General features: G+C 33.9%; 5 protein-coding genes across 5 annotated transcripts; all 5 read right to left on the bottom strand.

Annotated features, from left to right (window-relative positions):
- Positions 1 to 2,129: 2,129 nt before the first annotated feature.
- LOC131864137 (germin-like protein 8-2) lies at positions 2,130 to 2,883 on the bottom strand. The gene is made up of 3 exons (XM_059215154.1): positions 2,757 to 2,883; positions 2,478 to 2,662; positions 2,130 to 2,309 (listed from the first exon to the last, which is right to left on the bottom strand). Exons 1-3 carry the CDS (start codon positions 2,881 to 2,883, stop codon positions 2,130 to 2,132), a joined length of 492 nt encoding a protein of 163 aa, XP_059071137.1.
- A 16,515-nt stretch (positions 2,884 to 19,398) lies between these two features.
- LOC131864136 (germin-like protein 8-2) lies at positions 19,399 to 20,152 on the bottom strand. Its single transcript, XM_059215153.1, has 3 exons — positions 20,026 to 20,152; positions 19,747 to 19,931; positions 19,399 to 19,578 (listed from the first exon to the last, which is right to left on the bottom strand). Exons 1-3 carry the CDS (start codon positions 20,150 to 20,152, stop codon positions 19,399 to 19,401), a joined length of 492 nt encoding a protein of 163 aa, XP_059071136.1.
- Positions 20,153 to 36,667: 16,515 nt separating this feature from the next.
- Positions 36,668 to 37,421, bottom strand: LOC131864135 (germin-like protein 8-2). Its single transcript, XM_059215152.1, has 3 exons — positions 37,295 to 37,421; positions 37,016 to 37,200; positions 36,668 to 36,847 (listed from the first exon to the last, which is right to left on the bottom strand). The coding sequence occupies exons 1-3, from the start codon at positions 37,419 to 37,421 to the stop codon at positions 36,668 to 36,670; spliced, it is 492 nt and encodes a 163-aa protein (XP_059071135.1).
- Positions 37,422 to 53,936: 16,515 nt separating this feature from the next.
- LOC131864134 (germin-like protein 8-2) lies at positions 53,937 to 54,690 on the bottom strand. The gene is made up of 3 exons (XM_059215150.1): positions 54,564 to 54,690; positions 54,285 to 54,469; positions 53,937 to 54,116 (listed from the first exon to the last, which is right to left on the bottom strand). The coding sequence occupies exons 1-3, from the start codon at positions 54,688 to 54,690 to the stop codon at positions 53,937 to 53,939; spliced, it is 492 nt and encodes a 163-aa protein (XP_059071133.1).
- Positions 54,691 to 71,205: 16,515 nt separating this feature from the next.
- On the bottom strand, positions 71,206 to 71,959 carry LOC131864133 (germin-like protein 8-2). The gene is made up of 3 exons (XM_059215149.1): positions 71,833 to 71,959; positions 71,554 to 71,738; positions 71,206 to 71,385 (listed from the first exon to the last, which is right to left on the bottom strand). The coding sequence occupies exons 1-3, from the start codon at positions 71,957 to 71,959 to the stop codon at positions 71,206 to 71,208; spliced, it is 492 nt and encodes a 163-aa protein (XP_059071132.1).
- Positions 71,960 to 72,089: the final 130 nt, after the last annotated feature.

Below are 72,089 nucleotides of genomic sequence, written 5' to 3'. Positions count from 1 at the left end.
AATATTTTGGATTTTCCCAACTTGAATCTTGTACATAAATAACCAAAGCCACATTATTCTATTTTGGTGTAGCATTAACCACAATGACCTTGAGAGAGAACCCTAGGTTTAGTGAATGTCATGAATTATTTGTGCTAGTGAACCACCACTATTTGCAGGACTCATATGATTGACGTGCGAATCTTTCATAGAGAGACGAGAAACCCGGTGAATAAATAGATTCCTCGTGGAACATGATCAAGTAATTACTTATACCTCATTGACTCCCTATTTGCGTAGGCAAGGGATCGCATATGTGGCATTAGACATGCTAAAGAAAAGATCATAAGCACAATCTATCAGAGCAATGTGTCATCTTACAATAGCCTTATTTGTTATCTATGTGAACAATGTAGAATGGGCTTGATAATTAATATATTGATCGATACAGTTGGAGATGGATGCAAGCGCAATGAAACTTCTCATATTACTAGATTATTTGAGGTATAGACATCCAAGGCATGACGGAAGAGGCTTTTAAGCTTCACAATGAACTGATCGCTAGAGGGGCTATATATGAAGCTTTATTCATTTGAACCCCTAAAAATACATAGGAAAAATAGAAGATTATAAAATTGACATATCTCACCGATAATGTATCAGTTATATCTATTATCTTATTCTTCATTACAGTGTAATTGACAACTTCTCAATATGACGACACTTTTATCTTCCTCATATCAATTAGCAAATGGCTTCAATATGAAAATATCCTCCGCCTTCACATATTTCTCAAACTTACACCTGCATATCCATGGATCCAAGGAGCTCCTTTATGCACCTCTTAGGCTTGCAACAATAATATTTTTCCCGCATGAAACATACATGGCCTACGGCAACAATATTTTCCTATCCTATTGTGCTTATTCACATATGCAGATTTGCATTTGCTTTGATAGGAAACCTATGGTTAAATTATTGGTTATCATATTTGATGATCTATAGAAATGCTTATACAAGGAGGAAATGGTTTGAGGAATTTTTTTTGTAACCGAACTGATAGTTTATGATTGAACAAGGTAATATATTGCTAAATTTTTCAACTAATCATATTTTTAATATTACATACAAAGTTTTTAAAATCAACATGAGCATTATCCTTTTTCCCTTTAGTATTTAGATCTTCATACATAACATCCACATTGACATATTTATTATAACGTAGGAATGAATTAGGGGAGATTTAGAAAAGCTTATTTTGGGAAGCCATAAATTAATTACCCTCATAATTAACACCATGTAAATGAATTGTGTTATTATCAATAATCTATCTTCACTGTCTTAGATTTTCCATGTCATTCCAACTTATTAGAAATGTTTAATACAAGAGGCCCCTCAATCATAACCCTTATGTAGGTAGATTGATGTAAGAATAGGTGTAATATGTGTCAAGGTTATCATATTATCCCCGATAAAATATTGCGATATTGGATGCAATGGATATTCTAGTTCTATGGATTTTCTTGGAATTTAGACATAATGAAACCGTATTGCATTCCATCGAAGGTATACTATATTTATTAGAGCAATCATTCTTATCTTGAGGAGAGTCCCTAACCTTCTGGAATGACTTCTTTGATGGGGAGTCTTGAAGCATTGGATGATTGTGAGGGTGATTTGAAGAACAACTACTAATTATATTTCCCAATAACTATTTCCTACTTCCAAACCATTCACCTTTTATGTCAGAGCTAAAATGAGGTTAAGACTATGTTAAAGAACACCCTTGACAGATTGGCATGCAAGAATTATAGTGTTACTCATTCTATCCAAGTCAAGCACTTTGTTTGTTGTTGTTCCTGCAATATTTATGTTAAAGAATATATTGTTAACATGTTGCAAATGAATGTATACCTAATACAAGGATGCTCTTGTATAAAATATTCATAAATGCCTTCAGATGCTTCAAATTAATCCTTCATCTTTGGAATATGCGGAGGATATAGTCATGTTCAAAACAGATGCTATGAATAGCAGAAGAGGACGGCAATAACTCTAGAAAGATTGTTTTATTGAACGGCAAGGAAAAAGAATTTGGGAAAGACTTGGTCCCCTCTTGATTGTTTTGTTTGATAGAACACAGCAAATTCTTATGCGAATTTCTTCTGAATGTAATCCAAAACTTCCTGTGTGATGCGGAAGGCCTTGGCCAATACGGAATCTGGGAGAGGAGGATCCGCTGCAAACAGAGAGTTGGCGATTGTCTGAACTCCCGGAAGCTGGCTGCTCAATGCAGATATGGCCACCGCATTTTCATGCCCCACATTCTGCTGGAAATGCACAAGTGCCTTTGGAAACACAAACACATCTCCCTTCTCCAACGTTTTGCTGAAAAACTTGTTGTTGGTGTCAATGAAACCCACAAGAAGCTGGCCTTCCAGTAAAACAAGAACTTCGGTGGCTCTTGGGTGTGTGTGAGGAGGATTTATTCCACCCACTGCGTAGTCGATGCGGACCAACGATATTCCCAACGTATTGAGGCCTGGTATCTGTTTAACGTTCGCCATCGTTACGTTGGAGCCCACATCATTGTCGGTGTTCCCTGCCTGCCCAAGTCCCCGGAAGAAGAAGTCGTCTGCTGAAACTTGCATTGGGTCTTTGCAAACGAACCCGTTCACCAAAACTGTTTAAAGCAAAATCAAATCAATCTATTACTAACTCGACTCGTCTAATAAGCAAATCATTACCATTGTTTATGTATAAAGTTTTTTACTCACCTTTGCTTTCCTCATCTGCAACGCAGAAATCTTGCAAGGGATCGGAATCCCCTGCCATGACCCTGTCGCTGTAACAACATATCAACAGAAAAAGTCCCAGTGTGAAGTAAATCATTCGGTTAGCCATTATAATAGAAACGCAGATAGTACAAGAGCTCAGAAGGATATGAATGTGTGTTACAAGCCCATTACAAGCTTTATATAGCCCAAACCTTATGACTAATTCATCTTCACTCCGTATATTAAATCACCAATCCTTGTAATATTATAATAATATACTTCCAGAGTTGTTGCTCTTTTCGATACGTCAGAGTAAGTCTTGCTGCAGCATATGGCTATCTCACCTGCTACCGCAGATGTATTCTCACCATTCTTTCATTATCGTTGAAATTTTCTATCTTCTGCTGCATATGCTTATCTGAAGATCAGCTTACCTCCTGCCTTAGACGTATTCTTCCTCATATTCTCGCCACCGCCATTAATTTAGTAATGTGGAAACGATTAGACTTTATTGGAGCGATGGCCTTCTTCAAAGGAACTAATATATACATTTTTCTCAGCCGTCTCAGAATTGGTAAAAGAGGAAATTTTCTTGGATGTTGACACAAACACCGTCCATGCATGCTTTATATTGCGTCTTTCTTGAAAACCTTTTTACGCTCGGGTAGGATAATCTCAGTTTTATTATAAAAATATACGTGTTATATTCGTGAGCCTTTAAAACAAAGAATAGTTCTAAATTATCATTAATATTTTTGGTTTATAATATTAAGGATTCATGTTAATTATAGAGTTTGGTTGCGAGAATTTAAATAAATAAATAAGAGAATGGGTTGTTTTGTGATTGAAAGGATGAACTTGGTGTACAAGGCAAATTCATCGTGGCATGTGCATGTATATGTTACATACTCAACGTCATAGGACTCATGCTAGACGAGGTGAGAAAAGGAATAAGACGAGTGGGCGTTATGACACTCATTTCGCACAACGTAAAACAAGAATGATAAGGTGATCGAGATTTGGAACCCTTACGCAACATGTCTCAAGGGAGGAACTCCTGAAGGCAACATTCCCTCTAATTCCTAATTGGTAGTGAACCGGTCGGGCCTCTATGGCGTGACCTAACACCTATAGCTAAGTAAACCCTAACTAAGCTAAATTATATATAAATTTAACAAATTTTAACTAATTACCAATGATATATAAAGAGATTAAATGCGGCAAACGAATAAATGATAATTTTCTATTAAATATTTTTAATAAGTAAATATACTGTTTGTTTTAACTAAATATTAGCCACAACGATAGTTTATTCTTCTGAAGAGTCCAACTCAACTAAATTAAAACGAAATAAAGAGTGAATTTTCTCAATCCTAAGCTGATATTTTACTTTCTTTTAAAACCAAATTTTTGAAATAAAAGTATACTACACTTTGATTTCAGATTTAATTTAATTAATTACCATTCACTATCAATTAGATAAATTAAATTATTTCACTTGACTAATTAATTTGAGAGGCCACATCACATTTAAACGATTCCAAGACATGTTAAATCCTAAAACCTAGCACACCAACTCCACCTAAGGTTTTTCATTTCCTAAAGTTATATTAAATTAAATTCTCTTAAAAGAATTAATTATCATGCTAAACCCGCTTAATGGGGCCTTAACCGATATGGTAACACTAGAAACCCAAACTCAAGTTTGCTGTGTGTGTGTGTTTACAAAGGTAAATATACTTTGTATAAAATATATATTTTTAAATAGGTGAACATACACATCTAATTACAAATAACTATTTTTAATTTTAAACCAAAGTTTAAGTAGAGCAAGTTTTTTTATTTTGTAGGATAACAAAGAGAACAATATTTGCGTGATAAACATCCCCTTCACTTTATTAACTAAAAATATTAAGAAAAGTGCATGAAAATTTCACACTCTTAAAGCTAATTTAATCCACTATTACTAATAACTTTAATTTGTTCATTAAGTATCAATAACTTTTAAACGTATGAAATGCAAATTATCACAAGCGCTAAGTTATTTCTTAAACAAACTCAGCCCTTAAACAATATGTATATTTTTTAGAAAAGTAAAATATAATCGCTTCTAAACACAACAACATCATCATTTATCAACTTGATATACACAACATTACAAGGGACCCATTTGATAAAATTTTTAACAACTTACTCCAACCCATTTAAAAAATGTAATAAAAATTCTAACCCAAACGTGAGAATGAATATTTTCATTCCAATGTCAAGGTAGCACCCCATTTGATTCCACAAAAAATCTTACAAAACACAATTTTTAAACAAGCCAATGGAGAGCTCACCTTCCAACATTTGGGCTTTCTCACAACCAACCCCCAAGCTAAGAGGCCCATGAGAAACTTGATTTCCCAATATAAATACTCCACGCAGATGTAAAATCCATTAAGGGAGTCCAACACCATATAATTCACATCCCTTCTAAATTATATCGAACCATTTTTCCACAGATTTTCCAAAAGAATCAAGGATACTCATACCCAAGAAATCTCCTTCTCAACGAGAAAAAATCGTTCCCTTGGAGGTTCCACATATCCCTCACCCTACACATGAGTTTCTCTGATCAACTTGGGAGAGCCTAAACCCTCACACACGTGTCATATACATAAGAAAAGACATAGAAAGATGAAATTTAAAAATCAAATCAAAAGCCTCCACTAACATATTTACAACAAAATGGAATATAGCATTCTAAAGATTGAATCATATCAAAATATTTCCTTAATAGATGAGGAGGGTTTGATAGAAATTTCTCAAAGACTCTTTTGAGTCCTTCCACAAAGCCTCCCAAAAAATCCCAAAAAGAAAGATGCAAAAAATAAAATAATAAGCCATACAAAGACTCTTAGAATGGTATATACAATATGTGTCATATGACCTCCCCTCCCCTGGTCAGGAGGTACCACATTGATCTCATTCACCTCCTCTAACCCCTTCTCACCAAAACCTAAGGGTATGTGGATATCACAAATGCTCCTACGTGTGAGAGCATTGGGATGAGAGGAATAATATTGTATACTCTTCCCCAATAGGATCCTTTGGATCCACTCATATGTGTGAGGCATGCGGAAGCACCATTCATAAAATTGTTGGAGTGGATTTGAAAGTGGTAATTTACTTACTGTCACCCGCAAGTTAGACTTTCGACACCTTTTTTCTAAGAGACTTGGACAAGATCAAATGATGGCAAAATCCCATGGACTAATTCCCAAAAAGGTACCCAACTCATAAGTGTTTCTTTATGGGCCTAAATACACTCAAAAATAGATGAAACCGACACTTTAAAATCATTCAAAAAAATGCTCAACATAACACCTATTTTTTCTATAAGGATGCCACTGGGCGCAGATACTAACTTACTCATATATAAAAACAAAACAAAAATATATTTAAAAAAAAAAATACATCACATTACAACAATTGCTAAAATCAAAGACCTTAGTCCCTATCATTAACTAAGGTCAAGGCTTCACTAAGAATTTAAAATGAATAGGATTTTCTTAGGAAACTCCAATTTCTATTAGCTATGAAAATTTCCTACACACTCAAAGAAAATAAATAAATTTCCAATATAGGTTGAAATAAAATGCACACATAATCATACATTTGATAAAAAAATAATTCTTCACGACCAACATAGTCCAATACAACATCGTACTATAACTTGATTATATTTTAATGTTTATTAACGAAATCTGACATTGATTTGTAATATAAAAAGTGTAGATAAAATTTGTTTTTGATTGGATAAGGTGGGAAGAGGGTCCCACAACCAAAGTTAGAATACTAGAATAAAGAAGTTCAATAACAAACAAGTTACTGCGCCGACACAACCGCAAAACTACCAAAATAACAAACCACGAAAAAATATTTAGACTTCATATTATGGAGGCTCATAAGAGCATTTGACTCTTTCATGACCAATTTTTGTCTTTAATTATAGCTCTCTCAAGCAGTACCCTCGTTGCTTCTTTTCACCTTCCATATTTAGTTTGATTTCTTTTTTCTTTTTGCCTTTTTTGTTCCATCCTTGACTTATGCCTATTGCGATAGTCAGTCAAAAAGATCGAGAAGTCATAGAAAAAATCCATTAGGTCCTTAATGATAGTAAGAAAATGAAAAAAATGAGTCCCCAAATTGAGAAACTCTATCGCCTAATAAATTTATTTTCTCTTTCAGTCTACCTTGTTTTACCTCCATCTCCTAAGTGTTTCAGTATGGGTCTGTGTACACTTATAAATAGATGAAACAAACACTTGAAAGTCATTCAAAAACCTACTCAGTGTGAAATCTATCTTTCCATAAGGATGCCGCTGGACGCAAATGCTAACTTACTCAAATATCAAAATAAAATAAAACTATATTTAAAACACAAAATACATCACATTACAACAATTACTAAAATCAGAGACCTTAGTCCCTATCATTAACTAAGGTCAAGGCTTCACTAGGAATTGAAAATGACTAGGATTCTCTTAGGGAACTCCAATTTATATTAGCTATGAAAATTTCCTACACGCTCAAATAAAAAAAAAAATTATTTCCAATATAAATTGAAATAAGATACACACATAATCATACATTTGATAACAATTTAATTAAAGATATGAGATTTCCACAATTCATTTGATAAAAATAAACTCGTAAACAATTTAATTCTTCACTACCAACATAGTCCAATGCAACATCATACTATGACCTGACTATATTTTAATGTTTTTTAACCACATCTAACATTGATTTGTAATATTAAAAGTGTACACAAAATTTGTTTTTGATTAGATAAGGTGGGAAGAGGGTCCCATGCCCAAAGTTAGAATATTAAAACAGAGAAGCTCAATAACAAACAAGTTATTGCACCAACACAACCCCAACACTACCAAAATAACAAACCACGAAAAACTATGTAGACTTCATATTATGGAGGCTCATAAGAGCATCAAACTCTTTCATGACCAATTTTAGTCTTGAATTCTAGTTCTCTCAAGTAGCACCCTCTTTGCCTCTTTTCACCTTCCATATTTGGTTCAATTTCTTTTTTCTTTGTGCCTTTTTTGTTCCATCCTAGACTTATGCCTATTGCGATACTCAGCCAAATAGGTCGAGAAGTCATAGAATAAATCCATTAGGTCCTTAATGATAGCAAGAAAATGGAAAATTGAGTCCCCAAATTGAGAATCTCTATTGCCCAATAAATTTGTTTTCTCTTTCAGTCTACCTTGTTTTACCTCCATCTCATAGTCATCGTTATCCTCCTCTTCACCATGCTTAACACTCTTGTTTCTTTGTGAAGTTTAAATAAGCGGGGTGGGATCTGGTGCTATGGAAGCCAAGCTGGTTTCCAAGTCCTCCTCCTCCACGATGATAAGATACTATGATTTGGAGACGTCTTTAAGGGATAGGTCCAAAGTGAAATATTTTGTAGGTAGGTCAAATACTTGACCTTTTCTTTCCTCAACTGAGTACAATATCACTTTCAAAGTGTTAGTTATCATATATGTGTCATCGTTTTAGTTTCAAATTTCTTTGTCTTGGATATTAATTACCACAATTAATGTCGATCTCCTCTTCTTACTCTCCTTCATTACCCTTTCATTTTTTAGATTTGCCTTTTCTATTTTTTCGATTTTTAACGTGTTTTTCATTTTTATCTTTACTTCTTTCCTCAGTTTCAAATTGGTATCCCAAGAGAGATTGTAATTCTACATGCAGTCTACTGTTAACATTATCTTCTTTTGACACAATTTTTAGCTCTTTATCTCTAGGGCATTCCCTTTTTTATCTCTCTCGATATGGGAATTGCCCTTTTGGGAATTTTTAGGGAGATTGAATGCTTATGTGGAAGCAATTCCAAAACCACTAGAAATTCTAAGGGGTTTCTTGGTAATTTTGAGGGCTCTTGAAGCCATCTTTCACTTTGATCTCTTTGATACCAAAATTAGGCCAGATTAGAGCATAGGAGAGGTTGTATGCAAATAGATTTGGTGAAGGTAGTATATTAAGCCTTGATGTAGGCTAGGGATGTCCTGATATTTATGGTTTCTCTTAACCTTTCACCCCTAGCAACTGATTACAGTATCCTTTTCTATCATCTTGTAAGTTACAATAGAACTCATCCCATCCATTTTCACTTCCCTCAGGTTCTTAGAGAATGTGAACTTCTTTGAAAGAAGTAGATTGTGGCCGTTCTACATGGCCATGAATTAATTTGAAACCCCTCCAACTTCACAAATCCTTCGCATGTTGTTCTTCTTCAGAAGCTCATAGGTTGATCAACTCTAATCTTTTCTCATATCGATTTCCGTAATTTTTTATACCCACAAATCTTTTGGAAAAGTTGGACTTTCTCAAAAAAGGAAGAAGCGACACGATTAGATTACTATTAACATATTTCGAGCTTTTCCATCTTTAGAAGGATTATAATCATTGGAGGAAAACTAAGCCCAATAAGGTAATAAATATTTTCAATCTTACAACTTTAATAATCTCATCCCTTTAGTCCATTCCTTTTTGTGAATTAAAAAGTGATAGCATCCATGATCAGAGATTTTAAAACTTCAAATATGCTACATGCACTTTTATGCCAACTAGACATTTGGGATATTTCAATGACCATGCGAATCCACAGTCAAGATTTACATTCAACTTTAATCGTTCTTCATTTTATAACAGTTCTAATATTATTTCAAATGAACAAAGGTAGCTATCAAAATCCAAACCAAGTGCTCCTTTCTAGAAGCATAAACCCGACAGGGTGCTACTTCTAATAAATTTGATAATTTAATAATTCACGATATAGTTGAATTTCATGTTTATAAAGTCAAAGCATCAATTAACCCACTATAATCACATGGAAATCAAAATACCTAATTAACCGTCAAAATTTTTGTCCTCATCATATGCATATATTAAAATCAAACTGCTCTACAGATGCACTCCACATTTGACATATTCTAATAACATCATCACGTGTTAATACTAATAACTTTAAAAACTTATACAGCCCTAGAATTCAATCATGGTCCAATAATGCCAATATCGAAGCCACCAAAGGGTGGGCCTCACAACTAGTAGTTTCGATTCTTGATCCGAATTTAGTCATAGCCGACTACTTAAATTCATGTAATTCAAATAATTTTTTTGATATTCGTAAATATCAGATAACTTAATAATTAAAGAAAGTTTAATCAGCAAACTAAAAAACTAAATTTTAATATATATTTTATTAATTTTTAAAGGATGAAACTACTCATTCTTATTTGACAATAGGCAAGACCGAATTTATATAGACTACCTCTCCATTCCTTTTGAAAAAAGGTAAAAACATGCATCTTATAAAAAGTTCTATTTTTCTCCAAGAAATCTCTCAAATTACCTTTTCTCTATGAGTTATTTTTCCCTAAAATTCGGTTGTTCAACTCTATCCAAATAAATTATGTACCTCACAACTATCTCATGTGAATCCTCTAAATCACCATTCCAATTCCGCAATTTTAGAATCTGCATTAGGCGACTGTGATAGTTATGAAACTACTTTTTTCTACCTCCAAAAGAGCCATCATCCTCTAGCTCCCTCGGTGGGAGGTCTTTAAATTTTGATTAATGCGAATCAATCAAACTAAATGGAGTTACTTAGAGACATCACAATCCAACTTTTTACAAATATCGTGAGAGTAGCGTGAAAAGATTAAGAGTAGCGTGTGAGATATTGAGAGAGAAAGAGAGAGCCAAGAGAGAGCAGGCCAAATAAAAGAAAGGTTCATAAAGAGAGTGGGGAATGAAAAAATACTGATGAGTCATTTAGATTCATCTCGAAACATTGCAACTGCCCTATAAAGCTAAAAAGTTGAATTTTGTTTAGAAATGCTTGCATATTTTTTTTTGTAGGATGCTATCATGATGTGCAAATGTCCGTGTGAAAAACTCGTATCTAGATAATATACGTTCAAAAATTTTGGGAGAAAAGAAAATATAGGACTAATGCAAAGGTGACATAAACCAATGTCCATGAGAAATGCGGCCTGAGCACCTTGGTAAAGAAGAAGGCTTATGTAAGTACTAAAATGAGCCTACAAAAATATTAAGCGAATGGACACCAAAGTACACACAAAACGTAGGTGAAGTTGCGAATGTATGCGATTTACGACATTACAGCCTAAAAATTTAATTATTCCTTAACATCAAATAATTCAATAATTAAAAATAAGTTTTAACAAAAAAACAATTTTCCCCCTTTTGATTTCAATAAAGCATACATATACAAATTATTATTAACAATAGACAAAACCTAGTTTCTATAGCATGCTTCACCATTTCTTTTAAAATAAATACAAGCAATGATGGATCTTATAGAAATTTCTCTTTTTCTCCTATGAATCTTTCAAATTACCTCTTACCTATAAGTATTTTTCCCTTAAAATCAAGTTGTTCAATGCTATCTATATCAATTATGCACCACACAAATATGTCATGCGAGGCCTCTAGATCAGCCTTGCGAATTCCAATTTTGTAATCTACATGATACAATTGTACAACAAGTGTGAAACTAGGCTTGTTTACCTCTAACAGAGCCCCAAATTTTTTTAGCTCCATTTGTGTGCCCCATAGGTTCTTGTTGTTGTGAATCAATCCAACCAATTGACTTGAACCCTAGAGAAAACATGGGAATTTTAACTATTAGTAACTATTAGCACGTTGTTTCCCATCCCAAAGCCATCTCCTTTATCCTCTCCTCTTGACACATGGCATGGTTGTCAATTTAAACCTCCTTGTGTGAAAGCTACCTTCTAATCGCATGGTTTCCAGGTCCACCTCTATGATATCTCCCATCTAATCCATATTGTCATTCATTAAATTCTACATGAATATGTACTCCTTTGTCAACCATGCACCTCTCATAGTCTAGGATATATCTACTCTACATCAAGATGTTCAAGATTATTCTCAAATCAATAACAATACTCTTTCATAGTGAAATTTAGTTGATAATGTTCCACCTTAATCCAAAGAATTTAGAAAGAAAATGTTGCAACACTTTATTTGTGGAAAAGTACGTAATAATTTGTGAAACCTAACAAATATCTGTCAACTATAACCTTAACATGTGCATCCATTGTGAGACACTCAAATAACATTAAGAGTTTAAAATCACATCAGATTTTTAGAAATATGTGTAACTTGTGATCACTAGATTTTGCCTAAACCCAGTATGCCATCCACTCAAATTGTTGATTGAGGAGCTCCCATAAAACTCTTATATAATTAGTAGTAATTTTACAACTTCATTGCTAAAAACTTTATCTTTGATCATTGAATTGAATGTGAATTAAGAATAGTTGAAATATAAATACATCTGAGAGAAACACATATTTAATTGGTTCTCCACCAGTTCAATTGAAATGATATATAAGACTCTATGATTTTTCTAGCAGACCATTCACATAGTAATGAGATATCTTGCAACGGTCAAGATAGAATGCAACACCACAATCTTGAAGAATGTAAAATCCTATCAAGTCTACCTCAATATAGGTGTTCAAATGAATGGATTTGGCATGATTGTTCTTTGTGAATTTGATACTAGAAAAAATTGGTATGCTCGTATTACCACCAACTTTTATAGGTATCTGTTATTGATTTCATAGAGTCCAATTGTTCAACCCACACATTCAAACATCTGCATGCCTCATGCTAGAAAATTTATCAATGAGATGACTAGTTGCACTCGAAATAATTGTATCACATTGAGATCCAAATAAATAAAGGTGGGTTCTACCAACTTCCCCTTAAAGTGTATTCATTAGAAATATATAAATTTCATGGGCTAATGATAGAAAAAGAAACAATCAACACTGGAGATGACGGTCAGAAGGGCCTCCCATTCATTGTTGTATCAAGGGTTCGTTGCCTTGTTGATATTCACATATCCCCCTACTATTACATACCAACATACACATGAGGCACAATGCATATGTAGTAATCAAAAAATGAGAATAGAACTGATTACATACAATGTGGATTCAAAATAATTAACTTTTCATTCCAAGTATACCAAATTTCTCTTGCTTGCATGCAATATCAATTGGAAATAATTGAATATTTCATTGCAAGTGTTACCAAAGAGCTCCTACTCTTCAATGCAAAACATGGTTGGTAATTTGTGTTGTAATCAGTTATACTCAACTGTTAAAATAAGAATTTGTTTTTTTCCAAAGATCTCCAATTAAATTCTAGCAATCTACTTCACATAAATTTTTTTGCATTCACAGATTCGATCATTTGAGCCAAATTCAAAAATAGATTAGAAATTATGATTTGTCTTTCTTTGTTAATCTATCACTGTACAACTACACATTTCTTTATTTACAAGTTTCAATTTGTGAAGGGTAAGGTTCACAGATTACATCTTCGTTGTGGTATTAGAATATGCCATTTCCAATCATGTGCAAATTGTTAAAGTTTCATTCTAACTACCAATCTCTATATCTAGGTTGCAAACACCACAATTTACAACATATCATTTACTTTTAACCATTGTTCATGTAACCGCTAAGCATGTCGGGGCTGCTATGTGCGATTAATAAAATTTTAGAAAATTGATATTAGACCAGACTTAAACCAAATCCTAAAAAAGTGAATTTGTTCTGTACGTATCAAATAAAAAGTACAGGCATAAAGCTTCATGGTGACATTAACTGCAATATATTTCTTCCCCAAACTATATTTTAAAAATAATATATAATTAACTCCCTTTTTTTTTTTTTTTTTTTTTCCTACTTTACATATCTTATTGAACGTGACATACCTGGTAGATCAACATTCGTTGCAATTCGCAGGTCCTCTAAAAATAGGACTCCAAAATCTTGTCACATTAGAAAGGTTGAAGTGGCTGTACTGAAATAATGCTTCTCATATCTACTTTCATCTGAATTTTCTCAGTTGGCTTTGCAAAAATTGAGCCAAGTCTTAGGAATTTGATAAGTCTAGCATGGGAGATGCTTGCATACTTGTGAGCTGCAAACAATTAGGAAAATGAATGTGTGAGCCTCATTTGCCAAAACTGGGAAATTATGGCTATACTCCTTTTATTTGATTATGTAAATTGGTAACAAAGATTCTCAAAATGAACAGATATTAATTCATGCATCAATGCCATTTAGATTCATTCTCATGATTTAGAAAAAATCTCAATCCCTCGCAACAAAAGGAAAAGGAACCTAAGTTCCTAGCTCTTCCTTAAAGATAACAACTAGGCCTTTTCTTATTCCTAATGTCATTGGCATTGGTTAATGTTATGATCTTGTTTCCTCCATTTTGATATTTAACTTAATTTACGGGATGGTATAATTCAACATGCCACGGAAACCAATATTTATTTAAGTACAAAATATTGCATATTACGTTGATATAAATGTGGTACTACTGAAGCCAACATTGATATGAAGGAATTTTTTTTTGGTTCTATCTTCATATTTCACTTCTCTTGAAATTGTGTACATTCTCTCATAAATACCAACAATGCTATCCTCGCACCCTTTTATGTTCCATACAATAATGTGATTCCTCTAAATCCACAAGACCAATAGTGCCACAAAGAGTATAATGATTCTTGTGGCTCATGTAACTATTTGGTGGTCCTTGAGGTGTTATTTACCTTCCGAATGGGCTTCGGGCAGTTCCCTCTGTGTATCGGTCTTGAAACACATGATGTTTTTGGTCTGCTTGTTTGGTTTCTTGCGAGTTGGGCTGTTTTGGAGTGCTGTTTTTTTCGGGTCCGTGGGATTCTCTGTGGAAGGTTCCCTTCTATTGAGGGGGAGATGGATGTAGTTGGAGTTGACTTGTCTCCTATTGAGGTGGAGTATGATGTTTTTGGTGTTTCCTGGAAGTGTCGTTGGGGTGTTGATGGGGCCCCTCTTCTTGGCTGTAAGGATGTTGATGCCGATCTTCTTGCTGACTCTTGTGTGTCTCCTATAGAGGTGGAGAGTTGGTTGTTGGGCAAGTTTCTCTCAGTATGGCATATTTTAAAGCATATGGTTTTTGGAGCCATGATAAAACCCACGGTGGTTGAGGGAGCTCAGAAAAACCCCATGTTTTTTGTTTCTTGTAGGGACAGGTTGGATGCTAGCAGTTTTCAAGGGCCAAGTTTGGCCAATGTTGGTTTTTGGTTAGCATTGGTCTTTGTGGCTTTATGTGGTCCTACGAATCTATTACAAGTTGAGGGAGCCTAGGAAAACGCTTCTAGTTGGCCGAGGGTGCCAGAAAAACCCTCGTTCTCTGTTTTTTGAGATGTTTTGTTTGTTGTTTTCGAGCTTATGGTTGTGCCATCCTGTTTTGTGATGTTCATATTTTGATTGGTGGATGCCCGTAAGTCTAGAAGGTTTCAGGTCCTTTTTAAAACCTGTTGTCCACTGTCAGGTAGTCTGGTCCATTTCTCAATGCAAACCCTCTGTTTGTAAAGGGGTTTGGGGCCCCTTCAAAACTTGTTTTATCCTAATAAAAAAATGCTGAAAAGGTGAGGTGCTTAGTCCATTATCATCTCAGAAGTTTTACAAGCCAAATGCTTAATGACCTTTCAAATACATTTTGGACCTTTTCTAGAACGCTCACAATTCACTAGCTTGCATTATAAGGAAGACTCGCTTAATCCACATGCTTGACTATTGCAACAATCATCTTCTACATGTCACCAATATGAGAATAGATGTTTCAATGAAATTATTTATTTGGACATGACCTGAACGGGTATATGTATAATTACAAGTGCGTGATTAAGTTGCATCTAGAGGAATTAAAACACATCTAACACACAATAACTAAAGTAATATCAATCTAAGATCTCTCCAGACTGTTCATCTTTTTGTCTTGTATGGGGCTCATCTAGTTGTAGAGAAAATTATTTACACATCCCCATCTTCTGTAGATCAAGTTCATATGTAGGCGAACCAGTCAAGCATGATGAAGATTTCGAATATTGGTCTTAATAATAGCAACTTTATATGTTTTCATTCATTATCCTTGTTTATCTTCATTTCCTCTACTATTATAAAGTGCTTGTCAAATCATATTGTTTGGAGTATGCGAAATATATTATGTAGCCAAGGATATGATATTATAATGTATGTTATTCAATGCATATGCCAACATGTGGTACACATACCTTAAATTAGTTATAATTGGTCATAAGCTATATTAGATAATTAGGAGGCCTAGATGAATTTAGTGGTTTACACCTCAGTTATATTGCTAGGAGTTCTAGATATAGGACACGATTGTCATTGCAAAGACATGTGTTGAATACGACATTGCATTTGGAGTCTCTTGGAGATATAGTATGTAGCGAATTCTTCCATAAGGAATATTATAAACTGTTATCGGACCTCAAGGCATTATTCTATTTTTGTATATCAATTAAGAAGGTCAACATGTGAAGCTCATATCTCTCTCGATTTGACAAAAGAAAATTATAATTCATAGAGGCTTTTAATCAAGAACTTGTCCAGTCTATTACAATATTGATTTTTAGCATATTTGAGGTAGCTATTGTGAACTTAGGGGTTCCACAAAATTCACTCTTAGTGTTGCAAAACAGTGATCGTTGTTTTTATTTATTCTAGGTGGTTAAACAAGGGCACATTGATCCACCAGAAGTCTAGATTTGAATTCATTTTGAGTAACTCATTACAATTTTAGGGGTTTTCATAAATTTTCTCCTCAGTCAGTTAGCACATGATTTTCTTATATTTTTATATTTTTCGAAAGGTTGTAAAAATTTATCACTAGTTTATATTTTTCGATTTGAGGGTGAAAAAATTATGAAATGATTGACTCAAATTTGTGTCAACAATATGGATAGAGCATGTTCTATTGAAATATATTTCCTTAAAACCCTATTTTTAATGGGGATTCCTGATTTTAGTGCAAGTGGAGATATATTAGAATGATGGAACCAATATAAAAGATCTTACGATGCAAATTATGGAACCGGTATGTGATCTAGATAGATCGTCAAGCTAAAACCAAAGGAATGATCACCTATGGATGACTCGGTGATAGGAAATGACATCATATTTGTAAAGACTTGCAACAATAGATTATTGACCTGAATTAGTTGTATTGTATTGACCTAAAACCTCTTCAATGACAAATTTGTGAGTCAAATACATCTATTGGTTATCTAGAGTTCTATATCATTTAATGTAAATTGTCTCTTTTACATTTTTTAAATTTGGATATCTAAGGTCACATATGGCTCAACTCGATGCAACATGTCCGCTATTGTTTTGTCCTTTCCTTTGAAGATCTACCTCAATTCTAGAATTTGCAATCACTCTCTTTTATTTGGATGCATGTTATTAAGACCACTTACTCAAATAATGAACAATAACTCAAGTTCTTGCAAAACATAAAAAATATCGGAGATATTGCTCACCATTGGGTCATGCATTTTGTCTACATTTTCCAATATTTTGGATTTTCCCAACTTGAATCTTGTACATAAATAACCAAAGCCACATTATTCTATTTTGGTGTAGCATTAACCACAATGACCTTGAGAGAGAACCCTAGGTTTAGTGAATGTCATGAATTATTTGTGCTAGTGAACCACCACTATTTGCAGGACTCATATGATTGACGTGCGAATCTTTCATAGAGAGACGAGAAACCCGGTGAATAAATAGATTCCTCGTGGAACATGATCAAGTAATTACTTATACCTCATTGACTCCCTATTTGCGTAGGCAAGGGATCGCATATGTGGCATTAGACATGCTAAAGAAAAGATCATAAGCACAATCTATCAGAGCAATGTGTCATCTTACAATAGCCTTATTTGTTATCTATGTGAACAATGTAGAATGGGCTTGATAATTAATATATTGATCGATACAGTTGGAGATGGATGCAAGCGCAATGAAACTTCTCATATTACTAGATTATTTGAGGTATAGACATCCAAGGCATGACGGAAGAGGCTTTTAAGCTTCACAATGAACTGATCGCTAGAGGGGCTATATATGAAGCTTTATTCATTTGAACCCCTAAAAATACATAGGAAAAATAGAAGATTATAAAATTGACATATCTCACCGATAATGTATCAGTTATATCTATTATCTTATTCTTCATTACAGTGTAATTGACAACTTCTCAATATGACGACACTTTTATCTTCCTCATATCAATTAGCAAATGGCTTCAATATGAAAATATCCTCCGCCTTCACATATTTCTCAAACTTACACCTGCATATCCATGGATCCAAGGAGCTCCTTTATGCACCTCTTAGGCTTGCAACAATAATATTTTTCCCGCATGAAACATACATGGCCTACGGCAACAATATTTTCCTATCCTATTGTGCTTATTCACATATGCAGATTTGCATTTGCTTTGATAGGAAACCTATGGTTAAATTATTGGTTATCATATTTGATGATCTATAGAAATGCTTATACAAGGAGGAAATGGTTTGAGGAATTTTTTTTGTAACCGAACTGATAGTTTATGATTGAACAAGGTAATATATTGCTAAATTTTTCAACTAATCATATTTTTAATATTACATACAAAGTTTTTAAAATCAACATGAGCATTATCCTTTTTCCCTTTAGTATTTAGATCTTCATACATAACATCCACATTGACATATTTATTATAACGTAGGAATGAATTAGGGGAGATTTAGAAAAGCTTATTTTGGGAAGCCATAAATTAATTACCCTCATAATTAACACCATGTAAATGAATTGTGTTATTATCAATAATCTATCTTCACTGTCTTAGATTTTCCATGTCATTCCAACTTATTAGAAATGTTTAATACAAGAGGCCCCTCAATCATAACCCTTATGTAGGTAGATTGATGTAAGAATAGGTGTAATATGTGTCAAGGTTATCATATTATCCCCGATAAAATATTGCGATATTGGATGCAATGGATATTCTAGTTCTATGGATTTTCTTGGAATTTAGACATAATGAAACCGTATTGCATTCCATCGAAGGTATACTATATTTATTAGAGCAATCATTCTTATCTTGAGGAGAGTCCCTAACCTTCTGGAATGACTTCTTTGATGGGGAGTCTTGAAGCATTGGATGATTGTGAGGGTGATTTGAAGAACAACTACTAATTATATTTCCCAATAACTATTTCCTACTTCCAAACCATTCACCTTTTATGTCAGAGCTAAAATGAGGTTAAGACTATGTTAAAGAACACCCTTGACAGATTGGCATGCAAGAATTATAGTGTTACTCATTCTATCCAAGTCAAGCACTTTGTTTGTTGTTGTTCCTGCAATATTTATGTTAAAGAATATATTGTTAACATGTTGCAAATGAATGTATACCTAATACAAGGATGCTCTTGTATAAAATATTCATAAATGCCTTCAGATGCTTCAAATTAATCCTTCATCTTTGGAATATGCGGAGGATATAGTCATGTTCAAAACAGATGCTATGAATAGCAGAAGAGGACGGCAATAACTCTAGAAAGATTGTTTTATTGAACGGCAAGGAAAAAGAATTTGGGAAAGACTTGGTCCCCTCTTGATTGTTTTGTTTGATAGAACACAGCAAATTCTTATGCGAATTTCTTCTGAATGTAATCCACAACTTCCTGTGTGATGCGGAAGGCCTTGGCCAATACGGAATCTGGGAGAGGAGGATCCGCTGCAAACAGAGAGTTGGCGATTGTCTGAACTCCCGGAAGCTGGCTGCTCAATGCAGATATGGCCACCGCATTTTCATGCCCCACATTCTGCTGGAAATGCACAAGTGCCTTTGGAAACACAAACACATCTCCCTTCTCCAACGTTTTGCTGAAAAACTTGTTGTTGGTGTCAATGAAACCCACAAGAAGCTGGCCTTCCAGTAAAACAAGAACTTCGGTGGCTCTTGGGTGTGTGTGAGGAGGATTTATTCCACCCACTGCGTAGTCGATGCGGACCAACGATATTCCCAACGTATTGAGGCCTGGTATCTGTTTAACGTTCGCCATCGTTACGTTGGAGCCCACATCATTGTCGGTGTTCCCTGCCTGCCCAAGTCCCCGGAAGAAGAAGTCGTCTGCTGAAACTTGCATTGGGTCTTTGCAAACGAACCCGTTCACCAAAACTGTTTAAAGCAAAATCAAATCAATCTATTACTAACTCGACTCGTCTAATAAGCAAATCATTACCATTGTTTATGTATAAAGTTTTTTACTCACCTTTGCTTTCCTCATCTGCAACGCAGAAATCTTGCAAGGGATCGGAATCCCCTGCCATGACCCTGTCGCTGTAACAACATATCAACAGAAAAAGTCCCAGTGTGAAGTAAATCATTCGGTTAGCCATTATAATAGAAACGCAGATAGTACAAGAGCTCAGAAGGATATGAATGTGTGTTACAAGCCCATTACAAGCTTTATATAGCCCAAACCTTATGACTAATTCATCTTCACTCCGTATATTAAATCACCAATCCTTGTAATATTATAATAATATACTTCCAGAGTTGTTGCTCTTTTCGATACGTCAGAGTAAGTCTTGCTGCAGCATATGGCTATCTCACCTGCTACCGCAGATGTATTCTCACCATTCTTTCATTATCGTTGAAATTTTCTATCTTCTGCTGCATATGCTTATCTGAAGATCAGCTTACCTCCTGCCTTAGACGTATTCTTCCTCATATTCTCGCCACCGCCATTAATTTAGTAATGTGGAAACGATTAGACTTTATTGGAGCGATGGCCTTCTTCAAAGGAACTAATATATACATTTTTCTCAGCCGTCTCAGAATTGGTAAAAGAGGAAATTTTCTTGGATGTTGACACAAACACCGTCCATGCATGCTTTATATTGCGTCTTTCTTGAAAACCTTTTTACGCTCGGGTAGGATAATCTCAGTTTTATTATAAAAATATACGTGTTATATTCGTGAGCCTTTAAAACAAAGAATAGTTCTAAATTATCATTAATATTTTTGGTTTATAATATTAAGGATTCATGTTAATTATAGAGTTTGGTTGCGAGAATTTAAATAAATAAATAAGAGAATGGGTTGTTTTGTGATTGAAAGGATGAACTTGGTGTACAAGGCAAATTCATCGTGGCATGTGCATGTATATGTTACATACTCAACGTCATAGGACTCATGCTAGACGAGGTGAGAAAAGGAATAAGACGAGTGGGCGTTATGACACTCATTTCGCACAACGTAAAACAAGAATGATAAGGTGATCGAGATTTGGAACCCTTACGCAACATGTCTCAAGGGAGGAACTCCTGAAGGCAACATTCCCTCTAATTCCTAATTGGTAGTGAACCGGTCGGGCCTCTATGGCGTGACCTAACACCTATAGCTAAGTAAACCCTAACTAAGCTAAATTATATATAAATTTAACAAATTTTAACTAATTACCAATGATATATAAAGAGATTAAATGCGGCAAACGAATAAATGATAATTTTCTATTAAATATTTTTAATAAGTAAATATACTGTTTGTTTTAACTAAATATTAGCCACAACGATAGTTTATTCTTCTGAAGAGTCCAACTCAACTAAATTAAAACGAAATAAAGAGTGAATTTTCTCAATCCTAAGCTGATATTTTACTTTCTTTTAAAACCAAATTTTTGAAATAAAAGTATACTACACTTTGATTTCAGATTTAATTTAATTAATTACCATTCACTATCAATTAGATAAATTAAATTATTTCACTTGACTAATTAATTTGAGAGGCCACATCACATTTAAACGATTCCAAGACATGTTAAATCCTAAAACCTAGCACACCAACTCCACCTAAGGTTTTTCATTTCCTAAAGTTATATTAAATTAAATTCTCTTAAAAGAATTAATTATCATGCTAAACCCGCTTAATGGGGCCTTAACCGATATGGTAACACTAGAAACCCAAACTCAAGTTTGCTGTGTGTGTGTGTTTACAAAGGTAAATATACTTTGTATAAAATATATATTTTTAAATAGGTGAACATACACATCTAATTACAAATAACTATTTTTAATTTTAAACCAAAGTTTAAGTAGAGCAAGTTTTTTTATTTTGTAGGATAACAAAGAGAACAATATTTGCGTGATAAACATCCCCTTCACTTTATTAACTAAAAATATTAAGAAAAGTGCATGAAAATTTCACACTCTTAAAGCTAATTTAATCCACTATTACTAATAACTTTAATTTGTTCATTAAGTATCAATAACTTTTAAACGTATGAAATGCAAATTATCACAAGCGCTAAGTTATTTCTTAAACAAACTCAGCCCTTAAACAATATGTATATTTTTTAGAAAAGTAAAATATAATCGCTTCTAAACACAACAACATCATCATTTATCAACTTGATATACACAACATTACAAGGGACCCATTTGATAAAATTTTTAACAACTTACTCCAACCCATTTAAAAAATGTAATAAAAATTCTAACCCAAACGTGAGAATGAATATTTTCATTCCAATGTCAAGGTAGCACCCCATTTGATTCCACAAAAAATCTTACAAAACACAATTTTTAAACAAGCCAATGGAGAGCTCACCTTCCAACATTTGGGCTTTCTCACAACCAACCCCCAAGCTAAGAGGCCCATGAGAAACTTGATTTCCCAATATAAATACTCCACGCAGATGTAAAATCCATTAAGGGAGTCCAACACCATATAATTCACATCCCTTCTAAATTATATCGAACCATTTTTCCACAGATTTTCCAAAAGAATCAAGGATACTCATACCCAAGAAATCTCCTTCTCAACGAGAAAAAATCGTTCCCTTGGAGGTTCCACATATCCCTCACCCTACACATGAGTTTCTCTGATCAACTTGGGAGAGCCTAAACCCTCACACACGTGTCATATACATAAGAAAAGACATAGAAAGATGAAATTTAAAAATCAAATCAAAAGCCTCCACTAACATATTTACAACAAAATGGAATATAGCATTCTAAAGATTGAATCATATCAAAATATTTCCTTAATAGATGAGGAGGGTTTGATAGAAATTTCTCAAAGACTCTTTTGAGTCCTTCCACAAAGCCTCCCAAAAAATCCCAAAAAGAAAGATGCAAAAAATAAAATAATAAGCCATACAAAGACTCTTAGAATGGTATATACAATATGTGTCATATGACCTCCCCTCCCCTGGTCAGGAGGTACCACATTGATCTCATTCACCTCCTCTAACCCCTTCTCACCAAAACCTAAGGGTATGTGGATATCACAAATGCTCCTACGTGTGAGAGCATTGGGATGAGAGGAATAATATTGTATACTCTTCCCCAATAGGATCCTTTGGATCCACTCATATGTGTGAGGCATGCGGAAGCACCATTCATAAAATTGTTGGAGTGGATTTGAAAGTGGTAATTTACTTACTGTCACCCGCAAGTTAGACTTTCGACACCTTTTTTCTAAGAGACTTGGACAAGATCAAATGATGGCAAAATCCCATGGACTAATTCCCAAAAAGGTACCCAACTCATAAGTGTTTCTTTATGGGCCTAAATACACTCAAAAATAGATGAAACCGACACTTTAAAATCATTCAAAAAAATGCTCAACATAACACCTATTTTTTCTATAAGGATGCCACTGGGCGCAGATACTAACTTACTCATATATAAAAACAAAACAAAAATATATTTAAAAAAAAAAATACATCACATTACAACAATTGCTAAAATCAAAGACCTTAGTCCCTATCATTAACTAAGGTCAAGGCTTCACTAAGAATTTAAAATGAATAGGATTTTCTTAGGAAACTCCAATTTCTATTAGCTATGAAAATTTCCTACACACTCAAAGAAAATAAATAAATTTCCAATATAGGTTGAAATAAAATGCACACATAATCATACATTTGATAAAAAAATAATTCTTCACGACCAACATAGTCCAATACAACATCGTACTATAACTTGATTATATTTTAATGTTTATTAACGAAATCTGACATTGATTTGTAATATAAAAAGTGTAGATAAAATTTGTTTTTGATTGGATAAGGTGGGAAGAGGGTCCCACAACCAAAGTTAGAATACTAGAATAAAGAAGTTCAATAACAAACAAGTTACTGCGCCGACACAACCGCAAAACTACCAAAATAACAAACCACGAAAAAATATTTAGACTTCATATTATGGAGGCTCATAAGAGCATTTGACTCTTTCATGACCAATTTTTGTCTTTAATTATAGCTCTCTCAAGCAGTACCCTCGTTGCTTCTTTTCACCTTCCATATTTAGTTTGATTTCTTTTTTCTTTTTGCCTTTTTTGTTCCATCCTTGACTTATGCCTATTGCGATAGTCAGTCAAAAAGATCGAGAAGTCATAGAAAAAATCCATTAGGTCCTTAATGATAGTAAGAAAATGAAAAAAATGAGTCCCCAAATTGAGAAACTCTATCGCCTAATAAATTTATTTTCTCTTTCAGTCTACCTTGTTTTACCTCCATCTCCTAAGTGTTTCAGTATGGGTCTGTGTACACTTATAAATAGATGAAACAAACACTTGAAAGTCATTCAAAAACCTACTCAGTGTGAAATCTATCTTTCCATAAGGATGCCGCTGGACGCAAATGCTAACTTACTCAAATATCAAAATAAAATAAAACTATATTTAAAACACAAAATACATCACATTACAACAATTACTAAAATCAGAGACCTTAGTCCCTATCATTAACTAAGGTCAAGGCTTCACTAGGAATTGAAAATGACTAGGATTCTCTTAGGGAACTCCAATTTATATTAGCTATGAAAATTTCCTACACGCTCAAATAAAAAAAAAAATTATTTCCAATATAAATTGAAATAAGATACACACATAATCATACATTTGATAACAATTTAATTAAAGATATGAGATTTCCACAATTCATTTGATAAAAATAAACTCGTAAACAATTTAATTCTTCACTACCAACATAGTCCAATGCAACATCATACTATGACCTGACTATATTTTAATGTTTTTTAACCACATCTAACATTGATTTGTAATATTAAAAGTGTACACAAAATTTGTTTTTGATTAGATAAGGTGGGAAGAGGGTCCCATGCCCAAAGTTAGAATATTAAAACAGAGAAGCTCAATAACAAACAAGTTATTGCACCAACACAACCCCAACACTACCAAAATAACAAACCACGAAAAACTATGTAGACTTCATATTATGGAGGCTCATAAGAGCATCAAACTCTTTCATGACCAATTTTAGTCTTGAATTCTAGTTCTCTCAAGTAGCACCCTCTTTGCCTCTTTTCACCTTCCATATTTGGTTCAATTTCTTTTTTCTTTGTGCCTTTTTTGTTCCATCCTAGACTTATGCCTATTGCGATACTCAGCCAAATAGGTCGAGAAGTCATAGAATAAATCCATTAGGTCCTTAATGATAGCAAGAAAATGGAAAATTGAGTCCCCAAATTGAGAATCTCTATTGCCCAATAAATTTGTTTTCTCTTTCAGTCTACCTTGTTTTACCTCCATCTCATAGTCATCGTTATCCTCCTCTTCACCATGCTTAACACTCTTGTTTCTTTGTGAAGTTTAAATAAGTGGGGTGGGATCTGGTGCTATGGAAGCCAAGCTGGTTTCCAAGTCCTCCTCCTCCACGATGATAAGATACTATGATTTGGAGACGTCTTTAAGGGATAGGTCCAAAGTGAAATATTTTGTAGGTAGGTCAAATACTTGACCTTTTCTTTCCTCAACTGAGTACAATATCACTTTCAAAGTGTTAGTTATCATATATGTGTCATCGTTTTAGTTTCAAATTTCTTTGTCTTGGATATTAATTACCACAATTAATGTCGATCTCCTCTTCTTACTCTCCTTCATTACCCTTTCATTTTTTAGATTTGCCTTTTCTATTTTTTCGATTTTTAACGTGTTTTTCATTTTTATCTTTACTTCTTTCCTCAGTTTCAAATTGGTATCCCAAGAGAGATTGTAATTCTACATGCAGTCTACTGTTAACATTATCTTCTTTTGACACAATTTTTAGCTCTTTATCTCTAGGGCATTCCCTTTTTTATCTCTCTCGATATGGGAATTGCCCTTTTGGGAATTTTTAGGGAGATTGAATGCTTATGTGGAAGCAATTCCAAAACCACTAGAAATTCTAAGGGGTTTCTTGGTAATTTTGAGGGCTCTTGAAGCCATCTTTCACTTTGATCTCTTTGATACCAAAATTAGGCCAGATTAGAGCATAGGAGAGGTTGTATGCAAATAGATTTGGTGAAGGTAGTATATTAAGCCTTGATGTAGGCTAGGGATGTCCTGATATTTATGGTTTCTCTTAACCTTTCACCCCTAGCAACTGATTACAGTATCCTTTTCTATCATCTTGTAAGTTACAATAGAACTCATCCCATCCATTTTCACTTCCCTCAGGTTCTTAGAGAATGTGAACTTCTTTGAAAGAAGTAGATTGTGGCCGTTCTACATGGCCATGAATTAATTTGAAACCCCTCCAACTTCACAAATCCTTCGCATGTTGTTCTTCTTCAGAAGCTCATAGGTTGATCAACTCTAATCTTTTCTCATATCGATTTCCGTAATTTTTTATACCCACAAATCTTTTGGAAAAGTTGGACTTTCTCAAAAAAGGAAGAAGCGACACGATTAGATTACTATTAACATATTTCGAGCTTTTCCATCTTTAGAAGGATTATAATCATTGGAGGAAAACTAAGCCCAATAAGGTAATAAATATTTTCAATCTTACAACTTTAATAATCTCATCCCTTTAGTCCATTCCTTTTTGTGAATTAAAAAGTGATAGCATCCATGATCAGAGATTTTAAAACTTCAAATATGCTACATGCACTTTTATGCCAACTAGACATTTGGGATATTTCAATGACCATGCGAATCCACAGTCAAGATTTACATTCAACTTTAATCGTTCTTCATTTTATAACAGTTCTAATATTATTTCAAATGAACAAAGGTAGCTATCAAAATCCAAACCAAGTGCTCCTTTCTAGAAGCATAAACCCGACAGGGTGCTACTTCTAATAAATTTGATAATTTAATAATTCACGATATAGTTGAATTTCATGTTTATAAAGTCAAAGCATCAATTAACCCACTATAATCACATGGAAATCAAAATACCTAATTAACTATCAAAATTTTTGTCCTCATCATATGCATATATTAAAATCAAACTGCTCTACAGATGCACTCCACATTTGACATATTCTAATAACATCATCACGTGTTAATACTAATAACTTTAAAAACTTATACAGCCCTAGAATTCAATCATGGTCCAATAATGCCAATATCGAAGCCACCAAAGGGTGGGCCTCACAACTAGTAGTTTCGATTCTTGATCCGAATTTAGTCATAGCCGACTACTTAAATTCATGTAATTCAAATAATTTTTTTGATATTCGTAAATATCAGATAACTTAATAATTAAAGAAAGTTTAATCAGCAAACTAAAAAACTAAATTTTAATATATATTTTATTAATTTTTAAAGGATGAAACTACTCATTCTTATTTGACAATAGGCAAGACCGAATTTATATAGACTACCTCTCCATTCCTTTTGAAAAAAGGTAAAAACATGCATCTTATAAAAAGTTCTATTTTTCTCCAAGAAATCTCTCAAATTACCTTTTCTCTATGAGTTATTTTTCCCTAAAATTCGGTTGTTCAACTCTATCCAAATAAATTATGTACCTCACAACTATCTCATGTGAATCCTCTAAATCACCATTCCAATTCCGCAATTTTAGAATCTGCATTAGGCGACTGTGATAGTTATGAAACTACTTTTTTCTACCTCCAAAAGAGCCATCATCCTCTAGCTCCCTCGGTGGGAGGTCTTTAAATTTTGATTAATGCGAATCAATCAAACTAAATGGAGTTACTTAGAGACATCACAATCCAACTTTTTACAAATATCGTGAGAGTAGCGTGAAAAGATTAAGAGTAGCGTGTGAGATATTGAGAGAGAAAGAGAGAGCCAAGAGAGAGCAGGCCAAATAAAAGAAAGGTTCATAAAGAGAGTGGGGAATGAAAAAATACTGATGAGTCATTTAGATTCATCTCGAAACATTGCAACTGCCCTATAAAGCTAAAAAGTTGAATTTTGTTTAGAAATGCTTGCATATTTTTTTTTGTAGGATGCTATCATGATGTGCAAATGTCCGTGTGAAAAACTCGTATCTAGATAATATACGTTCAAAAATTTTGGGAGAAAAGAAAATATAGGACTAATGCAAAGGTGACATAAACCAATGTCCATGAGAAATGCGGCCTGAGCACCTTGGTAAAGAAGAAGGCTTATGTAAGTACTAAAATGAGCCTACAAAAATATTAAGCGAATGGACACCAAAGTACACACAAAACGTAGGTGAAGTTGCGAATGTATGCGATTTACGACATTACAGCCTAAAAATTTAATTATTCCTTAACATCAAATAATTCAATAATTAAAAATAAGTTTTAACAAAAAAACAATTTTCCCCCTTTTGATTTCAATAAAGCATACATATACAAATTATTATTAACAATAGACAAAACCTAGTTTCTATAGCATGCTTCACCATTTCTTTTAAAATAAATACAAGCAATGATGGATCTTATAGAAATTTCTCTTTTTCTCCTATGAATCTTTCAAATTACCTCTTACCTATAAGTATTTTTCCCTTAAAATCAAGTTGTTCAATGCTATCTATATCAATTATGCACCACACAAATATGTCATGCGAGGCCTCTAGATCAGCCTTGCGAATTCCAATTTTGTAATCTACATGATACAATTGTACAACAAGTGTGAAACTAGGCTTGTTTACCTCTAACAGAGCCCCAAATTTTTTTAGCTCCATTTGTGTGCCCCATAGGTTCTTGTTGTTGTGAATCAATCCAACCAATTGACTTGAACCCTAGAGAAAACATGGGAATTTTAACTATTAGTAACTATTAGCACGTTGTTTCCCATCCCAAAGCCATCTCCTTTATCCTCTCCTCTTGACACATGGCATGGTTGTCAATTTAAACCTCCTTGTGTGAAAGCTACCTTCTAATCGCATGGTTTCCAGGTCCACCTCTACGATATCTCCCATCTAATCCATATTGTCATTCATTAAATTCTACATGAATATGTACTCCTTTGTCAACCATGCACCTCTCATAGTCTAGGATATATCTACTCTACATCAAGATGTTCAAGATTATTCTCAAATCAATAACAATACTCTTTCATAGTGAAATTTAGTTGATAATGTTCCACCTTAATCCAAAGAATTTAGAAAGAAAATGTTGCAACACTTTATTTGTGGAAAAGTACGTAATAATTTGTGAAACCTAACAAATATCTGTCAACTATAACCTTAACATGTGCATCCATTGTGAGACACTCAAATAACATTAAGAGTTTAAAATCACATCAGATTTTTAGAAATATGTGTAACTTGTGATCACTAGATTTTGCCTAAACCCAGTATGCCATCCACTCAAATTGTTGATTGAGGAGCTCCCATAAAACTCTTATATAATTAGTAGTAATTTTACAACTTCATTGCTAAAAACTTTATCTTTGATCATTGAATTGAATGTGAATTAAGAATAGTTGAAATATAAATACATCTGAGAGAAACACATATTTAATTGGTTCTCCACCAGTTCAATTGAAATGATATATAAGACTCTATGATTTTTCTAGCAGACCATTCACATAGTAATGAGATATCTTGCAACGGTCAAGATAGAATGCAACACCACAATCTTGAAGAATGTAAAATCCTATCAAGTCTACCTCAATATAGGTGTTCAAATGAATGGATTTGGCATGATTGGTCTTTGTGAATTTGATACTAGAAAAAATTGGTATGCTCGTATTACCACCAACTTTTATAGGTATCTGTTATTGATTTCATAGAGTCCAATTGTTCAACCCACACATTCAAACATCTGCATGCCTCATGCTAGAAAATTTATCAATGAGATGACTAGTTGCACTCGAAATAATTGTATCACATTGAGATCCAAATAAATAAAGGTGGGTTCTACCAACTTCCCCTTAAAGTGTATTCATTAGAAATATATAAATTTCATGGGCTAATGATAGAAAAAGAAACAATCAACACTGGAGATGACGGTCAGAAGGGCCTCCCATTCATTGTTGTATCAAGGGTTCGTTGCCTTGTTGATATTCACATATCCCCCTACTATTACATACCAACATACACATGAGGCACAATGCATATGTAGTAATCAAAAAATGAGAATAGAACTGATTACATACAATGTGGATTCAAAATAATTAACTTTTCATTCCAAGTATACCAAATTTCTCTTGCTTGCATGCAATATCAATTGGAAATAATTGAATATTTCATTGCAAGTGTTACCAAAGAGCTCCTACTCTTCAATGCAAAACATGGTTGGTAATTTGTGTTGTAATCAGTTATACTCAACTGTTAAAATAAGAATTTGTTTTTTTCCAAAGATCTCCAATTAAATTCTAGCAATCTACTTCACATAAATTTTTTTGCATTCACAGATTCGATCATTTGAGCCAAATTCAAAAATAGATTAGAAATTATGATTTGTCTTTCTTTGTTAATCTATCACTGTACAACTACACATTTCTTTATTTACAAGTTTCAATTTGTGAAGGGTAAGGTTCACAGATTACATCTTCGTTGTGGTATTAGAATATGCCATTTCCAATCATGTGCAAATTGTTAAAGTTTCATTCTAACTACCAATCTCTATATCTAGGTTGCAAACACCACAATTTACAACATATCATTTACTTTTAACCATTGTTCATGTAACCGCTAAGCATGTCGGGGCTGCTATGTGCGATTAATAAAATTTTAGAAAATTGATATTAGACCAGACTTAAACCAAATCCTAAAAAAGTGAATTTGTTCTGTACGTATCAAATAAAAAGTACAGGCATAAAGCTTCATGGTGACATTAACTGCAATATATTTCTTCCCCAAACTATATTTTAAAAATAATATATAATTAACTCCCTTTTTTTTTTTTTTTTTTTTTCCTACTTTACATATCTTATTGAACGTGACATACCTGGTAGATCAACATTCGTTGCAATTCGCAGGTCCTCTAAAAATAGGACTCCAAAATCTTGTCACATTAGAAAGGTTGAAGTGGCTGTACTGAAATAATGCTTCTCATATCTACTTTCATCTGAATTTTCTCAGTTGGCTTTGCAAAAATTGAGCCAAGTCTTAGGAATTTGATAAGTCTAGCATGGGAGATGCTTGCATACTTGTGAGCTGCAAACAATTAGGAAAATGAATGTGTGAGCCTCATTTGCCAAAACTGGGAAATTATGGCTATACTCCTTTTATTTGATTATGTAAATTGGTAACAAAGATTCTCAAAATGAACAGATATTAATTCATGCATCAATGCCATTTAGATTCATTCTCATGATTTAGAAAAAATCTCAATCCCTCGCAACAAAAGGAAAAGGAACCTAAGTTCCTAGCTCTTCCTTAAAGATAACAACTAGGCCTTTTCTTATTCCTAATGTCATTGGCATTGGTTAATGTTATGATCTTGTTTCCTCCATTTTGATATTTAACTTAATTTACGGGATGGTATAATTCAACATGCCACGGAAACCAATATTTATTTAAGTACAAAATATTGCATATTACGTTGATATAAATGTGGTACTACTGAAGCCAACATTGATATGAAGGAATTTTTTTTTGGTTCTATCTTCATATTTCACTTCTCTTGAAATTGTGTACATTCTCTCATAAATACCAACAATGCTATCCTCGCACCCTTTTATGTTCCATACAATAATGTGATTCCTCTAAATCCACAAGACCAATAGTGCCACAAAGAGTATAATGATTCTTGTGGCTCATGTAACTATTTGGTGGTCCTTGAGGTGTTATTTACCTTCCGAATGGGCTTCGGGCAGTTCCCTCTGTGTATCGGTCTTGAAACACATGATGTTTTTGGTCTGCTTGTTTGGTTTCTTGCGAGTTGGGCTGTTTTGGAGTGCTGTTTTTTTCGGGTCCGTGGGATTCTCTGTGGAAGGTTCCCTTCTATTGAGGGGGAGATGGATGTAGTTGGAGTTGACTTGTCTCCTATTGAGGTGGAGTATGATGTTTTTGGTGTTTCCTGGAAGTGTCGTTGGGGTGTTGATGGGGCCCCTCTTCTTGGCTGTAAGGATGTTGATGCCGATCTTCTTGCTGACTCTTGTGTGTCTCCTATAGAGGTGGAGAGTTGGTTGTTGGGCAAGTTTCTCTCAGTATGGCATATTTTAAAGCATATGGTTTTTGGAGCCATGATAAAACCCACGGTGGTTGAGGGAGCTCAGAAAAACCCCATGTTTTTTGTTTCTTGTAGGGACAGGTTGGATGCTAGCAGTTTTCAAGGGCCAAGTTTGGCCAATGTTGGTTTTTGGTTAGCATTGGTCTTTGTGGCTTTATGTGGTCCTACGAATCTATTACAAGTTGAGGGAGCCTAGGAAAACGCTTCTAGTTGGCCGAGGGTGCCAGAAAAACCCTCGTTCTCTGTTTTTTGAGATGTTTTGTTTGTTGTTTTCGAGCTTATGGTTGTGCCATCCTGTTTTGTGATGTTCATATTTTGATTGGTGGATGCCCGTAAGTCTAGAAGGTTTCAGGTCCTTTTTAAAACCTGTTGTCCACTGTCAGGTAGTCTGGTCCATTTCTCAATGCAAACCCTCTGTTTGTAAAGGGGTTTGGGGCCCCTTCAAAACTTGTTTTATCCTAATAAAAAAATGCTGAAAAGGTGAGGTGCTTAGTCCATTATCATCTCAGAAGTTTTACAAGCCAAATGCTTAATGACCTTTCAAATACATTTTGGACCTTTTCTAGAACGCTCACAATTCACTAGCTTGCATTATAAGGAAGACTCGCTTAATCCACATGCTTGACTATTGCAACAATCATCTTCTACATGTCACCAATATGAGAATAGATGTTTCAATGAAATTATTTATTTGGACATGACCTGAACGGGTATATGTATAATTACAAGTGCGTGATTAAGTTGCATCTAGAGGAATTAAAACACATCTAACACACAATAACTAAAGTAATATCAATCTAAGATCTCTCCAGACTGTTCATCTTTTTGTCTTGTATGGGGCTCATCTAGTTGTAGAGAAAATTATTTACACATCCCCATCTTTTGTAGATCAAGTTCATATGTAGGCGAACCAGTCAAGCATGATGAAGATTTCGAATATTGGTCTTAATAATAGCAACTTTATATGTTTTCATTCATTATCCTTGTTTATCTTCATTTCCTCTACTATTATAAAGTGCTTGTCAAATCATATTGTTTGGAGTATGCGAAATATATTATGTAGCCAAGGATATGATATTATAATGTATGTTATTCAATGCATATGCCAACATGTGGTACACATACCTTAAATTAGTTATAATTGGTCATAAGCTATATTAGATAATTAGGAGGCCTAGATGAATTTAGTGGTTTACACCTCAGTTATATTGCTAGGAGTTCTAGATATAGGACACGATTGTCATTGCAAAGACATGTGTTGAATACGACATTGCATTTGGAGTCTCTTGGAGATATAGTATGTAGCGAATTCTTCCATAAGGAATATTATAAACTGTTATCGGACCTCAAGGCATTATTCTATTTTTGTATATCAATTAAGAAGGTCAACATGTGAAGCTCATATCTCTCTCGATTTGACAAAAGAAAATTATAATTCATAGAGGCTTTTAATCAAGAACTTGTCCAGTCTATTACAATATTGATTTTTAGCATATTTGAGGTAGCTATTGTGAACTTAGGGGTTCCACAAAATTCACTCTTAGTGTTGCAAAACAGTGATCGTTGTTTTTATTTATTCTAGGTGGTTAAACAAGGGCACATTGATCCACCAGAAGTCTAGATTTGAATTCATTTTGAGTAACTCATTACAATTTTAGGGGTTTTCATAAATTTTCTCCTCAGTCAGTTAGGACATGATTTTCTTATATTTTTATATTTTTCGAAAGGTTGTAAAAATTTATCACTAGTTTATATTTTTCGATTTGAGGGTGAAAAAATTATGAAATGATTGACTCAAATTTGTGTCAACAATATGGATAGAGCATGTTCTATTGAAATATATTTCCTTAAAACCCTATTTTTAATGGGGATTCCTGATTTTAGTGCAAGTGGAGATATATTAGAATGATGGAACCAATATAAAAGATCTTACGATGCAAATTATGGAACCGGTATGTGATCTAGATAGATCGTCAAGCTAAAACCAAAGGAATGATCACCTATGGATGACTCGGTGATAGGAAATGACATCATATTTGTAAAGACTTGCAACAATAGATTATTGACCTGAATTAGTTGTATTGTATTGACCTAAAACCTCTTCAATGACAAATTTGTGAGTCAAATAAATCTATTGGTTATCTAGAGTTCTATATCATTTAATGTAAATTGTCTCTTTTACATTTTTTAAATTTGGATATCTAAGGTCACATATGGCTCAACTCGATGCAACATGTCCGCTATTGTTTTGTCCTTTCCTTTGAAGATCTACCTCAATTCTAGAATTTGCAATCACTCTCTTTTATTTGGATGCATGTTATTAAGACCACTTACTCAAATAATGAACAATAACTCAAGTTCTTGCAAAACATAAAAAATATCGGAGATATTGCTCACCATTGGGTCATGCATTTTGTCTACATTTTCCAATATTTTGGATTTTCCCAACTTGAATCTTGTACATAAATAACCAAAGCCACATTATTCTATTTTGGTGTAGCATTAACCACAATGACCTTGAGAGAGAACCCTAGGTTTAGTGAATGTCATGAATTATTTGTGCTAGTGAACCACCACTATTTGCAGGACTCATATGATTGACGTGCGAATCTTTCATAGAGAGACGAGAAACCCGGTGAATAAATAGATTCCTCGTGGAACATGATCAAGTAATTACTTATACCTCATTGACTCCCTATTTGCGTAGGCAAGGGATCACATATGTGGCATTAGACATGCTAAAGAAAAGATCATAAGCACAATCTATCAGAGCAATGTGTCATCTTACAATAGCCTTATTTGTTATCTATGTGAACAATGTAGAATGGGCTTGATAATTAATATATTGATCGATACAGTTGGAGATGGATGCAAGCGCAATGAAACTTCTCATATTACTAGATTATTTGAGGTATAGACATCCAAGGCATGACGGAAGAGGCTTTTAAGCTTCACAATGAACTGATCGCTAGAGGGGCTATATATGAAGCTTTATTCATTTGAACCCCTAAAAATACATAGGAAAAATAGAAGATTATAAAATTGACATATCTCACCGATAATGTATCAGTTATATCTATTATCTTATTCTTCATTACAGTGTAATTGACAACTTCTCAATATGACGACACTTTTATCTTCCTCATATCAATTAGCAAATGGCTTCAATATGAAAATATCCTCCGCCTTCACATATTTCTCAAACTTACACCTGCATATCCATGGATCCAAGGAGCTCCTTTATGCACCTCTTAGGCTTGCAACAATAATATTTTTCCCGCATGAAACATACATGGCCTACGGCAACAATATTTTCCTATCCTATTGTGCTTATTCACATATGCAGATTTGCATTTGCTTTGATAGGAAACCTATGGTTAAATTATTGGTTATCATATTTGATGATCTATAGAAATGCTTATACAAGGAGGAAATGGTTTGAGGAATTTTTTTTGTAACCGAACTGATAGTTTATGATTGAACAAGGTAATATATTGCTAAATTTTTCAACTAATCATATTTTTAATATTACATACAAAGTTTTTAAAATCAACATGAGCATTATCCTTTTTCCCTTTAGTATTTAGATCTTCATACATAACATCCACATTGACATATTTATTATAACGTAGGAATGAATTAGGGGAGATTTAGAAAAGCTTATTTTGGGAAGCCATAAATTAATTACCCTCATAATTAACACCATGTAAATGAATTGTGTTATTATCAATAATCTATCTTCACTGTCTTAGATTTTCCATGTCATTCCAACTTATTAGAAATGTTTAATACAAGAGGCCCCTCAATCATAACCCTTATGTAGGTAGATTGATGTAAGAATAGGTGTAATATGTGTCAAGGTTATCATATTATCCCCGATAAAATATTGCGATATTGGATGCAATGGATATTCTAGTTCTATGGATTTTCTTGGAATTTAGACATAATGAAACCGTATTGCATTCCATCGAAGGTATACTATATTTATTAGAGCAATCATTCTTATCTTGAGGAGAGTCCCTAACCTTCTGGAATGACTTCTTTGATGGGGAGTCTTGAAGCATTGGATGATTGTGAGGGTGATTTGAAGAACAACTACTAATTATATTTCCCAATAACTATTTCCTACTTCCAAACCATTCACCTTTTATGTCAGAGCTAAAATGAGGTTAAGACTATGTTAAAGAACACCCTTGACAGATTGGCATGCAAGAATTATAGTGTTACTCATTCTATCCAAGTCAAGCACTTTGTTTGTTGTTGTTCCTGCAATATTTATGTTAAAGAATATATTGTTAACATGTTGCAAATGAATGTATACCTAATACAAGGATGCTCTTGTATAAAATATTCATAAATGCCTTCAGATGCTTCAAATTAATCCTTCATCTTTGGAATATGCGGAGGATATAGTCATGTTCAAAACAGATGCTATGAATAGCAGAAGAGGACGGCAATAACTCTAGAAAGATTGTTTTATTGAACGGCAAGGAAAAAGAATTTGGGAAAGACTTGGTCCCCTCTTGATTGTTTTGTTTGATAGAACACAGCAAATTCTTATGCGAATTTCTTCTGAATGTAATCCACAACTTCCTGTGTGATGCGGAAGGCCTTGGCCAATACGGAATCTGGGAGAGGAGGATCCGCTGCAAACAGAGAGTTGGCGATTGTCTGAACTCCCGGAAGCTGGCTGCTCAATGCAGATATGGCCACCGCATTTTCATGCCCCACATTCTGCTGGAAATGCACAAGTGCCTTTGGAAACACAAACACATCTCCCTTCTCCAACGTTTTGCTGAAAAACTTGTTGTTGGTGTCAATGAAACCCACAAGAAGCTGGCCTTCCAGTAAAACAAGAACTTCGGTGGCTCTTGGGTGTGTGTGAGGAGGATTTATTCCACCCACTGCGTAGTCGATGCGGACCAACGATATTCCCAACGTATTGAGGCCTGGTATCTGTTTAACGTTCGCCATCGTTACGTTGGAGCCCACATCATTGTCGGTGTTCCCTGCCTGCCCAAGTCCCCGGAAGAAGAAGTCGTCTGCTGAAACTTGCATTGGGTCTTTGCAAACGAACCCGTTCACCAAAACTGTTTAAAGCAAAATCAAATCAATCTATTACTAACTCGACTCGTCTAATAAGCAAATCATTACCATTGTTTATGTATAAAGTTTTTTACTCACCTTTGCTTTCCTCATCTGCAACGCAGAAATCTTGCAAGGGATCGGAATCCCCTGCCATGACCCTGTCGCTGTAACAACATATCAACAGAAAAAGTCCCAGTGTGAAGTAAATCATTCGGTTAGCCATTATAATAGAAACGCAGATAGTACAAGAGCTCAGAAGGATATGAATGTGTGTTACAAGCCCATTACAAGCTTTATATAGCCCAAACCTTATGACTAATTCATCTTCACTCCGTATATTAAATCACCAATCCTTGTAATATTATAATAATATACTTCCAGAGTTGTTGCTCTTTTCGATACGTCAGAGTAAGTCTTGCTGCAGCATATGGCTATCTCACCTGCTACCGCAGATGTATTCTCACCATTCTTTCATTATCGTTGAAATTTTCTATCTTCTGCTGCATATGCTTATCTGAAGATCAGCTTACCTCCTGCCTTAGACGTATTCTTCCTCATATTCTCGCCACCGCCATTAATTTAGTAATGTGGAAACGATTAGACTTTATTGGAGCGATGGCCTTCTTCAAAGGAACTAATATATACATTTTTCTCAGCCGTCTCAGAATTGGTAAAAGAGGAAATTTTCTTGGATGTTGACACAAACACCGTCCATGCATGCTTTATATTGCGTCTTTCTTGAAAACCTTTTTACGCTCGGGTAGGATAATCTCAGTTTTATTATAAAAATATACGTGTTATATTCGTGAGCCTTTAAAACAAAGAATAGTTCTAAATTATCATTAATATTTTTGGTTTATAATATTAAGGATTCATGTTAATTATAGAGTTTGGTTGCGAGAATTTAAATAAATAAATAAGAGAATGGGTTGTTTTGTGATTGAAAGGATGAACTTGGTGTACAAGGCAAATTCATCGTGGCATGTGCATGTATATGTTACATACTCAACGTCATAGGACTCATGCTAGACGAGGTGAGAAAAGGAATAAGACGAGTGGGCGTTATGACACTCATTTCGCACAACGTAAAACAAGAATGATAAGGTGATCGAGATTTGGAACCCTTACGCAACATGTCTCAAGGGAGGAACTCCTGAAGGCAACATTCCCTCTAATTCCTAATTGGTAGTGAACCGGTCGGGCCTCTATGGCGTGACCTAACACCTATAGCTAAGTAAACCCTAACTAAGCTAAATTATATATAAATTTAACAAATTTTAACTAATTACCAATGATATATAAAGAGATTAAATGCGGCAAACGAATAAATGATAATTTTCTATTAAATATTTTTAATAAGTAAATATACTGTTTGTTTTAACTAAATATTAGCCACAACGATAGTTTATTCTTCTGAAGAGTCCAACTCAACTAAATTAAAACGAAATAAAGAGTGAATTTTCTCAATCCTAAGCTGATATTTTACTTTCTTTTAAAACCAAATTTTTGAAATAAAAGTATACTACACTTTGATTTCAGATTTAATTTAATTAATTACCATTCACTATCAATTAGATAAATTAAATTATTTCACTTGACTAATTAATTTGAGAGGCCACATCACATTTAAACGATTCCAAGACATGTTAAATCCTAAAACCTAGCACACCAACTCCACCTAAGGTTTTTCATTTCCTAAAGTTATATTAAATTAAATTCTCTTAAAAGAATTAATTATCATGCTAAACCCGCTTAATGGGGCCTTAACCGATATGGTAACACTAGAAACCCAAACTCAAGTTTGCTGTGTGTGTGTGTTTACAAAGGTAAATATACTTTGTATAAAATATATATTTTTAAATAGGTGAACATACACATCTAATTACAAATAACTATTTTTAATTTTAAACCAAAGTTTAAGTAGAGCAAGTTTTTTTATTTTGTAGGATAACAAAGAGAACAATATTTGCGTGATAAACATCCCCTTCACTTTATTAACTAAAAATATTAAGAAAAGTGCATGAAAATTTCACACTCTTAAAGCTAATTTAATCCACTATTACTAATAACTTTAATTTGTTCATTAAGTATCAATAACTTTTAAACGTATGAAATGCAAATTATCACAAGCGCTAAGTTATTTCTTAAACAAACTCAGCCCTTAAACAATATGTATATTTTTTAGAAAAGTAAAATATAATCGCTTCTAAACACAACAACATCATCATTTATCAACTTGATATACACAACATTACAAGGGACCCATTTGATAAAATTTTTAACAACTTACTCCAACCCATTTAAAAAATGTAATAAAAATTCTAACCCAAACGTGAGAATGAATATTTTCATTCCAATGTCAAGGTAGCACCCCATTTGATTCCACAAAAAATCTTACAAAACACAATTTTTAAACAAGCCAATGGAGAGCTCACCTTCCAACATTTGGGCTTTCTCACAACCAACCCCCAAGCTAAGAGGCCCATGAGAAACTTGATTTCCCAATATAAATACTCCACGCAGATGTAAAATCCATTAAGGGAGTCCAACACCATATAATTCACATCCCTTCTAAATTATATCGAACCATTTTTCCACAGATTTTCCAAAAGAATCAAGGATACTCATACCCAAGAAATCTCCTTCTCAACGAGAAAAAATCGTTCCCTTGGAGGTTCCACATATCCCTCACCCTACACATGAGTTTCTCTGATCAACTTGGGAGAGCCTAAACCCTCACACACGTGTCATATACATAAGAAAAGACATAGAAAGATGAAATTTAAAAATCAAATCAAAAGCCTCCACTAACATATTTACAACAAAATGGAATATAGCATTCTAAAGATTGAATCATATCAAAATATTTCCTTAATAGATGAGGAGGGTTTGATAGAAATTTCTCAAAGACTCTTTTGAGTCCTTCCACAAAGCCTCCCAAAAAATCCCAAAAAGAAAGATGCAAAAAATAAAATAATAAGCCATACAAAGACTCTTAGAATGGTATATACAATATGTGTCATATGACCTCCCCTCCCCTGGTCAGGAGGTACCACATTGATCTCATTCACCTCCTCTAACCCCTTCTCACCAAAACCTAAGGGTATGTGGATATCACAAATGCTCCTACGTGTGAGAGCATTGGGATGAGAGGAATAATATTGTATACTCTTCCCCAATAGGATCCTTTGGATCCACTCATATGTGTGAGGCATGCGGAAGCACCATTCATAAAATTGTTGGAGTGGATTTGAAAGTGGTAATTTACTTACTGTCACCCGCAAGTTAGACTTTCGACACCTTTTTTCTAAGAGACTTGGACAAGATCAAATGATGGCAAAATCCCATGGACTAATTCCCAAAAAGGTACCCAACTCATAAGTGTTTCTTTATGGGCCTAAATACACTCAAAAATAGATGAAACCGACACTTTAAAATCATTCAAAAAAATGCTCAACATAACACCTATTTTTTCTATAAGGATGCCACTGGGCGCAGATACTAACTTACTCATATATAAAAACAAAACAAAAATATATTTAAAAAAAAAAATACATCACATTACAACAATTGCTAAAATCAAAGACCTTAGTCCCTATCATTAACTAAGGTCAAGGCTTCACTAAGAATTTAAAATGAATAGGATTTTCTTAGGAAACTCCAATTTCTATTAGCTATGAAAATTTCCTACACACTCAAAGAAAATAAATAAATTTCCAATATAGGTTGAAATAAAATGCACACATAATCATACATTTGATAAAAAAATAATTCTTCACGACCAACATAGTCCAATACAACATCGTACTATAACTTGATTATATTTTAATGTTTATTAACGAAATCTGACATTGATTTGTAATATAAAAAGTGTAGATAAAATTTGTTTTTGATTGGATAAGGTGGGAAGAGGGTCCCACAACCAAAGTTAGAATACTAGAATAAAGAAGTTCAATAACAAACAAGTTACTGCGCCGACACAACCGCAAAACTACCAAAATAACAAACCACGAAAAAATATTTAGACTTCATATTATGGAGGCTCATAAGAGCATTTGACTCTTTCATGACCAATTTTTGTCTTTAATTATAGCTCTCTCAAGCAGTACCCTCGTTGCTTCTTTTCACCTTCCATATTTAGTTTGATTTCTTTTTTCTTTTTGCCTTTTTTGTTCCATCCTTGACTTATGCCTATTGCGATAGTCAGTCAAAAAGATCGAGAAGTCATAGAAAAAATCCATTAGGTCCTTAATGATAGTAAGAAAATGAAAAAAATGAGTCCCCAAATTGAGAAACTCTATCGCCTAATAAATTTATTTTCTCTTTCAGTCTACCTTGTTTTACCTCCATCTCCTAAGTGTTTCAGTATGGGTCTGTGTACACTTATAAATAGATGAAACAAACACTTGAAAGTCATTCAAAAACCTACTCAGTGTGAAATCTATCTTTCCATAAGGATGCCGCTGGACGCAAATGCTAACTTACTCAAATATCAAAATAAAATAAAACTATATTTAAAACACAAAATACATCACATTACAACAATTACTAAAATCAGAGACCTTAGTCCCTATCATTAACTAAGGTCAAGGCTTCACTAGGAATTGAAAATGACTAGGATTCTCTTAGGGAACTCCAATTTATATTAGCTATGAAAATTTCCTACACGCTCAAATAAAAAAAAAAATTATTTCCAATATAAATTGAAATAAGATACACACATAATCATACATTTGATAACAATTTAATTAAAGATATGAGATTTCCACAATTCATTTGATAAAAATAAACTCGTAAACAATTTAATTCTTCACTACCAACATAGTCCAATGCAACATCATACTATGACCTGACTATATTTTAATGTTTTTTAACCACATCTAACATTGATTTGTAATATTAAAAGTGTACACAAAATTTGTTTTTGATTAGATAAGGTGGGAAGAGGGTCCCATGCCCAAAGTTAGAATATTAAAACAGAGAAGCTCAATAACAAACAAGTTATTGCACCAACACAACCCCAACACTACCAAAATAACAAACCACGAAAAACTATGTAGACTTCATATTATGGAGGCTCATAAGAGCATCAAACTCTTTCATGACCAATTTTAGTCTTGAATTCTAGTTCTCTCAAGTAGCACCCTCTTTGCCTCTTTTCACCTTCCATATTTGGTTCAATTTCTTTTTTCTTTGTGCCTTTTTTGTTCCATCCTAGACTTATGCCTATTGCGATACTCAGCCAAATAGGTCGAGAAGTCATAGAATAAATCCATTAGGTCCTTAATGATAGCAAGAAAATGGAAAATTGAGTCCCCAAATTGAGAATCTCTATTGCCCAATAAATTTGTTTTCTCTTTCAGTCTACCTTGTTTTACCTCCATCTCATAGTCATCGTTATCCTCCTCTTCACCATGCTTAACACTCTTGTTTCTTTGTGAAGTTTAAATAAGCGGGGTGGGATCTGGTGCTATGGAAGCCAAGCTGGTTTCCAAGTCCTCCTCCTCCACGATGATAAGATACTATGATTTGGAGACGTCTTTAAGGGATAGGTCCAAAGTGAAATATTTTGTAGGTAGGTCAAATACTTGACCTTTTCTTTCCTCAACTGAGTACAATATCACTTTCAAAGTGTTAGTTATCATATATGTGTCATCGTTTTAGTTTCAAATTTCTTTGTCTTGGATATTAATTACCACAATTAATGTCGATCTCCTCTTCTTACTCTCCTTCATTACCCTTTCATTTTTTAGATTTGCCTTTTCTATTTTTTCGATTTTTAACGTGTTTTTCATTTTTATCTTTACTTCTTTCCTCAGTTTCAAATTGGTATCCCAAGAGAGATTGTAATTCTACATGCAGTCTACTGTTAACATTATCTTCTTTTGACACAATTTTTAGCTCTTTATCTCTAGGGCATTCCCTTTTTTATCTCTCTCGATATGGGAATTGCCCTTTTGGGAATTTTTAGGGAGATTGAATGCTTATGTGGAAGCAATTCCAAAACCACTAGAAATTCTAAGGGGTTTCTTGGTAATTTTGAGGGCTCTTGAAGCCATCTTTCACTTTGATCTCTTTGATACCAAAATTAGGCCAGATTAGAGCATAGGAGAGGTTGTATGCAAATAGATTTGGTGAAGGTAGTATATTAAGCCTTGATGTAGGCTAGGGATGTCCTGATATTTATGGTTTCTCTTAACCTTTCACCCCTAGCAACTGATTACAGTATCCTTTTCTATCATCTTGTAAGTTACAATAGAACTCATCCCATCCATTTTCACTTCCCTCAGGTTCTTAGAGAATGTGAACTTCTTTGAAAGAAGTAGATTGTGGCCGTTCTACATGGCCATGAATTAATTTGAAACCCCTCCAACTTCACAAATCCTTCGCATGTTGTTCTTCTTCAGAAGCTCATAGGTTGATCAACTCTAATCTTTTCTCATATCGATTTCCGTAATTTTTTATACCCACAAATCTTTTGGAAAAGTTGGACTTTCTCAAAAAAGGAAGAAGCGACACGATTAGATTACTATTAACATATTTCGAGCTTTTCCATCTTTAGAAGGATTATAATCATTGGAGGAAAACTAAGCCCAATAAGGTAATAAATATTTTCAATCTTACAACTTTAATAATCTCATCCCTTTAGTCCATTCCTTTTTGTGAATTAAAAAGTGATAGCATCCATGATCAGAGATTTTAAAACTTCAAATATGCTACATGCACTTTTATGCCAACTAGACATTTGGGATATTTCAATGACCATGCGAATCCACAGTCAAGATTTACATTCAACTTTAATCGTTCTTCATTTTATAACAGTTCTAATATTATTTCAAATGAACAAAGGTAGCTATCAAAATCCAAACCAAGTGCTCCTTTCTAGAAGCATAAACCCGACAGGGTGCTACTTCTAATAAATTTGATAATTTAATAATTCACGATATAGTTGAATTTCATGTTTATAAAGTCAAAGCATCAATTAACCCACTATAATCACATGGAAATCAAAATACCTAATTAACTATCAAAATTTTTGTCCTCATCATATGCATATATTAAAATCAAACTGCTCTACAGATGCACTCCACATTTGACATATTCTAATAACATCATCACGTGTTAATACTAATAACTTTAAAAACTTATACAGCCCTAGAATTCAATCATGGTCCAATAATGCCAATATCGAAGCCACCAAAGGGTGGGCCTCACAACTAGTAGTTTCGATTCTTGATCCGAATTTAGTCATAGCCGACTACTTAAATTCATGTAATTCAAATAATTTTTTTGATATTCGTAAATATCAGATAACTTAATAATTAAAGAAAGTTTAATCAGCAAACTAAAAAACTAAATTTTAATATATATTTTATTAATTTTTAAAGGATGAAACTACTCATTCTTATTTGACAATAGGCAAGACCGAATTTATATAGACTACCTCTCCATTCCTTTTGAAAAAAGGTAAAAACATGCATCTTATAAAAAGTTCTATTTTTCTCCAAGAAATCTCTCAAATTACCTTTTCTCTATGAGTTATTTTTCCCTAAAATTCGGTTGTTCAACTCTATCCAAATAAATTATGTACCTCACAACTATCTCATGTGAATCCTCTAAATCACCATTCCAATTCCGCAATTTTAGAATCTGCATTAGGCGACTGTGATAGTTATGAAACTACTTTTTTCTACCTCCAAAAGAGCCATCATCCTCTAGCTCCCTCGGTGGGAGGTCTTTAAATTTTGATTAATGCGAATCAATCAAACTAAATGGAGTTACTTAGAGACATCACAATCCAACTTTTTACAAATATCGTGAGAGTAGCGTGAAAAGATTAAGAGTAGCGTGTGAGATATTGAGAGAGAAAGAGAGAGCCAAGAGAGAGCAGGCCAAATAAAAGAAAGGTTCATAAAGAGAGTGGGGAATGAAAAAATACTGATGAGTCATTTAGATTCATCTCGAAACATTGCAACTGCCCTATAAAGCTAAAAAGTTGAATTTTGTTTAGAAATGCTTGCATATTTTTTTTTGTAGGATGCTATCATGATGTGCAAATGTCCGTGTGAAAAACTCGTATCTAGATAATATACGTTCAAAAATTTTGGGAGAAAAGAAAATATAGGACTAATGCAAAGGTGACATAAACCAATGTCCATGAGAAATGCGGCCTGAGCACCTTGGTAAAGAAGAAGGCTTATGTAAGTACTAAAATGAGCCTACAAAAATATTAAGCGAATGGACACCAAAGTACACACAAAACGTAGGTGAAGTTGCGAATGTATGCGATTTACGACATTACAGCCTAAAAATTTAATTATTCCTTAACATCAAATAATTCAATAATTAAAAATAAGTTTTAACAAAAAAACAATTTTCCCCCTTTTGATTTCAATAAAGCATACATATACAAATTATTATTAACAATAGACAAAACCTAGTTTCTATAGCATGCTTCACCATTTCTTTTAAAATAAATACAAGCAATGATGGATCTTATAGAAATTTCTCTTTTTCTCCTATGAATCTTTCAAATTACCTCTTACCTATAAGTATTTTTCCCTTAAAATCAAGTTGTTCAATGCTATCTATATCAATTATGCACCACACAAATATGTCATGCGAGGCCTCTAGATCAGCCTTGCGAATTCCAATTTTGTAATCTACATGATACAATTGTACAACAAGTGTGAAACTAGGCTTGTTTACCTCTAACAGAGCCCCAAATTTTTTTAGCTCCATTTGTGTGCCCCATAGGTTCTTGTTGTTGTGAATCAATCCAACCAATTGACTTGAACCCTAGAGAAAACATGGGAATTTTAACTATTAGTAACTATTAGCACGTTGTTTCCCATCCCAAAGCCATCTCCTTTATCCTCTCCTCTTGACACATGGCATGGTTGTCAATTTAAACCTCCTTGTGTGAAAGCTACCTTCTAATCGCATGGTTTCCAGGTCCACCTCTACGATATCTCCCATCTAATCCATATTGTCATTCATTAAATTCTACATGAATATGTACTCCTTTGTCAACCATGCACCTCTCATAGTCTAGGATATATCTACTCTACATCAAGATGTTCAAGATTATTCTCAAATCAATAACAATACTCTTTCATAGTGAAATTTAGTTGATAATGTTCCACCTTAATCCAAAGAATTTAGAAAGAAAATGTTGCAACACTTTATTTGTGGAAAAGTACGTAATAATTTGTGAAACCTAACAAATATCTGTCAACTATAACCTTAACATGTGCATCCATTGTGAGACACTCAAATAACATTAAGAGTTTAAAATCACATCAGATTTTTAGAAATATGTGTAACTTGTGATCACTAGATTTTGCCTAAACCCAGTATGCCATCCACTCAAATTGTTGATTGAGGAGCTCCCATAAAACTCTTATATAATTAGTAGTAATTTTACAACTTCATTGCTAAAAACTTTATCTTTGATCATTGAATTGAATGTGAATTAAGAATAGTTGAAATATAAATACATCTGAGAGAAACACATATTTAATTGGTTCTCCACCAGTTCAATTGAAATGATATATAAGACTCTATGATTTTTCTAGCAGACCATTCACATAGTAATGAGATATCTTGCAACGGTCAAGATAGAATGCAACACCACAATCTTGAAGAATGTAAAATCCTATCAAGTCTACCTCAATATAGGTGTTCAAATGAATGGATTTGGCATGATTGTTCTTTGTGAATTTGATACTAGAAAAAATTGGTATGCTCGTATTACCACCAACTTTTATAGGTATCTGTTATTGATTTCATAGAGTCCAATTGTTCAACCCACACATTCAAACATCTGCATGCCTCATGCTAGAAAATTTATCAATGAGATGACTAGTTGCACTCGAAATAATTGTATCACATTGAGATCCAAATAAATAAAGGTGGGTTCTACCAACTTCCCCTTAAAGTGTATTCATTAGAAATATATAAATTTCATGGGCTAATGATAGAAAAAGAAACAATCAACACTGGAGATGACGGTCAGAAGGGCCTCCCATTCATTGTTGTATCAAGGGTTCGTTGCCTTGTTGATATTCACATATCCCCCTACTATTACATACCAACATACACATGAGGCACAATGCATATGTAGTAATCAAAAAATGAGAATAGAACTGATTACATACAATGTGGATTCAAAATAATTAACTTTTCATTCCAAGTATACCAAATTTCTCTTGCTTGCATGCAATATCAATTGGAAATAATTGAATATTTCATTGCAAGTGTTACCAAAGAGCTCCTACTCTTCAATGCAAAACATGGTTGGTAATTTGTGTTGTAATCAGTTATACTCAACTGTTAAAATAAGAATTTGTTTTTTTCCAAAGATCTCCAATTAAATTCTAGCAATCTACTTCACATAAATTTTTTTGCATTCACAGATTCGATCATTTGAGCCAAATTCAAAAATAGATTAGAAATTATGATTTGTCTTTCTTTGTTAATCTATCACTGTACAACTACACATTTCTTTATTTACAAGTTTCAATTTGTGAAGGGTAAGGTTCACAGATTACATCTTCGTTGTGGTATTAGAATATGCCATTTCCAATCATGTGCAAATTGTTAAAGTTTCATTCTAACTACCAATCTCTATATCTAGGTTGCAAACACCACAATTTACAACATATCATTTACTTTTAACCATTGTTCATGTAACCGCTAAGCATGTCGGGGCTGCTATGTGCGATTAATAAAATTTTAGAAAATTGATATTAGACCAGACTTAAACCAAATCCTAAAAAAGTGAATTTGTTCTGTACGTATCAAATAAAAAGTACAGGCATAAAGCTTCATGGTGACATTAACTGCAATATATTTCTTCCCCAAACTATATTTTAAAAATAATATATAATTAACTCCCTTTTTTTTTTTTTTTTTTTTTCCTACTTTACATATCTTATTGAACGTGACATACCTGGTAGATCAACATTCGTTGCAATTCGCAGGTCCTCTAAAAATAGGACTCCAAAATCTTGTCACATTAGAAAGGTTGAAGTGGCTGTACTGAAATAATGCTTCTCATATCTACTTTCATCTGAATTTTCTCAGTTGGCTTTGCAAAAATTGAGCCAAGTCTTAGGAATTTGATAAGTCTAGCATGGGAGATGCTTGCATACTTGTGAGCTGCAAACAATTAGGAAAATGAATGTGTGAGCCTCATTTGCCAAAACTGGGAAATTATGGCTATACTCCTTTTATTTGATTATGTAAATTGGTAACAAAGATTCTCAAAATGAACAGATATTAATTCATGCATCAATGCCATTTAGATTCATTCTCATGATTTAGAAAAAATCTCAATCCCTCGCAACAAAAGGAAAAGGAACCTAAGTTCCTAGCTCTTCCTTAAAGATAACAACTAGGCCTTTTCTTATTCCTAATGTCATTGGCATTGGTTAATGTTATGATCTTGTTTCCTCCATTTTGATATTTAACTTAATTTACGGGATGGTATAATTCAACATGCCACGGAAACCAATATTTATTTAAGTACAAAATATTGCATATTACGTTGATATAAATGTGGTACTACTGAAGCCAACATTGATATGAAGGAATTTTTTTTTGGTTCTATCTTCATATTTCACTTCTCTTGAAATTGTGTACATTCTCTCATAAATACCAACAATGCTATCCTCGCACCCTTTTATGTTCCATACAATAATGTGATTCCTCTAAATCCACAAGACCAATAGTGCCACAAAGAGTATAATGATTCTTGTGGCTCATGTAACTATTTGGTGGTCCTTGAGGTGTTATTTACCTTCCGAATGGGCTTCGGGCAGTTCCCTCTGTGTATCGGTCTTGAAACACATGATGTTTTTGGTCTGCTTGTTTGGTTTCTTGCGAGTTGGGCTGTTTTGGAGTGCTGTTTTTTTCGGGTCCGTGGGATTCTCTGTGGAAGGTTCCCTTCTATTGAGGGGGAGATGGATGTAGTTGGAGTTGACTTGTCTCCTATTGAGGTGGAGTATGATGTTTTTGGTGTTTCCTGGAAGTGTCGTTGGGGTGTTGATGGGGCCCCTCTTCTTGGCTGTAAGGATGTTGATGCCGATCTTCTTGCTGACTCTTGTGTGTCTCCTATAGAGGTGGAGAGTTGGTTGTTGGGCAAGTTTCTCTCAGTATGGCATATTTTAAAGCATATGGTTTTTGGAGCCATGATAAAACCCACGGTGGTTGAGGGAGCTCAGAAAAACCCCATGTTTTTTGTTTCTTGTAGGGACAGGTTGGATGCTAGCAGTTTTCAAGGGCCAAGTTTGGCCAATGTTGGTTTTTGGTTAGCATTGGTCTTTGTGGCTTTATGTGGTCCTACGAATCTATTACAAGTTGAGGGAGCCTAGGAAAACGCTTCTAGTTGGCCGAGGGTGCCAGAAAAACCCTCGTTCTCTGTTTTTTGAGATGTTTTGTTTGTTGTTTTCGAGCTTATGGTTGTGCCATCCTGTTTTGTGATGTTCATATTTTGATTGGTGGATGCCCGTAAGTCTAGAAGGTTTCAGGTCCTTTTTAAAACCTGTTGTCCACTGTCAGGTAGTCTGGTCCATTTCTCAATGCAAACCCTCTGTTTGTAAAGGGGTTTGGGGCCCCTTCAAAACTTGTTTTATCCTAATAAAAAAATGCTGAAAAGGTGAGGTGCTTAGTCCATTATCATCTCAGAAGTTTTACAAGCCAAATGCTTAATGACCTTTCAAATACATTTTGGACCTTTTCTAGAACGCTCACAATTCACTAGCTTGCATTATAAGGAAGACTCGCTTAATCCACATGCTTGACTATTGCAACAATCATCTTCTACATGTCACCAATATGAGAATAGATGTTTCAATGAAATTATTTATTTGGACATGACCTGAACGGGTATATGTATAATTACAAGTGCGTGATTAAGTTGCATCTAGAGGAATTAAAACACATCTAACACACAATAACTAAAGTAATATCAATCTAAGATCTCTCCAGACTGTTCATCTTTTTGTCTTGTATGGGGCTCATCTAGTTGTAGAGAAAATTATTTACACATCCCCATCTTTTGTAGATCAAGTTCATATGTAGGCGAACCAGTCAAGCATGATGAAGATTTCGAATATTGGTCTTAATAATAGCAACTTTATATGTTTTCATTCATTATCCTTGTTTATCTTCATTTCCTCTACTATTATAAAGTGCTTGTCAAATCATATTGTTTGGAGTATGCGAAATATATTATGTAGCCAAGGATATGATATTATAATGTATGTTATTCAATGCATATGCCAACATGTGGTACACATACCTTAAATTAGTTATAATTGGTCATAAGCTATATTAGATAATTAGGAGGCCTAGATGAATTTAGTGGTTTACACCTCAGTTATATTGCTAGGAGTTCTAGATATAGGACACGATTGTCATTGCAAAGACATGTGTTGAATACGACATTGCATTTGGAGTCTCTTGGAGATATAGTATGTAGCGAATTCTTCCATAAGGAATATTATAAACTGTTATCGGACCTCAAGGCATTATTCTATTTTTGTATATCAATTAAGAAGGTCAACATGTGAAGCTCATATCTCTCTCGATTTGACAAAAGAAAATTATAATTCATAGAGGCTTTTAATCAAGAACTTGTCCAGTCTATTACAATATTGATTTTTAGCATATTTGAGGTAGCTATTGTGAACTTAGGGGTTCCACAAAATTCACTCTTAGTGTTGCAAAACAGTGATCGTTGTTTTTATTTATTCTAGGTGGTTAAACAAGGGCACATTGATCCACCAGAAGTCTAGATTTGAATTCATTTTGAGTAACTCATTACAATTTTAGGGGTTTTCATAAATTTTCTCCTCAGTCAGTTAGGACATGATTTTCTTATATTTTTATATTTTTCGAAAGGTTGTAAAAATTTATCACTAGTTTATATTTTTCGATTTGAGGGTGAAAAAATTATGAAATGATTGACTCAAATTTGTGTCAACAATATGGATAGAGCATGTTCTATTGAAATATATTTCCTTAAAACCCTATTTTTAATGGGGATTCCTGATTTTAGTGCAAGTGGAGATATATTAGAATGATGGAACCAATATAAAAGATCTTACGATGCAAATTATGGAACCGGTATGTGATCTAGATAGATCGTCAAGCTAAAACCAAAGGAATGATCACCTATGGATGACTCGGTGATAGGAAATGACATCATATTTGTAAAGACTTGCAACAATAGATTATTGACCTGAATTAGTTGTATTGTATTGACCTAAAACCTCTTCAATGACAAATTTGTGAGTCAAATAAATCTATTGGTTATCTAGAGTTCTATATCATTTAATGTAAATTGTCTCTTTTACATTTTTTAAATTTGGATATCTAAGGTCACATATGGCTCAACTCGATGCAACATGTCCGCTATTGTTTTGTCCTTTCCTTTGAAGATCTACCTCAATTCTAGAATTTGCAATCACTCTCTTTTATTTGGATGCATGTTATTAAGACCACTTACTCAAATAATGAACAATAACTCAAGTTCTTGCAAAACATAAAAAATATCGGAGATATTGCTCACCATTGGGTCATGCATTTTGTCTACATTTTCCAATATTTTGGATTTTCCCAACTTGAATCTTGTACATAAATAACCAAAGCCACATTATTCTATTTTGGTGTAGCATTAACCACAATGACCTTGAGAGAGAACCCTAGGTTTAGTGAATGTCATGAATTATTTGTGCTAGTGAACCACCACTATTTGCAGGACTCATATGATTGACGTGCGAATCTTTCATAGAGAGACGAGAAACCCGGTGAATAAATAGATTCCTCGTGGAACATGATCAAGTAATTACTTATACCTCATTGACTCCCTATTTGCGTAGGCAAGGGATCACATATGTGGCATTAGACATGCTAAAGAAAAGATCATAAGCACAATCTATCAGAGCAATGTGTCATCTTACAATAGCCTTATTTGTTATCTATGTGAACAATGTAGAATGGGCTTGATAATTAATATATTGATCGATACAGTTGGAGATGGATGCAAGCGCAATGAAACTTCTCATATTACTAGATTATTTGAGGTATAGACATCCAAGGCATGACGGAAGAGGCTTTTAAGCTTCACAATGAACTGATCGCTAGAGGGGCTATATATGAAGCTTTATTCATTTGAACCCCTAAAAATACATAGGAAAAATAGAAGATTATAAAATTGACATATCTCACCGATAATGTATCAGTTATATCTATTATCTTATTCTTCATTACAGTGTAATTGACAACTTCTCAATATGACGACACTTTTATCTTCCTCATATCAATTAGCAAATGGCTTCAATATGAAAATATCCTCCGCCTTCACATATTTCTCAAACTTACACCTGCATATCCATGGATCCAAGGAGCTCCTTTATGCACCTCTTAGGCTTGCAACAATAATATTTTTCCCGCATGAAACATACATGGCCTACGGCAACAATATTTTCCTATCCTATTGTGCTTATTCACATATGCAGATTTGCATTTGCTTTGATAGGAAACCTATGGTTAAATTATTGGTTATCATATTTGATGATCTATAGAAATGCTTATACAAGGAGGAAATGGTTTGAGGAATTTTTTTTGTAACCGAACTGATAGTTTATGATTGAACAAGGTAATATATTGCTAAATTTTTCAACTAATCATATTTTTAATATTACATACAAAGTTTTTAAAATCAACATGAGCATTATCCTTTTTCCCTTTAGTATTTAGATCTTCATACATAACATCCACATTGACATATTTATTATAACGTAGGAATGAATTAGGGGAGATTTAGAAAAGCTTATTTTGGGAAGCCATAAATTAATTACCCTCATAATTAACACCATGTAAATGAATTGTGTTATTATCAATAATCTATCTTCACTGTCTTAGATTTTCCATGTCATTCCAACTTATTAGAAATGTTTAATACAAGAGGCCCCTCAATCATAACCCTTATGTAGGTAGATTGATGTAAGAATAGGTGTAATATGTGTCAAGGTTATCATATTATCCCCGATAAAATATTGCGATATTGGATGCAATGGATATTCTAGTTCTATGGATTTTCTTGGAATTTAGACATAATGAAACCGTATTGCATTCCATCGAAGGTATACTATATTTATTAGAGCAATCATTCTTATCTTGAGGAGAGTCCCTAACCTTCTGGAATGACTTCTTTGATGGGGAGTCTTGAAGCATTGGATGATTGTGAGGGTGATTTGAAGAACAACTACTAATTATATTTCCCAATAACTATTTCCTACTTCCAAACCATTCACCTTTTATGTCAGAGCTAAAATGAGGTTAAGACTATGTTAAAGAACACCCTTGACAGATTGGCATGCAAGAATTATAGTGTTACTCATTCTATCCAAGTCAAGCACTTTGTTTGTTGTTGTTCCTGCAATATTTATGTTAAAGAATATATTGTTAACATGTTGCAAATGAATGTATACCTAATACAAGGATGCTCTTGTATAAAATATTCATAAATGCCTTCAGATGCTTCAAATTAATCCTTCATCTTTGGAATATGCGGAGGATATAGTCATGTTCAAAACAGATGCTATGAATAGCAGAAGAGGACGGCAATAACTCTAGAAAGATTGTTTTATTGAACGGCAAGGAAAAAGAATTTGGGAAAGACTTGGTCCCCTCTTGATTGTTTTGTTTGATAGAACACAGCAAATTCTTATGCGAATTTCTTCTGAATGTAATCCACAACTTCCTGTGTGATGCGGAAGGCCTTGGCCAATACGGAATCTGGGAGAGGAGGATCCGCTGCAAACAGAGAGTTGGCGATTGTCTGAACTCCCGGAAGCTGGCTGCTCAATGCAGATATGGCCACCGCATTTTCATGCCCCACATTCTGCTGGAAATGCACAAGTGCCTTTGGAAACACAAACACATCTCCCTTCTCCAACGTTTTGCTGAAAAACTTGTTGTTGGTGTCAATGAAACCCACAAGAAGCTGGCCTTCCAGTAAAACAAGAACTTCGGTGGCTCTTGGGTGTGTGTGAGGAGGATTTATTCCACCCACTGCGTAGTCGATGCGGACCAACGATATTCCCAACGTATTGAGGCCTGGTATCTGTTTAACGTTCGCCATCGTTACGTTGGAGCCCACATCATTGTCGGTGTTCCCTGCCTGCCCAAGTCCCCGGAAGAAGAAGTCGTCTGCTGAAACTTGCATTGGGTCTTTGCAAACGAACCCGTTCACCAAAACTGTTTAAAGCAAAATCAAATCAATCTATTACTAACTCGACTCGTCTAATAAGCAAATCATTACCATTGTTTATGTATAAAGTTTTTTACTCACCTTTGCTTTCCTCATCTGCAACGCAGAAATCTTGCAAGGGATCGGAATCCCCTGCCATGACCCTGTCGCTGTAACAACATATCAACAGAAAAAGTCCCAGTGTGAAGTAAATCATTCGGTTAGCCATTATAATAGAAACGCAGATAGTACAAGAGCTCAGAAGGATATGAATGTGTGTTACAAGCCCATTACAAGCTTTATATAGCCCAAACCTTATGACTAATTCATCTTCACTCCGTATATTAAATCACCAATCCTTGTAATATTATAATAATATACTTCCAGAGTTGTTGCTCTTTTCGATACGTCAGAGTAAGTCTTGCTGCAGCATATGGCTATCTCACCTGCTACCGCAGATGTATTCTCACCATTCTTTCATTATCGTTGAAATTTTCTATCTTCTGCTGCATATGCTTATCTGAAGATCAGCTTACCTCCTGCCTTAGACGTATTCTTCCTCATATTCTCGCCACCGCCATTAATTTAGTAATGTGGAAACGATTAGACTTTATTGGAGCGATGGCCTTCTTCAAAGGAACTAATATATACATTTTTCTCAGCCGTCTCAGAATTGGTAAAAGAGGAAATTTTCTTGGATGTTGACACAAACACCGTCCATGCATGCTTTATATTGCGTCTTTCTTGAAAACCTTTTTACGCTCGGGTAGGATAATCTCAGTTTTATTATAAAAATATACGTGTTATATTCGTGAGCCTTTAAAACAAAGAATAGTTCTAAATTATCATTAATATTTTTGGTTTATAATATTAAGGATTCATGTTAATTATAGAGTTTGGTTGCGAGAATTTAAATAAATAAATAAGAGAATGGGTTGTTTTGTGATTGAAAGGATGAACTTGGTGTACAAGGCAAATTCATCGTGGCATGTGCATGTATATGTTACATACTCAACGTCATAGGACTCATGCTAGACGAGGTGAGAAAAGGAATAAGACGAGTGGGCGTTATGACACTCATTTCGCACAACGTAAAACAAGAATGATAAGGTGATCGAGATTTGGAACCCTTACGCAACATGTCTCAAGGGAGGAACTCCTGAAGGCAACATTCCCTCTAATTCCTAATTGGTAGTGAACCGGTCGGGCCTCTATGGCGTGACCTAACACCTATAGCTAAGTAAACCCTAACTAAGCTAAATTATATATAAATTTAACAAATTTTAACTAATTACCAATGATATATAAAGAGATTAAATGCGGCAAACGAATAAATGATAATTTTCTATTAAATATTTTTAATAAGTAAATATACTGTTTGTTTTAACTAAATATTAGCCACAACGATAGTTTATTCTTCTGAAGAGTCCAACTCAACTAAATTAAAACGAAATAAAGAGTGAATTTTCTCAATCCTAAGCTGATATTTTACTTTCTTTTAAAACCAAATTTTTGAAATAAAAGTATACTACACTTTGATTTCAGATTTAATTTAATTAATTACCATTCACTATCAATTAGATAAATTAAATTATTTCACTTGACTAATTAATTTGAGAGGCCACATCACATTTAAACGATTCCAAGACATGTTAAATCCTAAAACCTAGCACACCAACTCCACCTAAGGTTTTTCATTTCCTAAAGTTATATTAAATTAAATTCTCTTAAAAGAATTAATTATCATGCTAAACCCGCTTAATGGGGCCTTAACCGATATGGTAACACTAGAAACCCAAACTCAAGTTTGCTGTGTGTGTGTGTTTACAAAGGTAAATATACTTTGTATAAAATATATATTTTTAAATAGGTGAACATACACATCTAATTACAAATAACTATTTTTAATTTTAAACCAAAGTTTAAGTAGAGTAAGTTTTTTTATTTTGTAGGATAACAAAGAGAACAATATTTGCGTGATAAACATCCCCTTCACTTTATTAACTAAAAATATTAAGAAAAGTGCATGAAAATTTCACACTCTTAAAGCTAATTTAATCCACTATTACTAATAACTTTAATTTGTTCATTAAGTATCAATAACTTTTAAACGTATGAAATGCAAATTATCACAAGCGCTAAGTTATTTCTTAAACAAACTCAGCCCTTAAACAATATGTATATTTTTTAGAAAAGTAAAATATAATCGCTTCTAAACACAACAACATCATCATTTATCAACTTGATATACACAACATTACAAGGGACCCATTTGATAAAATTTTTAACAACTTACTCCAACCCATTTAAAAAATGTAATAAAAATTCTAACCCAAACGTGAGAATGAATATTTTCATTCCAATGTCAAGGTAGCACCCCATTTGATTCCACAAAAAATCTTACAAAACACAATTTTTAAACAAGCCAATGGAGAGCTCACCTTCCAACATTTGGGCTTTCTCACAACCAACCCCCAAGCTAAGAGGCCCATGAGAAACTTGATTTCCCAATATAAATACTCCACGCAGATGTAAAATCCATTAAGGGAGTCCAACACCATATAATTCACATCCCTTCTAAATTATATCGAACCATTTTTCCACAGATTTTCCAAAAGAATCAAGGATACTCATACCCAAGAAATCTCCTTCTCAACGAGAAAAAATCGTTCCCTTGGAGGTTCCACATATCCCTCACCCTACACATGAGTTTCTCTGATCAACTTGGGAGAGCCTAAACCCTCACACACGTGTCATATACATAAGAAAAGACATAGAAAGATGAAATTTAAAAATCAAATCAAAAGCCTCCACTAACATATTTACAACAAAATGGAATATAGCATTCTAAAGATTGAATCATATCAAAATATTTCCTTAATAGATGAGGAGGGTTTGATAGAAATTTCTCAAAGACTCTTTTGAGTCCTTCCACAAAGCCTCCCAAAAAATCCCAAAAAGAAAGATGCAAAAAATAAAATAATAAGCCATACAAAGACTCTTAGAATGGTATATACAATATGTGTCATATGACCTCCCCTCCCCTGGTCAGGAGGTACCACATTGATCTCATTCACCTCCTCTAACCCCTTCTCACCAAAACCTAAGGGTATGTGGATATCACAAATGCTCCTACGCGTGAGAGCATTGGGATGAGAGGAATAATATTGTATACTCTTCCCCAATAGGATCCTTTGGATCCACTCATATGTGTGAGGCATGCGGAAGCACCATTCATAAAATTGTTGGAGTGGATTTGAAAGTGGTAATTTACTTACTGTCACCCGCAAGTTAGACTTTCGACACCTTTTTTCTAAGAGACTTGGACAAGATCAAATGATGGCAAAATCCCATGGACTAATTCCCAAAAAGGTACCCAACTCATAAGTGTTTCTTTATGGGCCTAAATACACTCAAAAATAGATGAAACCGACACTTTAAAATCATTCAAAAAAATGCTCAACATAACACCTATTTTTTCTATAAGGATGCCACTGGGCGCAGATACTAACTTACTCATATATAAAAACAAAACAAAAATATATTTAAAAAAAAAAATACATCACATTACAACAATTGCTAAAATCAAAGACCTTAGTCCCTATCATTAACTAAGGTCAAGGCTTCACTAAGAATTTAAAATGAATAGGATTTTCTTAGGAAACTCCAATTTCTATTAGCTATGAAAATTTCCTACACACTCAAAGAAAATAAATAAATTTCCAATATAGGTTGAAATAAAATGCACACATAATCATACATTTGATAAAAAAATAATTCTTCACGACCAACATAGTCCAATACAACATCGTACTATAACTTGATTATATTTTAATGTTTATTAACGAAATCTGACATTGATTTGTAATATAAAAAGTGTAGATAAAATTTGTTTTTGATTGGATAAGGTGGGAAGAGGGTCCCACAACCAAAGTTAGAATACTAGAATAAAGAAGTTCAATAACAAACAAGTTACTGCGCCGACACAACCGCAAAACTACCAAAATAACAAACCACGAAAAAATATTTAGACTTCATATTATGGAGGCTCATAAGAGCATTTGACTCTTTCATGACCAATTTTTGTCTTTAATTATAGCTCTCTCAAGCAGTACCCTCGTTGCTTCTTTTCACCTTCCATATTTAGTTTGATTTCTTTTTTCTTTTTGCCTTTTTTGTTCCATCCTTGACTTATGCCTATTGCGATAGTCAGTCAAAAAGATCGAGAAGTCATAGAAAAAATCCATTAGGTCCTTAATGATAGTAAGAAAATGAAAAAAATGAGTCCCCAAATTGAGAAACTCTATCGCCTAATAAATTTATTTTCTCTTTCAGTCTACCTTGTTTTACCTCCATCTCCTAAGTGTTTCAGTATGGGTCTGTGTACACTTATAAATAGATGAAACAAACACTTGAAAGTCATTCAAAAACCTACTTAGTGTGAAATCTATCTTTCCATAAGGATGCCGCTGGACGCAAATGCTAACTTACTCAAATATCAAAATAAAATAAAACTATATTTAAAACACAAAATACATCACATTACAACAATTACTAAAATCAGAGACCTTAGTCCCTATCATTAACTAAGGTCAAGGCTTCACTAGGAATTGAAAATGACTAGGATTCTCTTAGGGAACTCCAATTTATATTAGCTATGAAAATTTCCTACACGCTCAAATAAAAAAAAAAATTATTTCCAATATAAATTGAAATAAGATACACACATAATCATACATTTGATAACAATTTAATTAAAGATATGAGATTTCCACAATTCATTTGATAAAAATAAACTCGTAAACAATTTAATTCTTCACTACCAACATAGTCCAATGCAACATCATACTATGACCTGACTATATTTTAATGTTTTTTAACCACATCTAACATTGATTTGTAATATTAAAAGTGTACACAAAATTTGTTTTTGATTAGATAAGGTGGGAAGAGGGTCCCATGCCCAAAGTTAGAATATTAAAACAGAGAAGCTCAATAACAAACAAGTTATTGCACCAACACAACCCCAACACTACCAAAATAACAAACCACGAAAAACTATGTAGACTTCATATTATGGAGGCTCATAAGAGCATCAAACTCTTTCATGACCAATTTTAGTCTTGAATTCTAGTTCTCTCAAGTAGCACCCTCTTTGCCTCTTTTCACCTTCCATATTTGGTTCAATTTCTTTTTTCTTTGTGCCTTTTTTGTTCCATCCTAGACTTATGCCTATTGCGATACTCAGCCAAATAGGTCGAGAAGTCATAGAATAAATCCATTAGGTCCTTAATGATAGCAAGAAAATGGAAAATTGAGTCCCCAAATTGAGAATCTCTATTGCCCAATAAATTTGTTTTCTCTTTCAGTCTACCTTGTTTTACCTCCATCTCATAGTCATCGTTATCCTCCTCTTCACCATGCTTAACACTCTTGTTTCTTTGTGAAGTTTAAATAAGCGGGGTGGGATCTGGTGCTATGGAAGCCAAGCTGGTTTCCAAGTCCTCCTCCTCCACGATGATAAGATACTATGATTTGGAGACGTCTTTAAGGGATAGGTCCAAAGTGAAATATTTTGTAGGTAGGTCAAATACTTGACCTTTTCTTTCCTCAACTGAGTACAATATCACTTTCAAAGTGTTAGTTATCATATATGTGTCATCGTTTTAGTTTCAAATTTCTTTGTCTTGGATATTAATTACCACAATTAATGTCGATCTCCTCTTCTTACTCTCCTTCATTACCCTTTCATTTTTTAGATTTGCCTTTTCTATTTTTTCGATTTTTAACGTGTTTTTCATTTTTATCTTTACTTCTTTCCTCAGTTTCAAATTGGTATCCCAAGAGAGATTGTAATTCTACATGCAGTCTACTGTTAACATTATCTTCTTTTGACACAATTTTTAGCTCTTTATCTCTAGGGCATTCCCTTTTTTATCTCTCTCGATATGGGAATTGCCCTTTTGGGAATTTTTAGGGAGATTGAATGCTTATGTGGAAGCAATTCCAAAACCACTAGAAATTCTAAGGGGTTTCTTGGTAATTTTGAGGGCTCTTGAAGCCATCTTTCACTTTGATCTCTTTGATACCAAAATTAGGCCAGATTAGAGCATAGGAGAGGTTGTATGCAAATAGATTTGGTGAAGGTAGTATATTAAGCCTTGATGTAGGCTAGGGATGTCCTGATATTTATGGTTTCTCTTAACCTTTCACCCCTAGCAACTGATTACAGTATCCTTTTCTATCATCTTGTAAGTTACAATAGAACTCATCCCATCCATTTTCACTTCCCTCAGGTTCTTAGAGAATGTGAACTTCTTTGAAAGAAGTAGATTGTGGCCGTTCTACATGGCCATGAATTAATTTGAAACCCCTCCAACTTCACAAATCCTTCGCATGTTGTTCTTCTTCAGAAGCTCATAGGTTGATCAACTCTAATCTTTTCTCATATCGATTTCCGTAATTTTTTATACCCACAAATCTTTTGGAAAAGTTGGACTTTCTCAAAAAAGGAAGAAGCGACACGATTAGATTACTATTAACATATTTCGAGCTTTTCCATCTTTAGAAGGATTATAATCATTGGAGGAAAACTAAGCCCAATAAGGTAATAAATATTTTCAATCTTACAACTTTAATAATCTCATCCCTTTAGTCCATTCCTTTTTGTGAATTAAAAAGTGATAGCATCCATGATCAGAGATTTTAAAACTTCAAATATGCTACATGCACTTTTATGCCAACTAGACATTTGGGATATTTCAATGACCATGCGAATCCACAGTCAAGATTTACATTCAACTTTAATCGTTCTTCATTTTATAACAGTTCTAATATTATTTCAAATGAACAAAGGTAGCTATCAAAATCCAAACCAAGTGCTCCTTTCTAGAAGCATAAACCCGACAGGGTGCTACTTCTAATAAATTTGATAATTTAATAATTCACGATATAGTTGAATTTCATGTTTATAAAGTCAAAGCATCAATTAACCCACTATAATCACATGGAAATCAAAATACCTAATTAACTATCAAAATTTTTGTCCTCATCATATGCATATATTAAAATCAAACTGCTCTACAGATGCACTCCACATTTGACATATTCTAATAACATCATCACGTGTTAATACTAATAACTTTAAAAACTTATACAGCCCTAGAATTCAATCATGGTCCAATAATGCCAATATCGAAGCCACCAAAGGGTGGGCCTCACAACTAGTAGTTTCGATTCTTGATCCGAATTTAGTCATAGCCGACTACTTAAATTCATGTAATTCAAATAATTTTTTTGATATTCGTAAATATCAGATAACTTAATAATTAAAGAAAGTTTAATCAGCAAACTAAAAAACTAAATTTTAATATATATTTTATTAATTTTTAAAGGATGAAACTACTCATTCTTATTTGACAATAGGCAAGACCGAATTTATATAGACTACCTCTCCATTCCTTTTGAAAAAAGGTAAAAACATGCATCTTATAAAAAGTTCTATTTTTCTCCAAGAAATCTCTCAAATTACCTTTTCTCTATGAGTTATTTTTCCCTAAAATTCGGTTGTTCAACTCTATCCAAATAAATTATGTACCTCACAACTATCTCATGTGAATCCTCTAAATCACCATTCCAATTCCGCAATTTTAGAATCTGCATTAGGCGACTGTGATAGTTATGAAACTACTTTTTTCTACCTCCAAAAGAGCCATCATCCTCTAGCTCCCTCGGTGGGAGGTCTTTAAATTTTGATTAATGCGAATCAATCAAACTAAATGGAGTTACTTAGAGACATCACAATCCAACTTTTTACAAATATCGTGAGAGTAGCGTGAAAAGATTAAGAGTAGCGTGTGAGATATTGAGAGAGAAAGAGAGAGCCAAGAGAGAGCAGGCCAAATAAAAGAAAGGTTCATAAAGAGAGTGGGGAATGAAAAAATACTGATGAGTCATTTAGATTCATCTCGAAACATTGCAACTGCCCTATAAAGCTAAAAAGTTGAATTTTGTTTAGAAATGCTTGCATATTTTTTTTTGTAGGATGCTATCATGATGTGCAAATGTCCGTGTGAAAAACTCGTATCTAGATAATATACGTTCAAAAATTTTGGGAGAAAAGAAAATATAGGACTAATGCAAAGGTGACATAAACCAATGTCCATGAGAAATGCGGCCTGAGCACCTTGGTAAAGAAGAAGGCTTATGTAAGTACTAAAATGAGCCTACAAAAATATTAAGCGAATGGACACCAAAGTACACACAAAACGTAGGTGAAGTTGCGAATGTATGCGATTTACGACATTACAGCCTAAAAATTTAATTATTCCTTAACATCAAATAATTCAATAATTAAAAATAAGTTTTAACAAAAAAACAATTTTCCCCCTTTTGATTTCAATAAAGCATACATATACAAATTATTATTAACAATAGACAAAACCTAGTTTCTATAGCATGCTTCACCATTTCTTTTAAAATAAATACAAGCAATGATGGATCTTATAGAAATTTCTCTTTTTCTCCTATGAATCTTTCAAATTACCTCTTACCTATAAGTATTTTTCCCTTAAAATCAAGTTGTTCAATGCTATCTATATCAATTATGCACCACACAAATATGTCATGCGAGGCCTCTAGATCAGCCTTGCGAATTCCAATTTTGTAATCTACATGATACAATTGTACAACAAGTGTGAAACTAGGCTTGTTTACCTCTAACAGAGCCCCAAATTTTTTTAGCTCCATTTGTGTGCCCCATAGGTTCTTGTTGTTGTGAATCAATCCAACCAATTGACTTGAACCCTAGAGAAAACATGGGAATTTTAACTATTAGTAACTATTAGCACGTTGTTTCCCATCCCAAAGCCATCTCCTTTATCCTCTCCTCTTGACACATGGCATGGTTGTCAATTTAAACCTCCTTGTGTGAAAGCTACCTTCTAATCGCATGGTTTCCAGGTCCACCTCTACGATATCTCCCATCTAATCCATATTGTCATTCATTAAATTCTACATGAATATGTACTCCTTTGTCAACCATGCACCTCTCATAGTCTAGGATATATCTACTCTACATCAAGATGTTCAAGATTATTCTCAAATCAATAACAATACTCTTTCATAGTGAAATTTAGTTGATAATGTTCCACCTTAATCCAAAGAATTTAGAAAGAAAATGTTGCAACACTTTATTTGTGGAAAAGTACGTAATAATTTGTGAAACCTAACAAATATCTGTCAACTATAACCTTAACATGTGCATCCATTGTGAGACACTCAAATAACATTAAGAGTTTAAAATCACATCAGATTTTTAGAAATATGTGTAACTTGTGATCACTAGATTTTGCCTAAACCCAGTATGCCATCCACTCAAATTGTTGATTGAGGAGCTCCCATAAAACTCTTATATAATTAGTAGTAATTTTACAACTTCATTGCTAAAAACTTTATCTTTGATCATTGAATTGAATGTGAATTAAGAATAGTTGAAATATAAATACATCTGAGAGAAACACATATTTAATTGGTTCTCCACCAGTTCAATTGAAATGATATATAAGACTCTATGATTTTTCTAGCAGACCATTCACATAGTAATGAGATATCTTGCAACGGTCAAGATAGAATGCAACACCACAATCTTGAAGAATGTAAAATCCTATCAAGTCTACCTCAATATAGGTGTTCAAATGAATGGATTTGGCATGATTGTTCTTTGTGAATTTGATACTAGAAAAAATTGGTATGCTCGTATTACCACCAACTTTTATAGGTATCTGTTATTGATTTCATAGAGTCCAATTGTTCAACCCACACATTCAAACATCTGCATGCCTCATGCTAGAAAATTTATCAATGAGATGACTAGTTGCACTCGAAATAATTGTATCACATTGAGATCCAAATAAATAAAGGTGGGTTCTACCAACTTCCCCTTAAAGTGTATTCATTAGAAATATATAAATTTCATGGGCTAATGATAGAAAAAGAAACAATCAACACTGGAGATGACGGTCAGAAGGGCCTCCCATTCATTGTTGTATCAAGGGTTCGTTGCCTTGTTGATATTCACATATCCCCCTACTATTACATACCAACATACACATGAGGCACAATGCATATGTAGTAATCAAAAAATGAGAATAGAACTGATTACATACAATGTGGATTCAAAATAATTAACTTTTCATTCCAAGTATACCAAATTTCTCTTGCTTGCATGCAATATCAATTGGAAATAATTGAATATTTCATTGCAAGTGTTACCAAAGAGCTCCTACTCTTCAATGCAAAACATGGTTGGTAATTTGTGTTGTAATCAGTTATACTCAACTGTTAAAATAAGAATTTGTTTTTTTCCAAAGATCTCCAATTAAATTCTAGCAATCTACTTCACATAAATTTTTTTGCATTCACAGATTCGATCATTTGAGCCAAATTCAAAAATAGATTAGAAATTATGATTTGTCTTTCTTTGTTAATCTATCACTGTACAACTACACATTTCTTTATTTACAAGTTTCAATTTGTGAAGGGTAAGGTTCACAGATTACATCTTCGTTGTGGTATTAGAATATGCCATTTCCAATCATGTGCAAATTGTTAAAGTTTCATTCTAACTACCAATCTCTATATCTAGGTTGCAAACACCACAATTTACAACATATCATTTACTTTTAACCATTGTTCATGTAACCGCTAAGCATGTCGGGGCTGCTATGTGCGATTAATAAAATTTTAGAAAATTGATATTAGACCAGACTTAAACCAAATCCTAAAAAAGTGAATTTGTTCTGTACGTATCAAATAAAAAGTACAGGCATAAAGCTTCATGGTGACATTAACTGCAATATATTTCTTCCCCAAACTATATTTTAAAAATAATATATAATTAACTCCCTTTTTTTTTTTTTTTTTTTTTCCTACTTTACATATCTTATTGAACGTGACATACCTGGTAGATCAACATTCGTTGCAATTCGCAGGTCCTCTAAAAATAGGACTCCAAAATCTTGTCACATTAGAAAGGTTGAAGTGGCTGTACTGAAATAATGCTTCTCATATCTACTTTCATCTGAATTTTCTCAGTTGGCTTTGCAAAAATTGAGCCAAGTCTTAGGAATTTGATAAGTCTAGCATGGGAGATGCTTGCATACTTGTGAGCTGCAAACAATTAGGAAAATGAATGTGTGAGCCTCATTTGCCAAAACTGGGAAATTATGGCTATACTCCTTTTATTTGATTATGTAAATTGGTAACAAAGATTCTCAAAATGAACAGATATTAATTCATGCATCAATGCCATTTAGATTCATTCTCATGATTTAGAAAAAATCTCAATCCCTCGCAACAAAAGGAAAAGGAACCTAAGTTCCTAGCTCTTCCTTAAAGATAACAACTAGGCCTTTTCTTATTCCTAATGTCATTGGCATTGGTTAATGTTATGATCTTGTTTCCTCCATTTTGATATTTAACTTAATTTACGGGATGGTATAATTCAACATGCCACGGAAACCAATATTTATTTAAGTACAAAATATTGCATATTACGTTGATATAAATGTGGTACTACTGAAGCCAACATTGATATGAAGGAATTTTTTTTTGGTTCTATCTTCATATTTCACTTCTCTTGAAATTGTGTACATTCTCTCATAAATACCAACAATGCTATCCTCGCACCCTTTTATGTTCCATACAATAATGTGATTCCTCTAAATCCACAAGACCAATAGTGCCACAAAGAGTATAATGATTCTTGTGGCTCATGTAACTATTTGGTGGTCCTTGAGGTGTTATTTACCTTCCGAATGGGCTTCGGGCAGTTCCCTCTGTGTATCGGTCTTGAAACACATGATGTTTTTGGTCTGCTTGTTTGGTTTCTTGCGAGTTGGGCTGTTTTGGAGTGCTGTTTTTTTCGGGTCCGTGGGATTCTCTGTGGAAGGTTCCCTTCTATTGAGGGGGAGATGGATGTAGTTGGAGTTGACTTGTCTCCTATTGAGGTGGAGTATGATGTTTTTGGTGTTTCCTGGAAGTGTCGTTGGGGTGTTGATGGGGCCCCTCTTCTTGGCTGTAAGGATGTTGATGCCGATCTTCTTGCTGACTCTTGTGTGTCTCCTATAGAGGTGGAGAGTTGGTTGTTGGGCAAGTTTCTCTCAGTATGGCATATTTTAAAGCATATGGTTTTTGGAGCCATGATAAAACCCACGGTGGTTGAGGGAGCTCAGAAAAACCCCATGTTTTTTGTTTCTTGTAGGGACAGGTTGGATGCTAGCAGTTTTCAAGGGCCAAGTTTGGCCAATGTTGGTTTTTGGTTAGCATTGGTCTTTGTGGCTTTATGTGGTCCTACGAATCTATTACAAGTTGAGGGAGCCTAGGAAAACGCTTCTAGTTGGCCGAGGGTGCCAGAAAAACCCTCGTTCTCTGTTTTTTGAGATGTTTTGTTTGTTGTTTTCGAGCTTATGGTTGTGCCATCCTGTTTTGTGATGTTCATATTTTGATTGGTGGATGCCCGTAAGTCTAGAAGGTTTCAGGTCCTTTTTAAAACCTGTTGTCCACTGTCAGGTAGTCTGGTCCATTTCTCAATGCAAACCCTCTGTTTGTAAAGGGGTTTGGGGCCCCTTCAAAACTTGTTTTATCCTAATAAAAAAATGCTGAAAAGGTGAGGTGCTTAGTCCATTATCATCTCAGAAGTTTTACAAGCCAAATGCTTAATGACCTTTCAAATACATTTTGGACCTTTTCTAGAACGCTCACAATTCACTAGCTTGCATTATAAGGAAGACTCGCTTAATCCACATGCTTGACTATTGCAACAATCATCTTCTACATGTCACCAATATGAGAATAGATGTTTCAATGAAATTATTTATTTGGACATGACCTGAACGGGTATATGTATAATTACAAGTGCGTGATTAAGTTGCATCTAGAGGAATTAAAACACATCTAACACACAATAACTAAAGTAATATCAATCTAAGATCTCTCCAGACTGTTCATCTTTTTGTCTTGTATGGGGCTCATCTAGTTGTAGAGAAAATTATTTACACATCCCCATCTTCTGTAGATCAAGTTCATATGTAGGCGAACCAGTCAAGCATGATGAAGATTTCGAATATTGGTCTTAATAATAGCAACTTTATATGTTTTCATTCATTATCCTTGTTTATCTTCATTTCCTCTACTATTATAAAGTGCTTGTCAAATCATATTGTTTGGAGTATGCGAAATATATTATGTAGCCAAGGATATGATATTATAATGTATGTTATTCAATGCATATGCCAACATGTGGTACACATACCTTAAATTAGTTATAATTGGTCATAAGCTATATTAGATAATTAGGAGGCCTAGATGAATTTAGTGGTTTACACCTCAGTTATATTGCTAGGAGTTCTAGATATAGGACACGATTGTCATTGCAAAGACATGTGTTGAATACGACATTGCATTTGGAGTCTCTTGGAGATATAGTATGTAGCGAATTCTTCCATAAGGAATATTATAAACTGTTATCGGACCTCAAGGCATTATTCTATTTTTGTATATCAATTAAGAAGGTCAACATGTGAAGCTCATATCTCTCTCGATTTGACAAAAGAAAATTATAATTCATAGAGGCTTTTAATCAAGAACTTGTCCAGTCTATTACAATATTGATTTTTAGCATATTTGAGGTAGCTATTGTGAACTTAGGGGTTCCACAAAATTCACTCTTAGTGTTGCAAAACAGTGATCGTTGTTTTTATTTATTCTAGGTGGTTAAACAAGGGCACATTGATCCACCAGAAGTCTAGATTTGAATTCATTTTGAGTAACTCATTACAATTTTAGGGGTTTTCATAAATTTTCTCCTCAGTCAGTTAGCACATGATTTTCTTATATTTTTATATTTTTCGAAAGGTTGTAAAAATTTATCACTAGTTTATATTTTTCGATTTGAGGGTGAAAAAATTATGAAATGATTGACTCAAATTTGTGTCAACAATATGGATAGAGCATGTTCTATTGAAATATATTTCCTTAAAACCCTATTTTTAATGGGGATTCCTGATTTTAGTGCAAGTGGAGATATATTAGAATGATGGAACCAATATAAAAGATCTTACGATGCAAATTATGGAACCGGTATGTGATCTAGATAGATCGTCAAGCTAAAACCAAAGGAATGATCACCTATGGATGACTCGGTGATAGGAAATGACATCATATTTGTAAAGACTTGCAACAATAGATTATTGACCTGAATTAGTTGTATTGTATTGACCTAAAACCTCTTCAATGACAAATTTGTGAGTCAAATAAATCTATTGGTTATCTAGAGTTCTATATCATTTAATGTAAATTGTCTCTTTTACATTTTTTAAATTTGGATATCTAAGGTCACATATGGCTCAACTCGATGCAACATGTCCGCTATTGTTTTGTCCTTTCCTTTGAAGATCTACCTCAATTCTAGAATTTGCAATCACTCTCTTTTATTTGGATGCATGTTATTAAGACCACTTACTCAAATAATGAACAATAACTCAAGTTCTTGCAAAACATAAAAAATATCGGAGATATTGCTCACCATTGGGTCATGCATTTTGTCTACATTTTCCAATATTTTGGATTTTCCCAACTTGAATCTTGTACATAAATAACCAAAGCCACATTATTCTATTTTGGTGTAGCATTAACCACAATGACCTTGAGAGAGAACCCTAGGTTTAGTGAATGTCATGAATTATTTGTGCTAGTGAACCACCACTATTTGCAGGACTCATATGATTGACGTGCGAATCTTTCATAGAGAGACGAGAAACCCGGTGAATAAATAGATTCCTCGTGGAACATGATCAAGTAATTACTTATACCTCATTGACTCCCTATTTGCGTAGGCAAGGGATCACATATGTGGCATTAGACATGCTAAAGAAAAGATCATAAGCACAATCTATCAGAGCAATGTGTCATCTTACAATAGCCTTATTTGTTATCTATGTGAACAATGTAGAATGGGCTTGATAATTAATATATTGATCGATACAGTTGGAGATGGATGCAAGCGCAATGAAACTTCTCATATTACTAGATTATTTGAGGTATAGACATCCAAGGCATGACGGAAGAGGCTTTTAAGCTTCACAATGAACTGATCGCTAGAGGGGCTATATATGAAGCTTTATTCATTTGAACCCCTAAAAATACATAGGAAAAATAGAAGATTATAAAATTGACATATCTCACCGATAATGTATCAGTTATATCTATTATCTTATTCTTCATTACAGTGTAATTGACAACTTCTCAATATGACGACACTTTTATCTTCCTCATATCAATTAGCAAATGGCTTCAATATGAAAATATCCTCCGCCTTCACATATTTCTCAAACTTACACCTGCATATCCATGGATCCAAGGAGCTCCTTTATGCACCTCTTAGGCTTGCAACAATAATATTTTTCCCGCATGAAACATACATGGCCTACGGCAACAATATTTTCCTATCCTATTGTGCTTATTCACATATGCAGATTTGCATTTGCTTTGATAGGAAACCTATGGTTAAATTATTGGTTATCATATTTGATGATCTATAGAAATGCTTATACAAGGAGGAAATGGTTTGAGGAATTTTTTTTGTAACCGAACTGATAGTTTATGATTGAACAAGGTAATATATTGCTAAATTTTTCAACTAATCATATTTTTAATATTACATACAAAGTTTTTAAAATCAACATGAGCATTATCCTTTTTCCCTTTAGTATTTAGATCTTCATACATAACATCCACATTGACATATTTATTATAACGTAGGAATGAATTAGGGGAGATTTAGAAAAGCTTATTTTGGGAAGCCATAAATTAATTACCCTCATAATTAACACCATGTAAATGAATTGTGTTATTATCAATAATCTATCTTCACTGTCTTAGATTTTCCATGTCATTCCAACTTATTAGAAATGTTTAATACAAGAGGCCCCTCAATCATAACCCTTATGTAGGTAGATTGATGTAAGAATAGGTGTAATATGTGTCAAGGTTATCATATTATCCCCGATAAAATATTGCGATATTGGATGCAATGGATATTCTAGTTCTATGGATTTTCTTGGAATTTAGACATAATGAAACCGTATTGCATTCCATCGAAGGTATACTATATTTATTAGAGCAATCATTCTTATCTTGAGGAGAGTCCCTAACCTTCTGGAATGACTTCTTTGATGGGGAGTCTTGAAGCATTGGATGATTGTGAGGGTGATTTGAAGAACAACTACTAATTATATTTCCCAATAACTATTTCCTACTTCCAAACCATTCACCTTTTATGTCAGAGCTAAAATGAGGTTAAGACTATGTTAAAGAACACCCTTGACAGATTGGCATGCAAGAATTATAGTGTTACTCATTCTATCCAAGTCAAGCACTTTGTTTGTTGTTGTTCCTGCAATATTTATGTTAAAGAATATATTGTTAACATGTTGCAAATGAATGTATACCTAATACAAGGATGCTCTTGTATAAAATATTCATAAATGCCTTCAGATGCTTCAAATTAATCCTTCATCTTTGGAATATGCGGAGGATATAGTCATGTTCAAAACAGATGCTATGAATAGCAGAAGAGGACGGCAATAACTCTAGAAAGATTGTTTTATTGAACGGCAAGGAAAAAGAATTTGGGAAAGACTTGGTCCCCTCTTGATTGTTTTGTTTGATAGAACACAGCAAATTCTTATGCGAATTTCTTCTGAATGTAATCCACAACTTCCTGTGTGATGCGGAAGGCCTTGGCCAATACGGAATCTGGGAGAGGAGGATCCGCTGCAAACAGAGAGTTGGCGATTGTCTGAACTCCCGGAAGCTGGCTGCTCAATGCAGATATGGCCACCGCATTTTCATGCCCCACATTCTGCTGGAAATGCACAAGTGCCTTTGGAAACACAAACACATCTCCCTTCTCCAACGTTTTGCTGAAAAACTTGTTGTTGGTGTCAATGAAACCCACAAGAAGCTGGCCTTCCAGTAAAACAAGAACTTCGGTGGCTCTTGGGTGTGTGTGAGGAGGATTTATTCCACCCACTGCGTAGTCGATGCGGACCAACGATATTCCCAACGTATTGAGGCCTGGTATCTGTTTAACGTTCGCCATCGTTACGTTGGAGCCCACATCATTGTCGGTGTTCCCTGCCTGCCCAAGTCCCCGGAAGAAGAAGTCGTCTGCTGAAACTTGCATTGGGTCTTTGCAAACGAACCCGTTCACCAAAACTGTTTAAAGCAAAATCAAATCAATCTATTACTAACTCGACTCGTCTAATAAGCAAATCATTACCATTGTTTATGTATAAAGTTTTTTACTCACCTTTGCTTTCCTCATCTGCAACGCAGAAATCTTGCAAGGGATCGGAATCCCCTGCCATGACCCTGTCGCTGTAACAACATATCAACAGAAAAAGTCCCAGTGTGAAGTAAATCATTCGGTTAGCCATTATAATAGAAACGCAGATAGTACAAGAGCTCAGAAGGATATGAATGTGTGTTACAAGCCCATTACAAGCTTTATATAGCCCAAACCTTATGACTAATTCATCTTCACTCCGTATATTAAATCACCAATCC

Source organism: Cryptomeria japonica, unplaced genomic scaffold, assembly GCF_030272615.1.
Source record: "Cryptomeria japonica unplaced genomic scaffold, Sugi_1.0 HiC_scaffold_77, whole genome shotgun sequence".
Lineage (NCBI taxonomy): Eukaryota > Viridiplantae > Streptophyta > Pinopsida > Cupressales > Cupressaceae > Cryptomeria > Cryptomeria japonica.
Note: the sequence above shows the minus strand (reverse complement) of the source record. Positions and strands in the feature narration are given on the sequence as shown.

Bases quoted from the DNA above. Each gene is read 5' to 3' on its own strand.
- LOC131864135 (XM_059215152.1), bottom strand. From the start codon at position 37,421: ATGGCTAACCGAATGATTTACTTCACACTGGGACTTTTTCTGTTGATA. The intron at 37,201-37,294 runs GTGAGTAAAAAA...TGCTTTAAACAG, and splicing joins TGCAGATGAGGAAAGCAAAG to TTTTGGTGAACGGGTTCGTT. The intron at 36,848-37,015 runs GTGGGTGGAATA...GTGCATTTCCAG, and splicing joins TGGTCCGCATCGACTACGCA to CAGAATGTGGGGCATGAAAA.
- LOC131864133 (XM_059215149.1), bottom strand. From the start codon at position 71,959: ATGGCTAACCGAATGATTTACTTCACACTGGGACTTTTTCTGTTGATA. The intron at 71,739-71,832 runs GTGAGTAAAAAA...TGCTTTAAACAG, and splicing joins TGCAGATGAGGAAAGCAAAG to TTTTGGTGAACGGGTTCGTT. The intron at 71,386-71,553 runs GTGGGTGGAATA...GTGCATTTCCAG, and splicing joins TGGTCCGCATCGACTACGCA to CAGAATGTGGGGCATGAAAA.
- LOC131864134 (XM_059215150.1), bottom strand. From the start codon at position 54,690: ATGGCTAACCGAATGATTTACTTCACACTGGGACTTTTTCTGTTGATA. The intron at 54,470-54,563 runs GTGAGTAAAAAA...TGCTTTAAACAG, and splicing joins TGCAGATGAGGAAAGCAAAG to TTTTGGTGAACGGGTTCGTT. The intron at 54,117-54,284 runs GTGGGTGGAATA...GTGCATTTCCAG, and splicing joins TGGTCCGCATCGACTACGCA to CAGAATGTGGGGCATGAAAA.
- LOC131864136 (XM_059215153.1), bottom strand. From the start codon at position 20,152: ATGGCTAACCGAATGATTTACTTCACACTGGGACTTTTTCTGTTGATA. The intron at 19,932-20,025 runs GTGAGTAAAAAA...TGCTTTAAACAG, and splicing joins TGCAGATGAGGAAAGCAAAG to TTTTGGTGAACGGGTTCGTT. The intron at 19,579-19,746 runs GTGGGTGGAATA...GTGCATTTCCAG, and splicing joins TGGTCCGCATCGACTACGCA to CAGAATGTGGGGCATGAAAA.
- LOC131864137 (XM_059215154.1), bottom strand. From the start codon at position 2,883: ATGGCTAACCGAATGATTTACTTCACACTGGGACTTTTTCTGTTGATA. The intron at 2,663-2,756 runs GTGAGTAAAAAA...TGCTTTAAACAG, and splicing joins TGCAGATGAGGAAAGCAAAG to TTTTGGTGAACGGGTTCGTT. The intron at 2,310-2,477 runs GTGGGTGGAATA...GTGCATTTCCAG, and splicing joins TGGTCCGCATCGACTACGCA to CAGAATGTGGGGCATGAAAA.